The 72,089-nt window shown below is 32.4% G+C and overlaps 4 protein-coding genes, 1 long non-coding RNA gene and 1 other non-coding gene across 6 annotated transcripts; 3 read left to right on the top strand and 3 right to left on the bottom strand.

The window, feature by feature from the left end:
- The first annotated feature begins 33,797 nt into the window (after positions 1-33,797).
- Positions 33,798-35,734, top strand: LOC131628627 (cold-regulated 413 plasma membrane protein 1-like). The gene is made up of 4 exons (XM_058899458.1): positions 33,798-34,091; positions 34,948-35,055; positions 35,153-35,223; positions 35,309-35,734. The coding sequence occupies exons 1-4, from the start codon at positions 33,928-33,930 to the stop codon at positions 35,560-35,562; spliced, it is 597 nt and encodes a 198-aa protein (XP_058755441.1). The 5' UTR covers positions 33,798-33,927; the 3' UTR covers positions 35,563-35,734.
- A 455-nt stretch (positions 35,735-36,189) lies between these two features.
- On the bottom strand, positions 36,190-41,180 carry LOC131628625 (probable CoA ligase CCL6). Its single transcript, XM_058899456.1, has 19 exons — positions 40,876-41,180; positions 40,476-40,539; positions 40,006-40,095; positions 39,856-39,912; positions 39,662-39,710; positions 39,493-39,569; positions 39,325-39,361; positions 39,138-39,232; positions 38,861-39,025; positions 38,604-38,714; positions 38,422-38,509; positions 38,253-38,319; positions 38,080-38,155; positions 37,888-38,005; positions 37,536-37,781; positions 37,277-37,416; positions 37,015-37,197; positions 36,807-36,926; positions 36,190-36,403 (listed from the first exon to the last, which is right to left on the bottom strand). Exons 1-19 carry the CDS (start codon positions 41,022-41,024, stop codon positions 36,356-36,358), a joined length of 1,980 nt encoding a protein of 659 aa, XP_058755439.1. The 5' UTR covers positions 41,025-41,180; the 3' UTR covers positions 36,190-36,355.
- Positions 40,607-40,680, top strand: TRNAI-AAU (transfer RNA isoleucine (anticodon AAU)). The gene has a single exon. It is a non-coding gene; the product is annotated as a tRNA-Ile (tRNA).
- A 3,285-nt stretch (positions 41,181-44,465) lies between the features above and the next one.
- On the top strand, positions 44,466-46,677 carry LOC131628626 (AUGMIN subunit 2-like). Its single transcript, XM_058899457.1, has 5 exons — positions 44,466-44,935; positions 45,032-45,136; positions 45,258-45,326; positions 45,670-45,783; positions 46,188-46,677. The coding sequence occupies exons 1-5, from the start codon at positions 44,663-44,665 to the stop codon at positions 46,389-46,391; spliced, it is 765 nt and encodes a 254-aa protein (XP_058755440.1). The 5' UTR covers positions 44,466-44,662; the 3' UTR covers positions 46,392-46,677.
- A 2,035-nt stretch (positions 46,678-48,712) lies between these two features.
- Positions 48,713-51,070, bottom strand: LOC131628616 (mitochondrial import receptor subunit TOM6 homolog). The gene is made up of 2 exons (XM_058899452.1): positions 50,774-51,070; positions 48,713-48,844 (listed from the first exon to the last, which is right to left on the bottom strand). Exon 1 carries the CDS (start codon positions 50,947-50,949, stop codon positions 50,788-50,790), a length of 162 nt encoding a protein of 53 aa, XP_058755435.1. The 5' UTR covers positions 50,950-51,070; the 3' UTR covers positions 48,713-48,844; positions 50,774-50,787.
- Positions 51,071-69,583: 18,513 nt separating this feature from the next.
- LOC131628617 (uncharacterized) lies at positions 69,584-71,241 on the bottom strand. Its single transcript, XR_009291852.1, has 3 exons — positions 70,847-71,241; positions 70,398-70,731; positions 69,584-70,004 (listed from the first exon to the last, which is right to left on the bottom strand). It is a non-coding gene; the product is annotated as an uncharacterized LOC131628617 (long non-coding RNA).
- Between the last annotated feature and the right edge of the window lie 848 nt (positions 71,242-72,089).

Here is a 72,089-nt window from a genome sequence, read left to right on the forward strand (position 1 = left end):
TCACGATATTCAAGAATAGCAGTGAATAAAGTGAAGATCACAACACCCGAGAATAGCATTGAATGAAGTGAGAAAATGAATATCCAGGAATGGCACTGAATAAAGGAATCACGATATCTAGAAATGGCACCAGATAAAGTGAGAAACATCTTTCAGGAATGGCGCTGAAAGTAGAAAGGGACATCTAGGAATAGAATTAGATGGAGAAGACAAACAAGTATCTGTTTTTTGTAGGTGCCAAGTGAGTTGGACTTTGATCTCAAGGTAAGATGTTGATAGCAACAGGACCTCAGAAAATGTAAATGAGCATGAATTTTGTTTCAATGCATGATGTTGAATTTTTCTATGCATGATGAATGCTCAATGCAATGCATTTGTTTGTGATAACTGATGTAGACTCTTTAGTGAGGCACGATAGGAACTCTGATTCCTCAACGTGGGAGCTCTGCCGACTCTGCTTATGAAGAAGATGCTTGGACACACTTCTTGTCACATTGGTAACTGTATCAGACTGGTGATCCTCTGAGAAGGACTGATAAAACTGCTTGGGGATTACTGAAGAAGATTGCCCCTTATTGACTAATTGTTGTAAGTTAACTGATCATGGCTTCAGCTGAACTGTACTCGGGATGAACTGATCATTGCTTCAGTTCTTGAAATGCATGCTGGGATGGCTTGCCCCATTATAAGTCTTGAAATGATATTCTGATCAACAAAACTTGACTGAACATCTCAACAACAGGATCTTGAAGTAACATGCCCCTGATAGGATCACTGATCAAGTTTCTCGACTGTTTAAACTTCCTGAAAGATGAGTGCTTACTTGCAAATAAAATGTTCATTCAAGAATGGTAATTTTAATGCAATGCTCAAAGAATATTTTTGAAATCAAAGTCATTATTGGAACGAATGTTATTCATGTAAAGCAAATGGAATCACTGGTCAAAACATAAAGGTTAAGATATTCAAAGTGAAAGATAAAGCAAGGATGTGGTGTCAAAACAAATGATTGGTAAATCTCATGGGAGTCAGCTTACGCAACCTTGTTGTAGTATGCTTTCAAAGAAACCTTGCTTCAATTAGGTCTTTTAAAGGTTGTAACATGGCCTGGTTCACGGTTTCAGAAACAAAGGATATAAGGCTCCAAAATTTTTGTAACCCACCCCATCTTCGTGATGATCTCCAGTCCTAAAACTCAGTTAATTCAACTCATGTATTCAGGTTCCAAGAGGCTTCTGGAATTGCACCTTTGATAATGATGATAGTTCATAAGCAAAGAGAACTTTTGAGATTGCAGTCACTTCTTCCTTTTTATGGACACAACATTTTGTTGTTTGAGGATTTATTGACTTCTCTTTTTCATCTTTTTCTTTTGATATCCCTAACTTTTGCCTGAACTGTTTATTTTAGAACTTACAGTCAGCGGAATCCCCCTTTTTTTGCCTAAGTCTTTTTTTGGATTTTTGACTTAGCAGGCTTTTCTTTGATTCTATATAATATATATATTTATTTTTTTGAAAGATAGTGACTGCCTTGCTTAATGATTGATGAACCATCATTGGCTTTTGATTGTCATATCCAACATTTCTTTGATGTATGAGGAGGAACGCTTGCGATTGAAACCTTTGTTGAAAGGTGTACTGAATGATTCTCTTAAAATAGAATGCACAGCCAAATTAACTGAGAACTACCCTGGCCCAGGTTAAATAATGCGGGTTTCTTCGTACAAAAAGAAACTCCTACTTCGAAGGCTCAAAGGGGTTGACGAGGGATTAACTTCCTTATTTCTCCAGTGTTTGGGAATTGAAACAATGCCTGTACATCATCAGCAAAATTTTATTTGAAAGCATACATTTCAACAACTTGGGTATTTCGTTGTCATCATCCTCCCTCCAATCCTTGCATAAAACACAAATTTGATAGAGAAAGCAAATGGAAGAAAAAGTTTTGTAAAAGAAAGCATAAGCATAAACATAGTGGATGTGAATGAATTCAAAATATGCAATACTCATTTCATTAAAATCACCATTCAAAAACAAACAAAGTCTAAAAGTAAACAGCGCAATAAAGGAAATACGAACAGTACAGAAACAAGGCCTAGTGACTAATCAGCAACAAAGATGAGCTATCTCGTCTGAAACACTTGGCTTTAGGAAAATCGGGCTTTGACTTGTCTTCAGCCACTCTGATCTGGCAAAGGATTAGTGACAACATTAGGACCCATATCCATAAAAGATAGCATCTTTGATCTAACCAACTCTTGAACTCTAGCCTTCAAAGCATAACAGTTTTCCAAATCATGACCAGCACCACCCTGATGGAATTCACAATGAAGATCAGGTCGGAATCCTTTTGAGGGAGGGTTTCGAGGAGGCGGCATAGCTCTTGTTGTGATCAACCCTTTATGGACCAAAGCAGGATACAGTTCAGTATAAGTCATAGGAATAGGATCAAAGTGATTCCTATCGCGGTTCTGATTCTTATTAGCAACCTGAGGTTGAGGAACTTGAACTTGCACAGGAGCGACAGCGGCTACATAAGGTCGATCACCATTTTGAGGTCTACGACGAGATCCTCTTCTGTCATCTGACACTGCATTAGTCTCATTCTCTTTCTTCTTGTGGAAGTTTCCATAAGGTTTCTTCGATCCACCAGAAGATTCAGCAACATGAGTAACTTTCCCATTCTTTATTCCTTCTTCAAGTCTCTGACCAATGGTAACCAAGTCTGTGAAGTTTGAAGATACTCTGATTGCGACTTTGCGTGTCTATTAGTCGGGATAACTGCAAGTGCACAGTCGTGTTGTGTAGTTTTAAAAGATATCGAATCCACAGGGACTATAAATCGACCTACCGTTATCTAAAGTTACTATGTAAAGCTAAGGCTAATGATATTTGGGTTTTTTATAAATGGGGAAACTAAAATCTTAAATCTAGGTAAAATATAATAACAAACGGATATCAGTATGTATTTCATCTAACTTAGGTGATCCGAAGTTCCATTGGCTAGATTCTAATTAAATCAAAGATCTATACTAACTATGTTATTTAAAAGTCCTCCTCTCAAACTCTCGCTCTATTGATTCAGACTACGATCCTAACTCATAATGTACGCTCTCGCCATCCCACCAGATTTAGAAACGCTTTTTGAAAACATCATAATTAATAAAATGCTCACTTCATGAAGACGTTACCTACTTAAATCTCCTAGTCTCAAACTCTCGCTCTGTTGACTCGGATCATGCTAGTATTCCCTAACGTACGCTCTCGCCATCCCGCGTCGGGTTTAAAAACACTTTTTGAAAGTAAATAAATTCTAATCAGTTTTAATACGCTTTCGCCATCCTTAAAACTAATGTCCTATGTCTACGATCCAGTTAAAGATCTCAAACTCTCGCTCTGTTGACCTTAACCTTTATTAGTTCTAAAACCTCAAGCTCTCGCTCTGTTGATTTTAGAACTTTAGCAAATTAAATTAGACACAAAACCAGAAACAAGTGATTTTTAATAAAACATAATCAAGCCAATTTATTTCGGATCCCTACGGTTAAATTACTTTACATACCAACATCTAAATAAATTAGCCAGACATATTAATATGGTTAAACATGCATAAATAAATTCGGTTCATAATATTAGGCATATTAATTGGCATATAATATATCATGCAATAATAATAATAATAAAAGCGGTAAATAGAAACCTGAATAATATAAATCTGAATTAATTAAAGCTTGAAATCTTCGAGTACTTGAACTTCCACCACAGGTTGGTTGGATTGTTCTTCAAATATTATTCAGCAGGAATTAAAACAAGGAAATAAAAATTGAATCTAACGTAAGGTTAGATCCGTTAAAGGTTCACAATAATTTTCGGTGTAGAAATTATTGTGAGAAAAGATGAACAAGAATTAAAAACAATTACTGGAAGAGTAAAATGCTGGAATGAAAATAATACTAAAAGCTATGGCTGGGACTAAGCATGGTCCAACCCTTTTTACATGAATATTCAGCTCTTTTAATAGTGTTATTGTGGTAACTGCTCGTTCTAGCTGGTCCCCTTTTTTCTCCTAAAATGTAGCACATTAATTGACTCTGCAGAAGTACGTTGCGGCGTGTAATTCTCCAATTTCAAAACAGACTTGAGACGTGCGTCTCAAGTGGACCTAGTGGGAGGAGACGGGCGTCCCCAAAAGGAGACGTGGCCCCCTATTAAATAGGAGACGGGTCCACTTCTATATATATATATATATATATATATATATATATATATATATATATATATATATTTATATATATTTATCCATTTCTTCTCCTTTTTTACCCCTTTTTTTTCCGAGCCTCGTAAACATTAAATTCCTGAAACATATTAAAATACCAGCATAATACCAACATAAAACAACATAATTAAAATAAAATAGGGAAATAATTTATGTAAATCAAGCCAAATATGTGATACATTTTCGCGTTATCATACACTACCAATCATTTTCTCCCAAAAGAAGGGTGAGAGAGTGCCCATAAACATGCCAGTCAATTCCTTTTCAGCTAAAGGTGGCTCCACTTGAGAAGCTAGCTCTCTCCAGCGTTGAGCGTACTCCTTGAAAGATTCTTTCTCTTTTTGAGACATGCTTTGCAGTTGTCGGCGATCAGGTGCCATGTCCAAATTATACTTATATTGTTTCATGAAAGCATCAGTCAGATATTGGAAGCAATGAATGTAACTCTTCTCAAGTCCCATATATCATTTCAGCGAAGCTCCACTCAAACTATCCTGAAAGCAATGGATAAGCAATTTATCATTCTGGGTATAAGCCATCTTGCGGTAGTACATGGTCAAGTGGCTTCTTGGGCAAGTGTTCCCTTTATATTTCTCAAACTCAGGAGTCTTGAATTTTGCAGGCATGACAAAGTCGGAAACCAAACACATATTCTCAGCAGCAACCCCAAAGTAATCATTTCCTTCCATAGCTCTCAGACGCTTTTCCAAAATCTGATACTGCTCTTTGACATCTTCAATATCTCCAGCATCTCCTTGACTTCTGTCATACCCCAAAATTTTCCCATACATTTTTCCTCATTCCAATTCAAATCAATACACAAAGCTCCAAGACACACTATCCTATACAAAGCTCTAAAACTAGGGTTTGACTTATTTAAAGGAAAACCACTGAATCAATGGCACCAAGACATCTCATATGGCTCAATATATCCCACATTACTTCCATGACAAGTATCAAGGCCTATCTCAAAGTTCTTGTCACTCAAAAGCTCAGAAGGTCAACAGTCGACTAGATCGACCTAAAAGTCAACTGTGGTCAAAATACAGTCAAAACTCTTGATTTTTTGTCAACATCCTTCCATTGAAGTATCATTCACCATTTGATCAAGAATTGATCATGGTTCATAAAGGAAAGATCAAAAATCAACAATTCAAAAAGTTTCTAAATTAGGGTTTTGTATAGGAAAAGTCAACTGAACTTTGACCAGCCATAACTCTCACATGGAACATCAGAAATTTTCCATCCAAAGCTTATTTTGAAGGAAATTTGATTCTCTACAAAATTGTGTCTCACATGCCAAGTCCAAAAATGCATCATTTGAGAGATATGGACCAAAACATTATAGGTCATTTTCAAAAGTCAACAGAAAGACACCCTTTTCAAAAGGACATAAAATGAGAATGGAAAATAATTTTGAAATAAGACCAAAGACACTGGTTAGAGGACTCTCTAAGGTTTCTAAAAAGTCTTAAAACACTTCCATACCTCAAAAATTGAGAGAGATAGGCCTTGTCAAAATTGGACTATTTTGGAGGGAGAAATGTGAAAGAGTTTTGAATTTCTTGCTAATGGGCCTATATTTTCAAGATCCAAACATGTTCCTTATGATATTGAGGGCCCATAAACCATTTGCCACAAATTTATTTGGTTTTTATTAATTTTATAAGAATTTTTATTCATTTAAAATTCATTAAAATTAACGAAAATCAAAAGATTTATAAGAAAATTTGTTTGGCATCAAATCCAATCTACATTTACTCCAAAAGTCAATCAAATTTCGTGCACTTGCTATTTGGAACAATTAAATCAAATTTTGTCCATAATTAGAAAGATTTTTCAATCAAATTTTCTCTAATGGCAATCAAAGATTTAAGAGAGATTTAATCAGTTTCTATTGACCTAAAGCTTCCTCTATAAATACTGAACAAACTTAGGCCACAAGGGTTACAAAAATTCTGCAGACAAGAACACCAAACCCGAGCTCCAAGATTCATCAAAAACTCAAACTTCAAATTTGAGATACAAGTCAATTCAAAGAGATCCAATCGTTCAAGGACCCTCCCAGAGCTTCCCTGAATCGATTCCACTCCTCACACGCAAGGGATACATTCAGAAACGTGCCAAATTCATCACGGTTTGCTCTCTAAAAAACTTGCTTCGAATCCTATGTTTCAAGCATGTTACATACAAATTGATTGCATATTTATGATCTCTATGATGTTGTGATAATTTCTGGACTGTTTAGTTTGCGTTTGACCGGTAGAATCGAGGTATGCCATTGTTAGGGTTTCTTGGTTCCGTTTAGGGTTTTTGTATACAGGTACTTTTAGGGCAAATTAAAGCCATAATTGAATTCACGAGGTTTGGACGAATTCAATGGTGGCCTCGCGAAAAGTTTCCGTGGTTGTTTGCTCGTATTCGTAAAACTGCAGGTGTAAAAGGTCTTAACCTTTTACAGCGTTGCAAGAAGAAGCGCTGTAAAAGACGCTTCTGTGAAATCCCAAGGATGAAGATGACTGCGTGTCATCATGCTATTGGCTGGACGAGTGGCGCGCAAAAATTCAAAAGGTTCATTGATCTGGTACATTAAGACGTATGGCTGGACATGCACGCGCGTTTCATCAGCCATCAGATCTCATTAAATCTTCATCCAATGTTCCAGAAGCTGCAAGCGCATCATGCACCCTCAGCGAGTGCCGCACTGGATCAGCAGCTAAGTTTTCCAAAAAAATTTATATTTAATTATATAAATTCCTTTTAATTATATTTATATATATATATGTTTTTTTATTATTTGTTTTCTTTTATTTATATATATATATATATATATATATATATATATATATATATATATATATATATATATACTTCATTTTATTTTGTTTTTTTCTTCTAAAAATCTTTTCATAAAAAATAAATAATTATTATTTTGTTTATATTATTCTTTATAATAATTAATATTTTTATTTATTTATTTTAATTAAATAACTTATTTTATTTATTTTAATTAAATAACTTATTTCATAATTCAAAATATTCCATTTAATTTATAAAAAATTCACAAAAATCCATAAAAATTCATAAAAAAATATTTTTGCACTCAATTTTATTATCCCGATTTAATTAATTAGGTCGCGAGACCAATAATTAATTAAATCGTTTGTGTTTTCTTATTTAAATTCGTACCCTAATCCGGGTTTACGAAGATCATGCCCTACACTGAATGTTTTTATTTATGCCTTTTCAGGATTACTTTTCAAACGCTTTCCGACCACGCGCCTTCGGAATCCGAAGCTAAGTATCCTATTTAGTTATTATGTTAAAGTCTACTTTATTTCCTTTTAAATCAGGGTTTGTCTTGCCTACATTCACTTTTCTGCCTTTGCCCTTTTTTCAGGGTTAACCCCGAGGTTTCTTCCGACCGCCAAGCATGTCAGATCAAATTCAAAATGCAAAGCTAAGTACCTTTTTATTTATTTATTCTTAATTTCTTTATCTTTTATTTTTTATTAGGGTTAACCCTAATTGTCCCTGAACTAATAATGCACTCACTATATTTTGCCTTCTTGTTTTTCCGCCTTTTCAGGGTTTGTCAAATTGCCAAAGCTACGAACGTTGGTAACCCTAAACTCTATCTCAATTATTACTTATGTTAAACCTTTTATTTTTATATCCCGCTGGTTTCAATTCCCCTCTCCTCCGCTGGTTACAATTTCCCTTCCCTGTTATTACTGTTTATATTATACTGCGTGGTTAGTAATTCTAGGGAGTGACAACTTTGAATTGAATCTAGCATCACTAATTACAAGATGATATAACTGAACATAATCACGTGATTGGTGCACCCACGCACACTTTTGGGTAACCCTCTCTGTTGCCTGTTGCCTTGTTGCCTGTTGCCTTGTGATTTTTTGCATAATAGCCAGTCCCTCGAATACGAGGATATCTCATCCATGCTGCCTCGATAAATAAAGGTCATGCAACCCTAATGATGCTGCCTTCGATACACTGATATGACCTCGACCCTCGGAAGTTGCCTACTGTAATACGGTGAACTGACTTTTATATCGAAATGTTGCGGATAGCAAGAGTCGCCACCGACTTTTATTTTATCCAATTGGAAAGGCAAAAAGAACAGGAAAGACCTTTGAAAGATTTTGAGTTCGGGGGTAGGTTATACAAAGGGAAGGTGTAAGGCACCCTTTGCATCCATGGTTATCCATGGGCTCTTAATTGCTTAGCTCACTTGTTTGTTTGAATTGTTTGAAAAGTGTCGTGTGTGAATAGTAAAAAGATTTCGTTTAAGGACTTTAGCTTGTAAATAAGCGTAGCCTTGTTTGAAATTGTTTTGAAATAAGAGGTGTGAAAAGCATTTGACTTTTGAATTGATTGTGAGCAAGCAATTAAGAACTACCTACCCTAAGTTTGTCTTTCATGTTCTTTAAGTCTTTCGTTTGAAAGGGTCTATCCATACCATGAGAGGGCAAGAAGTCTTTCAATTGGATGTTAAGGGTCATCGAGAAAAGTATCGTTCTCCATAAGACTGTCCCTACCATAAAGAGGGCAGGTAGTCTAAGAGAAGGATAGAATAGTCATTTAAGGCATCATGCGAGGATACCTTAGCAATAGGGACGAATCATCATTTACCGAGGCATAGTCCCTACTATAATATTAGTAACATTCATATAACATTGTAAGCTTTAATATTATATGATAATAAATGTAAACATGGCAATAGTTTCAAAACAATATATATTTGTTTTTCCAAAAAAATCTTGAAAATGACCTCTACAAATAGTACTACTCCTCACTATCTTGAAAACAACATAGTACTACTCTTTACAATTTTTCTAAAATTTAAATATAATTATCCTCTATAAATATATAACATTTGTTTTTTATTTTTAACTTTTTTTTTTAATTTTGGTTTCTCATACATTTTACTTTTACTTTTAGTCATTATTATTTTGTTTTAATTCTTATAAAATTGCTTATATTTTAAGTTGATCCTTGTAAATATTAGTGATAAAGACTCGAATCAAATAATTTATATATTATAAAGATTAGTTTTAACGAAAAGTAGTTTTATAAAAATAAAAACAAAAGTACTGAGATCAAAATATAGATAAAAATATTTATAAATATGAAAAATAAATTAAAAGATTAAGTTCTTTTCTGTTGTCTTTGTTTTCTTCCATTTTACTTTCTTCTATAAAAATCTTTATAAACTAAACATAGTCATCTTATGAAGAAGTCAAATTCTTTCTAATTTTATCTTTATTTTTTTAGATTTTAGATTTTTTTTTTATAATTGTAGACATCTCCTTTGATTTGTGCATTAGTTGCAGCCAAATTCTTTCTAATTTCATTTTATATTTTTATATTTTATTATATATTTTATAATTATAAATGTCCACATCTCTTTTAATTTGTACATTAATTCTCACTGTCTAGATCAAGTATTTCATTATTTGATTAATTTTTTGTTTTTTAATTTATAGAAGTTATCAGAACTAACTAATTAAAACATAATTTGATTTGTAAAAAATTTGATAAGTCAAATTAGTTGATAGTTATGTACGAACATCATAGATAAAATCTTGAGTTTGAACATTATATATATAAAATGAAACATGTAATTATTTAGAAATTCTTTTTAACATTTATGTCTACTCATTATATAACTCATGATCGTGTATATATATATATATATATATATATATATATATATATATATATATATATATATATATATATATATATATATATATATATATATATATATATATATATATATATATATATATATATATATATATATATATATATATAACGTCCAATAAAATTAAGATATTTAATAGTTATTCTAAACAAAATTAAATATTGGATGAATAACTATTAAATATCTTATTTTTATTGGACGTCATATATATATATATATATATATGGTGATGATTTTTATTGGATGATGGTGCTCCATATACGTAAAAAAAACTTGTTTTGAATGATTAAATATATACTAAGATTGTTTAATGGTAAAATTGTTTTGATCTCTGTAGAAAGTACTGTATGATGATATTTTCAAGATGCTTTAATAGATACAGGCGGTAGGCTGTATCATTCAGTTTTGATAAGTCGCTCTAAAATTTAATTATGAATTATTTTATCAAGTTAATTCATATTCATTGATTTAATGTTTAATAGGCTTTGAGGTGTGTGCTTAATTAACTTAACTGATAGCAATACTACTACCATAAAAAACGCATTTATATCTTAATTTTATTAATTAAATTAATGAGTAATTTATTAAGCTTTTAATTAATAAGAGATTAATAAAATTAATATGTTTATGTATTAATTTTAAATATAGTAAACTATAAATATTTTATGAATTCATATCTCAAAATTGTTGTTGCTCACTTGCAACTTTTCTAACATTTTTTACTATTGATTAAAGTTTGATCCTAAGAAGACTTTAATGGTGGTAGTATTGATGTCACTTAAGTTAATTAAGCCCACACCTCAAAGCCTAATAGACATTAACTCAATGAATATGAATTGACTTGATACAATAAATCATAATTAAATTTTAGAACGACTTATGAAATCTGAATAATAATAAAACCTGTATCCATTAAAGCATCTTGAAAATATATCATATGTTACTTTATAAAGAGATCAAAACAACTATATCATTAAATAACCTTAGTGATATTTTAATAAGGTTAACTATATTTTTAAACATTGAAAACAAAAAAGTTATATATATATATATATATATATATATATATATATATATATATATATATATATATATATATATATATATATATATATATTTTGCAATAATTTCTTTAGAATAACTACTAAATATTTATTTTCATTGATCAGAATATATAAGAAAGACTCTAAGTTTTCTTAATTTTGTAATAAGTTAGATTTCCACATTTTTCATTTGATGAGAGGGTTTGGTCTAACTCCTTTTTTTTAAGTTTTTTTTTTTTCTGTTTTCAAATATTCTGCAGTTATGATTGAAATATAAAATAATATCTCTGTTTTTTTTTTTTTTGTAAAAGTAAGTTAATTAATTTTTAATAAGAAGACTACGGAGTGTAAAGAGATATAAAGTTTGAAAATAATTTGTATAAAGTGACACTGTCAATTTTACAAATCATTTTTATTAAAAAGAATTAAATTAAACTTTAATATAAAACTAATTTACACTTACTGCACATATATATAGTTTTTTGTAAGGAAAACGTTTCAAAATATATTATACAAATAACTCTCACTAAAATAAATAAACAAATAACTCTCACTAGAATAAGTAAATAAAACAAGAACTTTTAAACAGTTTTAGATCACTAATTAATGATATAATTTTGAGTTTTCATTTTGATTTCGGCCAATTGTTAGTAAAAGATTTATACTCTTTACAATGCACCTCATGTATGTATATTGGTTAATTATTTGTCATAGTGGAGTTTGAAGAGTGCCGAGTAACGGGTCAGACCGGGTGCGGGTTTTGCACTATCTAAATCCGTATTCGAAATCGGCACTCAAATCTGAATTCAAATTCAAAGGCTGTTTGGGTGGCAAAATAATACTCACGCCCATAACTGTTGGGTTTGAGTTTTTTTACCCAAACCCGAATTCGTAACAAAATACATAAAATACATTTTTTTTCTATATTTTCCTACAACTTTTCACACACACACACATATATATATATATATATATATATATATATATATATATATATATATATATATATATATATATATATATATATATATATATATATATATATATATAAGCGCGTGTGATTTTAGGTTTCGGGTGCGGGTTTCACACTACCCAACCCCGCACTTAAAATATCGGGTGGCACCTAAATCTAAATCCAATCAACTTAGATTTTCACCCATTAATTTGGGTTCGGGTGTAGGTGGAGTCTGCGGGTTTAGGTCTACTTGTCATTTACCTAAATGCAGAGTATTAATGAGTACAACAAAGAAGGTATAATAGAAATACAACAAAAATATAATACCACGAGCAAAATATTGTATTAAATTTTATTAGAAAATAAATGCATTAAAAAATAAATGTAGAAGAGAAAGAAATTAAGTATATTTCTATCTTCTCATATAATTGAAAGACCTACTACTAGAGTACGTAGTTACTCATCCTCTAGCATGAATGCATGAATTTTTTCTATTACATAGACTAATTATTCATTTAATTTATTTGATTATATTTTGACAAAAATAGAAGTGCACATTTAATTTTATTTATCAATAATCTAGAACTAAAGATAAAGGGATAGTTTATAAAAAAAAGGGTTAATAGTAGTTTACCCCTCTGTAATATGAGCGTGTTTTGGTTTACCCCCTACTGTTGCCAAAGGCAAGTTTTGGCAACGATTTTTTTGAAAAAACCGTTGCCAAAAGGTAGGGAAGGGGGAAAAACAAAATTCGCTAACATTACAGGGGGCTGAATTACTATTAACCCTAAAAAAAACAATGCTAACGAGGGCTCCCAGGACACTGGTTAAGAGATTAAAAAAGTAAGTTGAATATTGTTTAATAAAGTAAAAAGATACTTCCTCCGTTTTTTATTATAAGTCGTTTTGAAAAAAAATTATTTAAATATAAGTCGCTTTACAATTTTAATGAATAATTAATGTTTTTTTTCCTATTATATCCTTAAATATTTATTATTATCTCTCATTTCAATTATATAAATTTATCTTCCACATGTCATTAATAAAGGATAATTTTGTAAAAACCTTCATAATTTCTCATTTTCATACAACAATTATTATTTTTCTTAATCTGTGTGAAAAGTCTAAAACGACTTATAATAAAAAACGGAGGGAGTATATTTTTATCTAAAATATATGTATTTAATGCATTGAAAACATAAATAATTAACTTTTTTAAAGAATATTGTGTCTATTCAATGCAAAGAATCTAGAATATTTTTTTTATTTGGAATGCTTAACCCATAATATATTTTTTATGTTGTCTAATTTTTATTCTTATTTTATCCTTTAAAATTTTTAAAATATAATTTATTGAGGAAGGATATTCTTACTCCAACTTACTCTACATTCTGACTATTAATTCTTCTCGATTTAATGGTTGAAAATAATAAATAATAGTTCTCTCTCCAAACTTATTTACATTTTTAACCATTAAATTAAAAAGAATTAATGGTCAATGAGTTGGAGTAAGAATATCTCTCTTGTAATTTATTTAATATAAAAATAATATGTTAATTAAAATTATAGTTTTTTTAAAAAAGAATTGTAATATTCCAAAATAAATAAGAGTGTATCTATACCTATAAATAAGATTTTAGACTGAACTTATTTTGTTTCTTAATTACTCTCAACTTTCATTAAAGGAATAACTAATCGTAGCGATGAAATTGGTGAGACTAAAGCCATGGGAAAGACTTGACTCATTTATTTTAAAACAGATTAGCCACCGCGCTTTATTGTTTCCAAAAGGAATGGGAGAAAGAGCGAATAAAACCCACAGAAATTTTTAAAATCAAAACTAATAAACTTATAAGAGATTTGGGTACGGAGGGTTTGTTATATAAGGGGGAGGTTTTAAGCACCTCTCATATATATGGTATCCCATAGGAACCTCTTTGAAAATATTATTATTTTTGTGTACATTTGTTTTGAAAAGCATATGTGATTTTTTGTTTAAATAGAGTGTGGGGATGGGAAAAGAAGTTTTTCAAAGTAAGCTCGATAAGACATCGTGTCTTAGGCCTACATATCCCATTTAAGAAAAGGGAAGTCAGAGCTTTTGTAGTTCCTCTTAAAAGGAAAAATAAAATAGCCAAAGTGGCCAAAATCTTTTTGGGTGTTGAGCTTTAACAATACTCAACGGGTTTTTAAAATGTTAAGCTTTAACAATACTTAACAAGTTTAATAAAAAGGGACCAAGCTTTAACAATACAAGGTCAATGGACTAAGAGTAGTTTCACCGGGAATAATTCTCCTCTTAGTACCAAGGTTTTAAAACAAATGGTTGGTTGAATTTTAACAATACAAAACCAAGGGTTGAGTTTAAAAAGGTTAAGCTTTAACAATACAAAACCATTTTTAAGTTTGAAAAGGTTAAGCTTTAACAATACAAAACCATTTAAAATAAGTGAAAATCTTTAACAATACTTTAACACAAAATAAAAGAGATTTGGAAAAGAGTTTGAGCACCTTGACAATTTCAGTCAATACCATTCACATTCCTTTGGATTTTTCAACAAACATCTTAAGCAATCAACCAATGGATATTTCAAGTGTGTGTGTGATAACATGTGTCACAAAAGACAAACAAGTAAGTATGATAATCATCAATGATAATGAGCAAGGATATTTATACCTTTGGATTAATTTCATGTATGAATGAATGATGGATGATGGATATGAATCTCATGCATATGGATTAGATAAACAAAATATATACAAGGATAATATAATGGATACAGGTACGAAAAAACATAAGGATGGAAATCAACAAGTTTATGTACATGTACAAAAGGTACAAAAGATAATGATCAAGATAAACAAGGCACATTTAACATGGATAAACAAAGATCAAGATGTTTTTGAATTAGGGTTTGAAATTAGGGTTTTGAAATCACACCTAAACCTAATTGATTTTTTAATGATTAAATACCAAATTCTAAAGGAGAATTGATTTAAGGGTACATGGTACAGTCAAGGAGACATGGCCCTAACCCTAGAAAAATATTCATAAAAATAATCACAATTTATTTAGAGAAAACATCAAAAGAAAATTGATTTTTTTGTATTTTTTAAACACTTAAAAGAACATGTTTTTGATTAATTTTTAAATGGTAAAGTAATAATTTTTTGGGTTTTTTAAACATAATTTTAAAATACACCACTTAAATAACTAGTGTGTAAAATTTCATTGAGAAATAAATCTTTTTGCTAAGTTAAATATCATTTGAAAGTTGTTAAAAAAAAGGAATAAAAACAAGTGATAAAAAATATAGTGTGTAAAATTTCATTGAGAAATAAATCTTTTTGCTAAGTTAAATATCATTTGAAAGTTGTTAAAAAAAAGGAATAAAAACAAGTGATAAAAAATATAGGGTGGTCCTGCCAGGGTTTGAACCCACACCCCTAAAGCTTTCTACAAAAAACAATACCACTGGGTCAGCGCGCCTTATTTGTCAAACATATGCTTCGAATAAAATATATAAAAGACAAAGTTCTAAACGTATTTGAACTTCATCTTCAACCTTGGTTCACCTGGATTTTCAGAAATCGTTCTCATGATTTAGGCAACCATTGTTGATGATGTAAAGACCAAATATGTTTAGAAATCTCATACGAACTCAGTCATGTACCATTCATAAATTTATTTAACCTGTAGCTCATGAATTTCTGGAAAAACTATAAGAACCCTAAAACTCATTTTTAAAATTAAATTCTTAAAACACAAAATCAAGCCCTAAAACCTTAGGGCTATTGATCCTCACATTATTCTGAGTGGACTAGTATTAAGAAACACAAAAATTGAGACTCAAATCATGGAGTTCTGATTTAAGTTACATACCTCTGCAAATGGGATCGAAAATGGACTTAGAGTGAATGTGGGAGTGACTCAATGATCCAGTTAGCTTCACTGACCCTCAAGAAAGCTATTGTAATGCTTACTTTGGCCTGGAAACACCTGGATTAATATGGAGACCTCGACCTACAATGATGAACAAGTGGGATATGGAGGTTTGAATTTGTATGTTTCAGTTGAGTTCTAATGCATACAGAAGTGTCTATATGCTATATTGAAGGTGTTTGAATGGTTAGTTTGTGCAAAGGTTGCAAGGGAGGAGAGATTCAAAGTTAAGAACTTCAAAGCTCAACAATGGAGTTTTTGAACCAATTCTGAATTGAGGTAGTATCTCAGAGGTTTGAGGGTGATTTCTTGTGTGTTTTGAAGTGTAGAAATGATCTTTATTTATAAGGAGCATTAGGGTTTGAATCTTATCACATGGATACTTAAGTCTTGATGACTTGTTTTTGAAGCAAAGTTATGAACATGTTTCCAAGGCATAGTACAAGTATGCTTAGAGTTAGCAATCACTTTAAACATGTTGCTTCTGATCTTGTATGTGGAGTGTGGTGCACGAGAAACAAGTGAGTGGCTCAATATATTGGCAAAGCAAAAAGTGTTACTTTTCTAAAATGGAAGTGGTGCCTTTGTGCCATTAATGGAATTCTAACTTGGACAATGCTTAAATCAATTGGACCATAGCTCAAACGTTTGTGAAATCAACTGATTATGGTCTCTTGAACAAGTTATAGGACCTTTAATGCCAATATTCTTGCTGGTTTGGATAAGTTTGCAAGTTGGTTCTTCAAAGTTCTTCATGAAAATGGCTTGAATTCAAGTGTTATGGTGCCCTCTTTGCAAAATCATATCTCATAGCTCAAGTGATGAAACTTCATGCTAATGGTTTTTTTGGAAATCCCTTGCTACATACTTAAATCCACTTGTTAAAAGTTTTCTCAAACTCTTTTTGGATCATGGAGAAAAATGGCCACAAAGTTGAAAGAAATTTAAGTGAAAACACTTAAAAAATTTCCAAGTTTTTTGAACATAAACTTCTCAATTTCATATCTCTCAAAATAATCATTTTTTGATGAAACTTGATAAGATGAAAAGTTGTTTATTTGATCAAGATCTACAACTTTCATGTTGGAAGATTTTTGAGTTTGTAGGTGAAATTTGAAGTTCCCAAAATGAGGTCTAAATCACTTTAAAACGCTAATTTTAACTTTTGTTGACTGTTTGATTCTTGATGAATTTCCTTGATTTTCTTTGGTAAAATGACTTCATCAATCATATGTTGATGATTTTAATCCTCAAAAGTTCATGGTTGACCAATTTTCTCAAAAGTCAAAGGTTGGCCCACACAGTTGACTTTTTTCAAATGAACTATAGTTTTGTGGATTCCACATGAACCAAGGCCTCCTCTTCAAATGAATGATGTGAATGGAATATAATGTTGATTTGGATGTCCTTGAATCATGGTTTGAACTATGGAGCCATGTCCTGATTAAAAGTCAACTCTCCAGTTGAATTAGGTCAAAACCCTAATTTGGGCCTCAAGTGATCTTGAAAGTTGTTGATCTTGAATTGGGCCATATTTGGACTTTGATATTGATGGGAGAACATATTAAACATAGGATAATGTTTTAATTTCCTTGTGGGCCTCAAAACCCTAATTTGTTCAGGCTCCTCTTGATCAGCCTCCTGTCTTAGAACACAAGCAACAAACAACAATTTTTTTGTATTTTTTTGGTTAGAAAATGATATATGCATGATGATAATGATGATGAGGATGATCCTAATATTTAGAATATGGTGGGATCTCAGTGGTCAAATATTGGGGTACAACACTAACCAATTATTATTTTATAAAAAATTTAACGGCTCTATAACTACTCTAATTAATTTACCAAAATAACTTCCTCTCATAAATTATAGTTGTCACGTTCTTGAAAACTACTTCATTTCAATTGAATTGAATAAAGAGGGCAAGAATGGAATATGCATCTAATAAGTGATAACTATAATTTAAAGTTTTTATTGAATATCTTAATTTTTAACGTGATGGAGATCATGTTAACGTGAATATCTTAAGTTTTTATCATATAAGAACTTTGATGATTTTGGAAAGGACAACAAAGTCTCTGCTTATTCCACAATCGGCTACGTATGCTTCTTTCAAAACATAACATTTACTTCTTTTTTTCAAATTTTTTTATTTTATTATATATCTTATTTGATAGATTTTTAAAAATCTGAAATTTCTATTCAAAACTCTGCTTTTCCATCTTCATTGCAATATTCACTCATTTGGTTTTTACTCTCAACAAACTCCTTTTCTCAATCACACGACATTCTTCATTTTCTTTTCACCTTCTTTCTATACAACATAAACAAGACTCTTCATCAATTTGTTGTTTTCTTCCTTCTACCTTCAATCATTTTTTTTATCATGCAATTGAGAAAATAAAGGATTCATTACTCATCACCTCCATTCAATCTAGTTTGTTCAAAACTCTCTCTCATTCTGGTTTCGGTATTTTAGTTATGGTTTTTGTTAATAACTTGTATTGTTATTAGATTCGTTCATCTCCGATGGAGATCTCCATGCCGGTGGTTGTTTTGATCAGGTATGAACCACTTTTCGTCAATTTTTATGTTTGTTGCTTTTTATGATTTTAAGGTTTATTGTTGATGGTGCATTGTTGAGTGTTTTATGTTCTTGGTATGTCTATCATTAATGGTGTTTTGTTATTTAAATCTGATATAATATTTTGTTGTGTGTTTTATGTTCTTCTTGATGTACTAATTTCTATAGTTATGTAGCTCACATCTCTAATTTTTACTTATTTCATCTCTTTTGTTTTTGTTGGTTTTGTGTTTTACATAGATTTGGGAATCATGATCTTAGGAAAAAAATATTGCGTAGATATGAAGAAATGATATCTGAAAATTTCCTTTTTTTTCGGGTTTTCAAACTATAATTTTCTGTTGTTGTTCCAACCTTTTGAAACTCAGGTAATTTTCTCTAATTATTTGTTTAGTTTATTTTGAGAGTTTAATAATATTTTTTTGTTTTTATCAATTTTGTTTTGATATCAGCTTTGACTTCTTACTTTATCTATTTTTAGATTTCATTTTTATATCAAATTTGATTTGTTTTGGTTTAAATATATGTTTCAGGTTTTCTTCTGCATATTTGATCCATTTGTTTTAAATACCTCTTTATTTGCTTTTATCATTTATTTTGAATACCCATTTGTTTTATTTTTATAATTTCTTTTGAATTAACCATTTTAGTTGATATTACTTTAGAAAGAAAAGATTAAGTTTAATCTTATTTAAGAATTTTTTTTTCTACTCACTTTAAAAAGATTGATAATTTTTTTATCTCATTTATTATTGTCAGCTCATATTCTCTTATTTTCTTTCTAACTTTATTTTTACTTTAATATATCTTATACTTTTTCTTATCAGATTTTTTATGTTTTATGCAGAAAAGATTAATTTTTTACATCCAAGAAGAAGTAAATATACAAATTAAAGCTTTACTTCTTTTTCTCAAAGGTAAGAAGATTTTTCAGTTTTTTTATTAAAAAAAATGCTCTTTTTATTCATGTTTTTTAAATCTAAAAGATTTAATGTGAGATTGTAATGTGATTTGGAAGCTTTGATTTAGTTTAATAATTTTGTAAATTTATTGATATGTTTTAATTGATTTGGAAGCTTTTAGCAGCAAATCATAACAAGGCAGAGTATAACAGGAAGATGCATAACTTTTGATAATGTCTTAATACACCATTTCTATTACACTTATACATTGTATGGTTCATAGAAAATCAAACAATGCAAGGTTAATGAACCAGCATACAATTTCTTATACTATCATGATATAGTTAACAATAATAATTGCACATTGCTTAATTTCATTTTATTTCTTGCTTCATGAAACTGCAGGTTTAATACATCAATTTGACAAAACTCTTATCAGTTGCTTTAAAAAGTGCAGAGTTTTTATGTCCAGTCTAGATCTACTCTAACCTGCTCTATGGAAGGATACACAAGGGAAAGGGAAAGTATCATGTTCTTAAACTATTATTATAATTTGTACTGTATCAATTATTGAATAAGCCTACAGCTATATTATAAACAAATTTCAAGACATCAATAAAACTTACTATAGAGAGTTAATAACTTATTTAGTTTACCACATCTAATCATACTACAATTTTAGTAAAAAATTTAAATATGATAAAAATTATTTTATTTTTATATTTTTATGATCAAATGGTTAATAGTATCTGATCGTACCTGATCAGAAGGATCGTGAAGGTCTGTGTCATACTCCAAAATTTGCCCATACTATTTCTCTTATACAAATTCAAATCAATACATAAAGCTCCAAGACACATTCTCCTATACAAGGCTCAGAAGCTAGGGTTTGGTTTGTTCAAAGGAAAATCAATGAATCAATGGCTCCAAGGCATCCCATATGGCTCAAAGTATCTTACATTACCTCTATGACAAGTATCAAGTCTCATCTTAAAAGATTGATCACTCAAATGTTCAGAAAGTCAACAGTCGACTAGGTTGACCTAAAAGTCAACTGTGGTCAAAATACAGTCAAAAATCCTGATTTTTTTGTCAAAATCCTTCCATTAAAGTATCATTCACCATTTGATCAAGAATTGATCATGGTTCATCAAGGAAAGATCAGAAATCAACAAATTCAAGAGTTTCTAAATTAGGGTTTCATAGGAAAAGTCAACTAAACTTTGACCTGCCATAACTCCTACATGGAACATCAGAAATTTTCCATCCAAAGCTTATTTTGAAAAAAATTGAATTCTCTACAACTTTGTCTCTCACATGCCAAGTCCAAAAATGCTTCATTTGGAAGATATAAGCCAAAACATTACAGGTCCTTCTAAAAGATCGCAAAAAAGTCATCTTTTTGCAAAGAAGTGTACATGAACATGGAAAACTGAATTGAGATGAAACCAAAAGCATCATTTAGAAGACATCTTAAGCTTTCCAAAGAGTCCTATAACACCTTTTTAGGATCAAAATTAAGAGAGATACGCATGGTTAAAGTTGAGCAAATTCGGAGAAAGTGCATGAAGATAACTTTGAGCAAACTTGATTTTTCTTCAAGTGGGCCTCAATATTTGAACTTCCCACATGGATATAAGTTTATAAGAGGCCCATGAATCAATTTTTATCTATCCCATAATTTTATTTCATTTATCTTTGAGTTTATTTATTTAAATTTGAAATAAATCAAATTAAATTATGATTAAATATTAAAAGATTATATATTTGATTCATTAAGTCATGATAAATCTCAAAGATCAATCCAAAGGCCAATAAAAACGTGGAAAAGATTAGAAAATAGATTGAACCAAAAAATAGCAAGCTTTTATTCAAAATCTCAATCAAATTTTCTCACCCTCAAAATATTTGATTTGTTTGATTCTTTCCAAATATATTTGACCTAAACAACATCCCTATATATACATAACACATTCACACAAGGAGAGGACGAAAGAATAAGGGTTGGCTGCCTCCAAGAACACACTTAAAAATCTTAAGAATTTTTGCAAACTAGGGCAATTCGTAACAAGTTGCAGCCACTTACAACCTCTTCCATCCATTCTAATTCGCTCTGGAGGTGCCAAGGGGTAATATTGAATCAAGATCCAAGTTCTGCGACGTCCAAGATATGTATATCGTGACCATCATTCTCACTCATATTCTGATTTTTGTTTCTTGCATATCTTTGTATATTAATTCATGCTAACCATATATTTGAGTTCATGACGCTTTTTAGAGTCGATTGGAACCATTACTTGCAGGGTTTAACGCCGGAACGAAGCAACACCATGGTTAGGGCTAACTAAAGCTTTCAATCGTATCTCATGCTACAGCCGTATTCAGACCCAAACGATGCCATTATTGGATTCAGGGGGTTGGATTTAGTGGATTTGGGCGCCCTTGATCCGTGGATAATGTGTAGTTCTTGAGTTTCAAAATCGCAGGTGTGGTGGATAGGAACCTGCGGAAAAATCCGCAGGTATGGACGCAGCAAAAATTGTAAGGGAATCCGCAGGTACCAAGCTCAGGAATGATGAACAGTGATATTCAAACTTTGACTTGCAAGCGTGGACGATTCCCAGGATGTCATTGGCCCGTCAAACACACTACTCTCTCTCTCTCTTTTATCCAATACGCGTGGCAGGTTGCCACTTGTTGGTCAAAATTCCCAACGTTCTCTCACTCTCTCCCATTGGCTATTGCACGTAACACATGGGGCCCAGGTAAGTCTTTTTCCTTCTCCTCATTAATTTTCGCGTTTTATATATTATTTATTGATTTTGGTTTATTTACAAAAAACGCTTCCAGCACGTTTGGCAATAGAGAGAGACAGAGGATTGTCATGGTATGAGTTCGATTCCTGGCGTCTACAATGTTTTTTTTCAAATAACGAGTTCAGAGATCCAGCGTGGCCATCTGTCACGCCTCCCATGATGCACCCTCAATCTCCAACCTTCAGATCTCCCCAGTGCCATATCTAACGTCCCAGAATCTGCAAGCCTACCATGGACATTCAGCATTCAACCACACTGGACTACTTGCCCAGGTTTTTTTTAAAAATTCTCTTACTTTTATAGTTATTTTCTTATTTTCTATGTTTCTTAATCAAATCTTTGAAAACCAAAACTTAACCTTTTTTGTTTATATATAACAAATTAGTTAATGAATAATTAGGGTTTTTTTAGATATTAGGTTTTAACTAACCAATTTAATATTTTTATTTTTATATAATTAGAGTTAATTTAATCATATTTAGACTAATTAATTTAGTTTTAGGTTATATAATTAAATAATTAGGTTTTTTAATTTAATTTAGGTTTAATCTACTAATTAATTTAATTAGATAATTTAGGCTAACTTAATTAAGATTTAGACTTTTTAGTGCATAATTGGTGTAATTTTAAACCTTGATTAAAACTGTAGGCTAGGTTTTAGGCTTTTACCCTTAGGTCTTCTTAACTATAAGGCTTTTTAACCATGATTTTTCTAAACTACATTTTTATTTCGCGAATTCTCTTCTCACCTCATACTCCATGCTTGTCGTATGTTTGTTTAATTTCTGACTTTATTTAATTATGCTTTTTATCTAATTATTTAATTTCCGTCATTATTTAAGTTATGCTTTTATTTAATTATACTATTTATTTAATTATTTAAGTTTCGTTATTTAAATTCTAGAGGGTGTATAGGTTGCAATTTTTGTGATGTAATAGTAATTAGGATTTTATTTTCTCGCACTTTACTTTCTCGCACCTCCCCCGGTTTTTATCATGTATTCCCCATTCCCGAAGCTTTGTAATAGCGTAGGATTTTCACTTTCTGCATTTTATTTTTCTGTATGATATATAACTGCGTGGTTAGTAAATAGGGAGTGACAAGACTAATTAACTGAACAAAAGCTCACTAATCCAATATCAAATATATCTGAATTAACCACATGATTGCTACACACACTCACCACTAAGGTAACATCCTCTTATGTTGCCTTCTCGATCAAATAGTTAAGTCCCTTCGAATATAGGGATACCTTAGCTTGTTGCCTTCGATTCAAAATCACCACGTCCCTCCGATAAAAGATCATAGTCCCTTCGAGTTGCCTACGATAAATATGATCTCGTCCCTCGATTAAATGGTGATAGTCCTTTCGATTGCTAAGGTATCCTTACTGTTGCCTAATGACTATTATATCCTTCCCCGAGACTACCTGCCCTCTCTATGGTAGGGACAGACTTGTGGCGAACGATACCTCTCGATGACCCTTCGATGACCCGAACATCCAATTGAAAGACTTCCTGCCCTCTCATGGTATGGATAGACCCTTTCGCCCGAAAAGCTAAAAGAACGTTTTTATAACTTAAGGGTAATTGCTTTTTCATTGCTTGCTCTTTTTTCAAATTCAAATTCAAACTCTTTTTTCCACTAATTTTCAAAAACTTTTCAAAAGACTACGCTTATTTACAAGCTAAATTTCTTCTTCAAAGGTTTTCCTATTCACACCATACTTTTCAAACATTTTCCAAACAAAGTGAGCTAAGCAATTAAGAGCCCATGGATAACCATGGATACAAAGGGTGCCTTACACCTTCCCTTTGTATAACTTACCCCCCGAACTCAAAATCTTTCAAAGGTCTTTTCCTGTTCTTTTAGCCTTTCTATAATTGGATAAAATAAAAGTCGGTGGCGACTCTTACTTACCGCACATTTTGATAAAAAGTCAGTTCACCGTATTACAGTCTGCAATGTGCTGGACTTCTGTGAACTGGGGAGTGTACCTGCAAGGTACTCCGATGCCAAAGTAAGTTTGAGAGCAATGAGAGCAAGTAGAGAAAAGGTGTGATAGAATGAATATTGAATACCTGACCCTCTAGTGAAAGAGGGTATTTATAGCCCCCGGTGTTGGGCCAAGATTTCCTAATTGGGCCAAATCCATTGGAGGCCCACGTGTTAGGAAACTGCCAGAATCCTACGTGGTAGGGTTGAGTCAGCAAATGACTCACATCCTGGGTGGATAAAGCATAGGGTTCGTGCATCCCTCGCTATTGGGTTGGACCGCGTGCTCTTTAGCAGGCATGTGGATTTGACGCTCATAATGACTAGCGCATGCGCTTATTGGGCATGTTCGGCCCTAGCTTATGGATTGGGGATGCTCGACTCTGGCACAAGTGTTGGGCCTGCTTGGCCCAGACCAGAATAGAAGCCCCCCAAGTCTTTATTTCTACTGGAAGCAATTACTTTGCACTATTCTGCTAAAGAGGAGCACTGTATGGATCGAGGTCGTCTAATGCCGCCATGCTTGTAATCGTTATCCGTGGAGGATTATACGAGCGTTCCTAATTGGTCAGGCGTCATGTGAGGACGAGGACGTGTCCTGACGGCATCGTAACCTCTGCTTCCAAGAATATTTGATCAGTTCGTTTACTTGGGATTCCCCGAGGAGCCTTGTGCCGAGGAGGCGAAACGTTTCATTCGCCTTTATGTGTTTGGGCAATGTGAAACGATTGAGTTTCCAGATGTGAAACGTCAGGCCATTTATGACGTGTGGCAGGTAATTTCTGCGCCATCATGACCTAAGGGAGTCTAGCAACCTAGGTAATAATGGTAATGATGGCTCCACTTCCCACTTCCCTGTAACGCCTTGCTATAAAAAGGGGAAAACAGGACCATTTGAACATTTCGCTAAGTGTTTTCTCCCTGTAGCTCTGCTTTCAAGAACAAGAATCTTTCTCGTCACTGCAATCCTCCCAACTTTCCATTTCCATCTAGTAAGTATTTTCTTCTCAGCCTTGTTACGGATTGCTAGCATTCAAGGTTTTTAGGGTTGATTAATAGGTTAAATAAGCGCGTAGCAGTGATTTGTTTGAGTTTTCTCGCTTGAGTGCCCAGGAATTGCATGAATCTCCCGAGCACCCCATGAATATGCCGACGATGCGAGGAATGTTTTGAGGGAATTTAGATGAGTGAGACGAACAGCCTTCGATTGACTTGAAGAGGCTATAAGCAAGACGGGGAGGATTTGTTTTTCTTTTCATACTTTCGTCGTGCAAGATATGAGTGTGGCGAGTGTAACACCCTTCTAAACCCCGCGGCAATTTAAATAAATATATCAGAGTAACATGGAACAAGGATGTCACAATTTCAAATTTTAAAACAAACATCATACGTCATTGTCATGCAAACACTAAGGAGTTTCATCATAATTCATAATAACTCATGTTAAATACAGCGGAAAGCAATTATACGGATTAGTCCAACACCTTCGAAACTATATCCATAAAACTCAAAATAAAGCAATAAAGTCATAAGACATGAACGATCAAAACTCGTGTCCCCAGTGTTACAATATCAGAGCATGACACCTGACGCTAAACTAGACACACTGACTCATGAGCTAATCCTCACCAAGTCGTAAGGCCGCTATCCTCAATCTGAAAATGACAACATTTAAGGGTGAGTCTCATTCTCAGTTAGTAAATATTATGCAATTCATAAGCAACAAGCATCACAATATATCGTTCACCCAATCATACATATTCAGATTAGCCACTATCATTCATCAACTCATACAACAATAAATCACACAACACAACTCTGAAATTCATTCAATCATGTTATGACAAAATGCATATGACTCAACTGACACAATGCATGTGGTACCAATAAACCGTGTAATTAATCCACCTAACCGACCTACGCCTCATCGAGATACGGCCCACCGACACAAATTCCGCACAATGGGAATTATGTCCACCATCGATCCAAACAACACCGGGATCCATCATCCAATGCATATGAATGAATGAACACACATAACATACTTAAAAACATCATCGATCACGATGAACAAATCATCTCAACACCACATCACAGAATAAGTATGTACATGTTTTCAACATCATTCAAATAGCCATGCATTTATCACAGTCATAATAATAATCACAGCCAATTCATCACCATATCAAATACATTGTCACACCTATCTCGTATGCACACAATGCTTAATTCTCACGAAGTAATTAAATCAATTTTTTAAAAAAATAAAGTCGGCCACTGCCCATATTCATCGTTCATCATATAAAACATTTAATTACCTTTACAACGCCCAAAACGACACTAAGAAAGGGTACACAGATCAAAAGATGCGCTATCTCAACGTTTAGAAAAATTTCTACACAGCAGGGTTCGCTCAGCGGACCACTGGCGACTCGCGACAGAAGCGAACTACCTTCAGACCTCCGCTCAGCGGACCACTAGCGACCTTCGACAGAAGCTAACTAGGTAGGGTCCTCCGCTTAGCGGACCTGCGATTTTACAGATTCTCAGGTCTGCGACAGACCCTGTGATCTCCCATATTCTAAGTCCAAAATCGAATCTAAACATCATATACAGGCATACAATCATCATACATTCAATCATACACCACTCAACATCATTTAAACTCATTATTAACCAATAGTTCATGCAATTTTCATCAATTCAATCTAAATTATAACACTCTAACCTAACAATCCCAATATCTAATTGAACCAAACCATACATCAATATACCTATCACTCAAGATCACATAAGAGATACTAAAAGGAAAAGTCCCCCCTTATCTTGATGGAGGTTCTTGAATTGATCCTTGAACTTTGGGGTTTTTCCTCCTTCCTTTGCTCTTCTCACTACTACGATAAAATCTTTTCTCCCAACTCTTCTCTTGCTCCTTTCTTTTCTATTTTCCTCAATAATAAAAATAATAATATAATTAGGACTAAGTATAGAGCTTTTTACTCCATACACCCACTAATTACACCTCACACCCCCAAAAGTCTAATATTCTCTTCTTATTCATTTATTCCATTATTTTCAAAAATATTCATAAACTAAATTTTAATTAAATAATTAACTAAAATTCAATTTATCTAATAATTTAAAAATATAGGTGTTACAGCGAGGATGTGAAAGGATCTCCCCGAGGAGGATCTACCCCTTATCGCGTGAGTAACAGAATGTTAATTCCTGTGTAAAGACCTGTCTGTATCAAAGAAGGGGGTCGTGGGCCGACCATCTATCCTCGCCCTTTCACTTGATTTGTGGTGGAAGGGTGGATTTGACTATAGTTGAATTCACTATTTCCTATGCTTTTCAGGTAAAATGGACGACGAAAACCCTGAGATCGATCTAGTGCATGTGAAGGATGATCCCGAGGAATATGAAGTTCATGTTGAGCAGGGCGTTCCTACCGTACAAGTTGTTCCGCCGAGGAGACTCGAGGATTGGGTGGCTTCTGATGCCTTAAATATAGTTTCATGTTCCGTGACGCATCCTCGGGAAGCGTTCAACATCGTCGAGGATCTGGTGTCGGGCATGGAAAGTTCGTGGAAGGCTTGTCCACCTAAAGATCATCAACGGGTTTGCTCAAAATTTTAGGGGAATTGTTTCGCGATGTACAAATTTGATTTTAAGGAGGTAGGGATGCGGCTGCCTTTTACGGCTTTGCAGACGAACATTTTCAATTGGCTGCATGTGGCTCCTTCTCAACTCCGTCCCAATGCTCTAGCCTTTCTTCGGGCGTTCAAGCATGTTTGTCGATACCTTGAGGTTGAGCCGAGCATAGGTCTATTGTCTCAAGTTTTTCATCTGTAGAAGAAGAGTGAGTCTGATGGGAAATATGCTTGGGTATCCTTCAAGCAGCCGAGGAAGTTGTTCCACATTTACCAAGACTCTGTAAAACATTTTAAAGACAGATACTTCGTGATAAAGCCTCTCACCCTTGTCGCAAATATGACTTTGTTTGACACCATGGAGTATCAGGAAGGAGGGGAGATAAAGAGTGGATTAGCCTGTAAGTTCCCCTTGGAGTGGCAGTATGAGCATTTTGAGAGGGTGTTGCTACCGAAATTAACAGAGTCGCCACTAACATATTTATCCTGAAAAGGAAGGGAATGCCAGCAAACCACAAAACAAAGCAACGGTCTCACGATCAGAGAAAAAGTGTAAGGGAGTCGGTTACGCGAGGGGAAGGTGCTAGCACCCCTCGCTCCCATCGTACTCGATGGTATCCACGCTTGTGTCTAAAACTATGGTTGTGTAAGCAAATTGCGCTAATCTGGACTAAAATGCATGCAAAATGTAGGGAAAAGAAAGAGTTATACTCGCACAGGCCCTACCCCGCTGCCTACGTATCCTTTTTGAGGAATCAGAGGTATCGTAGCTCGGCTAACTAATTTATGTTTGTTTTATGTTTTTTAGGTGAACGAGTTAAATTCGCACTCCGCTGCTCGACCTTTGGAGGCTTATGCCGGGAATGGAGCGGAAATAACAAGCTCTTAAGAAAAGAAAATCAAAGAGTTTGGTTTGTATTTTAAAAGATGCATGAGGGAAAACATAAGCTAAGGGGGGAAAGCTTGCTACCTATGTTATCATACAAAGGGTACAAATCTAAACTAAACTAGCAGCCTACGAGGAGAAGGGAAAGCAAACAAGAGTATCACACAAACGAGCTCCGCTCGTAAAGCAAACAAAACGACCGGCACTGGCCGAGTGGTAGAAAAGCGGTCCCGCCATAGCCAAGGGGAGCGGATCACCCGAGTCAACCAAGCATTAGACCTCGGGAAAATGATCGGACCATAGACAAAAGGGCGAGTCCCTCTCAGTAAACAAGTCGTCACGGATCCAAAAGGAAAACGGTGCGTGCATACACCGAGCATCAACGTCGAGCGACGCGAGCTATAGAAAGTGCGGGGTTTGGCTACTAAACCCTTTTCGCTTGCCTTGTACAGGTCTTTTGACTCGAAGATCTTTGGCACATGTTCAGAGCTCGGAACTTGCAAAAAATGAGCATAGGAACGACACGGACTGAAAGTTGCGGGGGTTGATTACTAACCCTTTCCGCTTGCCTTCTCGAGGACTTATAATGGCCTTTGTTAGGACTTTATGCAAGCACAAACATAAACACACCAACAAAAACAGAGCCTCTTTCGAGGGCTTGCCCAGATGAATGTCTAAGTCCTACTTCTCATGTTAAAGGATGATGCAAAAAGGCGATAAAGTGCGAGAAAGATAAAATGAAACGAGATCAATATCAAATGGTAGAATTTTACACTCACGCTGGTCATACGCGTACCATACGCGTATCAGCAGAGGCTGATTTTCATACAAACACACATCATACGCGTATCACAGTGCAATACGCGTATCACCTCTTCATCATACGCGTACCATACGCGTACGGGCAGAAGGGCGTATTTTGGACGGGACAGGGCGTGTACCATACGCGAACGGCCCCTGGGAAGCCCCTCATACGCGTACCATACGCAAATGGCCAGAGACTTCCAAAAACCTGCAACTCGTACCAGTTCGTCTTCCTTGTGTTTTAACCATTACAGCCTGCGATTTTGGATCTAAAACCAAAATTCTGCACTCTTTAACATATAGGATCCATCTATCTTCAATAGTTTATCACCTTATATCAATTTTACTCATTACAATCCTAATTTCTACTCAATTAGTTAGGGATTTACATTCATAGATTCAGTTCCATGGATGAACACAGCAACACATCAAACAATCACCATATTCATACCATAACATCAATTGACACACAATTATGCACAGGATTTAGTATAGATAATCATCAATCATATAATGTATTCAAAATCATTCTAAACCCCAACCTAACATACAATCCAATTGACCTAAATAATATCCCTAATCAATATTATCATCTAAAATACGATAAGAGATGTTAACCGGAGAGTCTCCCCTTACCTTAGCTAAAAGTTCTTGATTGGTCTCTCCCTCTACTGTTCCTCTTTCACGTTCTTCGAGTTCCCAAATCCTTAGTTCTTCTTTTCACGTTCTATTCTCTTTTTCCAATTTTCTTCTTATTTTATGAAAAATAACATTTTAATTAGTAAAAGACTTTACTAACTTAACACCTCCTTCTTACAAACATCACACATGGCCTAATGCCATAAACCATTCTTTTCCAATTTATTTTCATAAAACCAAAATAATTCTAATTATTAATTCAGTTTCCAATTAAATTAAAAATTAAAATATACGGGTGTTACATTGTCGAACCAGTATGGTGGATGTCCTTACAGGAGACAAAACTGTCACACTTTGTGTCATGGCTGCCATCGGTATGACATTCACATTTTATGCAGTACTTTGTGTGTGTGCTGGATTAGAAATGTTAGTGTCTGCGCTAGAACGTAACATCTCAAACAATTGTTTCCCACTCCTTAAATCCATGCATACATAACTGTGCATGTAAGAAAATGCTTGATTAAAACAACTTTAAAAATTTTATTAGCACTGTTCCATTGGGCGTGCCAATTTTTTTATCTTGAAAATTGGTAAGCAATGCTAGTCTCTTTTTAAAAGCTACTTTACGAGATCGACTAGGGAATCTCAGAATAATGCTTCAGTTTCCCAAAGTGTTTTAACAAGAGTTTAGAAATGTTGACTGTTGTAAACGAGTTCGACACGATGTCGAAGCAGTTCGTTTCAGAAAGTAACGTTTAAAGAAACTTTGAAAAGAAAAAACAAAACTTGTAAAGAGTAATAAAGCTTGAAAAAAGGTAAATGACATAACATTTAAAATTGAAAAAGTTGGTGATTCAAACATACATTTCTCTTGCTTTACTCATTTCGATCGTAGCTTGGTTACTTTGAGTGTTAGTGTATAGGCTTGTGTAAGTTTGAATCCCCTCCAACTATTTACAAAGTTTTATTATAATACAAAAGCGTAACTACTTTTTGGCGGCCTTCGTTTCTTTGCATGCCACATGCACTTTCAGAATTTCCAAATTCTTCGTTCTCCATTTTGGCTACCCACGTCTGATTTTACTTCGCATGAACTGAATTTGACTGGGGATTCTTCTTGCACCGAATTTCTCAACTCTTCAGGCCCAGTCAATTTCTCCAGTCTTCAGGCCCAGTCGACTTCTCCAGTCTTGTTTATGATCGACTCTACTTCCATACTCCCTTGGTCGAATTTTGCCTCTTGTCGAAATCCCAACCAACACTTCCCTATTGAAATTCTGGTATGACAGACTCAGGATGTAATTCACGATGTCAAGACATCTGATCTGTTATTAATGTAGCAGAGGCAGAACACATAGATCCCCAAATTTTAATTACCTCTAAGAAGGAGTCAATGAGACCTGAGATCACGTATGTTTAGTCAACATAACCAGATTGTAAAGTTTATATGGTTTTGTAAAGGAACAGCTAACACTTCTGAACCTGATGTTATGCACGATGTCATAACATCCACGATTGAACAAACAAAATAATGCAGAAGATAAATAACACAGTTAATTGTTAACCCAGTTCGGTCTAACTACCTACTCTGGGGGCTACCAAGCCAGGGATGAAGTTCACTATTAGCAATATCAATTCAGAGCTAAACTCTCAGTTTACAACTCCTCACTTAATCACTACCCAATGACCCTTCTTCCTAGGTTCTCCCTAAATATGGAATATCTCCAATCAGCCAATAAAAGCACTAACACCTATCATTAACGGCGATTTTGGAGAGGGTTTGTCTGACTAGTCCGGGATGTATATCTCAGTCGTTCATAAACCTTATAGGTCAGTTTTGTGGTTGGCGGAATATGTGGCAAGACCGAGATGTATGTCTCAGATGTTCATCAGCTTCCCAAGTCGATTTTATGATTGACGAAATGTGCGGCTGCTCCGAAATATATGTCTCGAATGTACAAAACATTTAATCAAGAGAAACTATGATAAAATGTCTTCAACAATAAATACGTGTATGTCTCTTTCACTTAGATATCTTTTTCACTAAATATTCATTTGTACTCTCAATTCTCTTAAATTCAAATTACAAATATTTTCCCATCATCTTAAAATTCCATTAAACCCGAGTTCAAATCCTCGACATTTATCTATATTTATTTACCAAAGCATCATAAAAAATACCTTTTTCTTAATAGTGTTAATATTAAAAAATTAAATCTACTAACATACGTGGACAAATAATTTTTTGTTGGTTTCCTCATTCCTGTATAAAAAATAGTGTTATAGATTATGCGTTTTCTAGCTTGTAGGAATTCTCTTTCAAAAAAATACTATAAAGTTGAATCAGCCGACATAGGCTCACACGCCAGCACATCGATATCTATAACGGCCAATCGATAAACCTCCACGTGGCCTTAACTCATCTCTACTCCAATAATGATTCGAACAAAACAAAACATAAACTATATACTTTATATGGCCGACATACATAACTAATTTTAACTCCATAAAATTAAATTAAAATTAATACAACATTTTAGTGTTTGGCGTCTCTTCTATAGATAAGAAAATTCATCAAAATTAAATTTATTTGTAAACATAATTTTAGTTAAGAGTTTAATTACTATGCACTGTCAGTGTAAAACTTTTTACACTATCAATGTATCACAACCACTTAATTATATTAATTTTAAAAAAATTAAAATAAAAGTCAAACACTTCCAACAGATTAACGGTTGTGATTCATTGACGGTGTAAAACTTCTTTACACCGTCAGTGTATTCCAATTAAATTCTTTTAGTTAAATTTGTGTTTAATTAGTTTAGTTTTATGTAATTGTGTAAAAAAAATTAATTTTACGTAATTGAAAATTGCCTTTATACAGTTATACTATTATGTTCTTAAAATAATTATAATAAAAAAGGCTTTTATACTATTATGTTTTTAAAATAATTTTAATATCTCACAAATATTAATTATTATCATATAATTTAAAAAATGAAAGATCATATAATATTCTTTATTTATAAAAAGTATATTAAAAAATAATAATAAACACTTAAATATATAATAGAATGAATAAATTATTATTTATTATAAGTGTAAAATTTTTTATAATATATTATTCACTCGCTAAAATTAATTTTTTAGATTAAACTATAATTTTGATCTTCAATCTTATCTCATTCACAAAATTAATTTTTCAATTTTAAATTTAAAATATTCTCACTTTTTTTCATAAAAAACTAATAATATAATTGTTTTTAACTTATATTTCTATTTATAAAATTTTACAATAAAATCATATATATATATATATGATGATTTTTTATTTTTACAGAAAATATTTATCATTTAAAATAATTATATGTTAGTTTTAAATGAAAAATTATAAAACACGAATTAAAATTATTTATGTTTAAAATAGAATAATAAATTCAAAAGAATATATTTATTCATCTTTATTTATGTACAAAATAGTTAATTTAAGAATAAAATAGAAAATCGTTTTCAATGGGTCAATTACGACTTACACACTCCATTGAAAATTGGCATAAATAACAACGGAACCAATCAATTTTAAACAGATCATAGTGCGCACACGACAGCACTAATCTCTGTGTCTTCTCTTGTTACATAATTTCATCACTGTTGATTTTCTCCTTCCTTCTAGCTTGTGATCACAAATTGAGGGGAAAAAATGTGGAACAAGATGAATTTTCAAGATGAAGCAGCACAGTTGATCAACTCAGATTTCAGAGACTTGGGTGAAGCTGCTCATAAACTCGCTGATCATATTCTTAAACTCGGTGGTTTGGGATTTGGAGCATCTTTCTTCGGATTCTTTGCTGCTGTTGCTGCTATGTATGTTCTGTTCTTCCCTTTTACTTTATCTCTTTTACCTTAATTTATGGCTGTTTTTTAATTTTGTTATTTGGATTGTGTGGTTTGGTTGTTAAACATTGTAGATGGAAATGGATTGAATTAAACATTGTAGGTTGTTGTTTTTTTATTGTGTGACTTTATTTCTCTCTATACTGTTTTTTTTTGGTATGTGATTTTAGAATATTTGTTGCTGCTTCTAGACCATCCTTAATTTCAGTGTGATTTCTGGTATATTTTTTTCTTCTTATAATTAGTACTCTCCAAAACAGTCTCTGATATCATGTGCATAGCTTGTTCGAAAATAGGCTTTGTATTGGGCAATCCTCATCCTAGCAAGTCCGTTTTGTAGCGATGAGATTCAACCACTTTTTTTTTTACATGATATTAAAGTCTGATTTAAGATTCGTTTAACTTTTTTTTTTATATTTTTCCGCTGTCAGATCACCCACCTCTAATTTTTTTATTTAACTCTTTTTAAATCGGTCTCCAACACTTGAGATACTTTAAATGGAACGAGTGGATGATAGATATTTAGATCCATTTCTAGACAAGAAAATATTTATGGTAGGGTAGGAGCCCCACATATTCTCATGAAGAAGTCGGTAGTTATCATGTTGTCTTTTTAGTGGTTAGTGTTGAATTGTTGTCACTATTTTTATCCACAAAAATTATAAGAGTTTCTAACTCTAAAGATAGAGCTACTATTCAACTCCCAAGTCCCAACCGTTATTCAAAACAGAAATTATCACCATGTTTTATTGAGTAAGAACGAATGGAAACTGTAATAGTCTTTGTTTTAATGACTTCACTGATTATGTTAATATGTTCTCTGCAGTTACTTGTTGGTTTTGGATCGCACAAACTGGAAGACTAACATTCTCACATCACTACTCATTCCATACATTTTCTTCAGTTTACCGCAACTAGTTTTCGGTATCGTCAGGTGATTCATTTCCCTCCATATCTGTCACACTTTCATTTCATGTCATCAAATTTGTACCTTCATTTCCGTCTATAATATTATTTTCATCACTACGCAGGGGAGAGATTGGAAAATGGATTGCTTTAGTTACTGTTGTGTTGAGGCTTTTTATCCCAAAACATTACTCTGGTACGTTACAATTTTGCTTATGATATAGTCTGTGAAATATTGAATATACATACTAATAACCAACTCTTCATGATTGTTACTGCAGAATGGATGGATTTACCTGGTGCTTTGGTGCTTCTGATTGTTGTAGCTCCAAATGTAATTGCAACCACCTTTAGAGAAAACATTGTGGGAGTGATTGTGTGTCTTGTCATTGCATGTTATTTACTACAGGAACATATTCGTGCATCTGGCGGTTTCAGAAACTCCTTCACTAGAGCAAATGGCGTGTCGAATTCTGTTGGCATAATACTTCTGTTGGTTTACCCCATCTGGGCGCTTATCGTTATCATTTTTTAGGTACTGCATTTGAATTTGACTGTTAAGTGTTGTGAGTGAATTAAGCCAGTTGTGTTGTGTAATCATTCATTTGTTGGATGTTGATGTCAAATACTGTCATTGTTTGATGTAATGTATCACCTTTGTTGTTTCGTTTGCATGTTTAACATATGAAATCAAGTCTCTTTCGACATTTTTTGGCTTCGTTGTAGAAATAATAATGATGAAGGGGATTGACATAGTAGTAATATCAGGGCTGTCTTAAGTTTTTGAGTTTTGAAAAGCCGTCTTAAATTTTAAAGACTATGTAAGCTTATCATGGTTTAATTGTAAAAAAACAAATAAGGGATATTTTGTCATGTTTTAACTATCATAAATATTTTATGAGATCCTTTTATACAAGATTTAACCGTGACAAATTTTGAGCTCTATGAAATAAACCGCCTTACACTTTCAAAAATGGCCATGAATATATCTCGTAGTTTTTGTATTCACAGGTTATCTATGATTTGAGTGGATCATCGGTAACTTATATAATTTTTTCTCTATCTCTCTCTAAATCAATCATTCTCTCTCAATAAATAGTCACCATAAAGTTACAAACTTACTTCACTTAAACAAATAGGAGTAAAAACATTTGTTGCAAGGTACGCAAAATAGGTAGCTTTTTGAATTTTCCACATAATTTTATGATATAATCTTCTTAAGAATGGCTGAATGAGCATATTATGCAGTTCATATTTCAATATCCTACATGTTTGGTTTATAACTTTTTCACTTCACATAATTTCAAATAGAATTCCTGCCATCTGTCTCACACCATTGCTCCCTTTGCTTCCTTGTATAGTTGATCAATACAATCCTGAAATTGTTTGCAAGAAGTAACATTCTATACTTAGCTAGTAACAAAAAAGAAATGCATACTTTGGTAAATATTGTGAATCATTTTACTAATTCAATTAGCTAAAATAATTAATAAATATCGTTCAAGCTGATCAAAATAGTATCACGTTGCTTGGGAATCGAGGCTAATGGTAGAATTTATATGTAACACTCACACACCTCGATCCAACAAGACGCCTTTTCTAAAGGATGAAACCATGAGGGTTCTCACCCAAAAGTGGACAATACCCAAAAACGGACAAAACTACGTAAGTAGCCGCAGTGGCCTAGAGGTCGACCGGAACAAATATTATCTTTTTACTATATAGTGAAATCGTAGAAAGTTAGTAGCTGCAATGTTGATCAGAGAACATGAGACAAACCTTATAGTGCTTTAGTAATTGTGGTCTCTTCAATTTAAATGTTGGAGTTACTAGATCTCTCTCCACATCGAACGGAATTGGTTCCAGAAAAACTGCTTTTATCAGCTCAAAACCTCGAAACTGAGAGAATACAAATCATGTCAACTGTAATCACTAATCAATAAGATCAAAAAATGTAAAACTTATGGTTGACATTATATATACATACTTGATGTTTCTGACCAATGCTGTTGAGTTCATCCAAAATGAATTTTCTTGCTTTTAGATTTCCACATAGTGATTTAAAATCTTCAGACAAATTATGCTTCACTGCCCAATTCTCAAGGGCTTGTCTTTCCGGAACAACGACGGCCACCAAGAAAGATTCGAAACTATTTCCATAAACCCAAACCTGCGTGCGAAATAAAAATGGAAGTTCATGAGTTCTAATTCACTCAACTTTTTCTAGGATTATTAGAGAAGAATCATACCGAAGTTATAAGAGGGCACTGCGAATACTTGTTTTCGATACTCTCGACAGCAACGTATTCTCCTTGAGACAATTTGAAGATGTTCTTTTTTCTGTCAATAATTTTCATTGCTCCATTTGGCAGCCATTCTCCAATGTCACCTGTATTGATTTTTCAAATCATTCCGAAGGACACGGCATTTAGAGCCATACTACCAACTTTAACACAAGAATGCAAAAATATAGAAGTTTGTGACGCACTCGTCGTCATGAGGACATACCTGTATGAAACCAACCATCAACCATAACCTCTTCGGTAAGATCTTGACGTTTGTGGTAACCGGAGAACAAGGTATTCCCTCTCAAGCATATTTCTCCACGGGGTTGACTGGAAAGTGCATCATATCCCATCTCAGGCACGGACTCAAGCCTGGCTTCAATCGTTGGCATGGGAACTCCGACCGTTCCCACCATAGAAAACACATTGGATATTGAAGTGAAACACCCCGCACAGCTTTCAGTGAGACCTGTAAAATCAAAATGATAATAATGAATTGTTATGTAACCACTTCGATGAACTACTTTTTACAAACAATCCACCGATTTTCTAATGATTCAAATACTTTAGTGTACCATATCCTTGTGCCAAGGTAGATCCAAAAGTGACCCTCAAAAACTCTTCAACATGCTTAGACAAAGGAGCAGCTCCTGATAACAAGATTCGAACTCTTCCACCCAATGCTTGTTTTATCTATCAATAAAACCAATGCTTCAAGTAAGAAACAAAACTTTCCGAAATAAAAATCTTAGTATAAAATGGAATACCTTGTCAAACACAAGCCTATCGAACCACGGTGATGCTTTGTCTTGTGGAAGACCACTATTTAGATATCCCAATTTGCTGTTAATGGAGTTTAGCTTAGTATACAATAGGATAGAAATCGGAAATTAGAAAAGTAGAATTCCGGAACGGTAGAAAGTTCAGTGGTTAAACGTACTAGTTATATGCATACTGAAACAATGTCTTTTTCAGTGATCCTTCCGATGAAATTTTGCTATTGATACCTTCAACCGCAAGGTATGCTTATAATTAATTTTCAAATGATAATGTAGTCAACACAATCACATTTAGCATACACAGCGGCACAATAAACGTTCTTGCCTTACCAGCGTAAACACGGTCATAAACTCGAGGAACGCCACAAAATATAGTTGGTTTCAGTGTCTGAATATCTTCCATTAAGAATCTGATATCCTACAAGAATCAGCATGAAAAATTCCATGAAGAAAATATTTTGAGAAAAAGCCCGATATTACTAATAACAACGGAAAGCAAATTCAAAGCTTACGCCCTGCCAAAATCCAACTGATGAACCCTTGTGGATGCAATAGGTCACCATTATCTGGTCATATACATGAGCAAGAGGAAGAAAAGAGAAGTACACATCGTCTTCAGCTGCCTATAAATAGTGCATAGAACGTGTATCAACATTGAGAATGACATGTTAGATGCATAGAGAAAAGCAAATGAAATAATTAACTACGGGCTTATAAAAAGTGTTATTACACGTAATAAGCGAATCATAAAAAAAATGAATTATCTTACGCCTTTGTCTGTTAATGAAAGTAGTTGGTCAATAGACAGCACTTGAGTCATGAAAGCCTCGTTCTTAATAATGACACCTTTTGGTTCACCTGTCGTTCCACTTGTGTACATGATTGTGCAGATGTTAGTCTTATTTTTTAACGGTAGATCCAAATCCCGATTTCCCTGCAGAAATAAAGATATACAATAAGATTATATCGAAAGACAAAAAAATTCCAATTTGATAGGTTAATTATAAATATTAACATCAGTAAGCAACTGAAATCATAGTTCTTACTGATTGAAGAAACTCTTCCCATGTGAAGCAGGATACACCAAGTTCCTCAGCTTCTTTCTTTTGTGTGATTGAAACGTCACCAAAACTCACAATAGCTAAGCCGTTAAATTACCAAAGTTAATCACTTAGATGGAAAGACTTAAAACTAATAATAACAGAAATAACAGAAAGGTTCGATGAAACATACTTTTAAGACTTGTACACCGATCAAGACATGACAAAACCTGTGGCAACAAAAAACGGTAAGCTAATTATTCTCAAGAAACTCAATGGATTAGCTAATTATCTGCCAGAAAACAATAATCAAGAGCCAGAGAGTAAAAGATTGTGATCCAAGAAATAGAATGGAACCTACAGAAGGAATCTTGCTTTGCTGTACAAATGCTATTGAAACTTCAGCATGGTTAATGATAAACTCCACCGCATTAGGACCTGTTTATGCATAAATACAAAACATTTATCAAACTTCAAGTTCCTAAACTCAATAAATAATAAAACTTAGGGAAAGGCACAAAAACACAAACCCAGAGTATCGTATAATGGGACATAAGTTACTGCATAGCTGTTACAAGCCTGGAGAAACCAAATTTGAATCAAGTCATTAATGCACTAATGCAATAATTAATAAGGCTGATCATATAAATATCATATTATAACATGTTTAACATACTAAATAGTTGCTTAATTAGCTCCTAACTATATTTAACATGCTAAATACCTCCATTGCAATTATCCACTCAGGACAATTGGATCCATATATGCCACAACGGTCACCCTTGTGATACAGAAAAAGAAAGCTAGTTAGATTAATTACATAAGTTTCTGAATATTTAGTATAGTACAATTTTAATAGCAGAAGAACAGTTACAGGATTGACACGACGGCTCTTCATGGCGGAACCAATTCGGATGGAAGCATCATAAGCCTCTTCAAATGTGATCCATTCATAGGGATCAACCTGCAAATTCAATTGAATTCTTACATAATTTTACCTAATTCAACACAAAATTTATTTTATACCCAACAAATGTAACATAAAATAAAATATAGAGACCAGCATGTTCCTAATGTATCTGTCCGAGTATAAACCATTTTGATGGAAAAAATGTGTACATTAGTATTATCTTAACTTTGACTAATTTTGGTTTCATTTTTTTTAATTAAAACACCATTTATTCATGTTATATTAATTTTCTCCAACATTATTTTCTCATTTAGTTTAGTCTAGTCTAGACAAGAAAAGCTATAGTATTCTTAAGGCTAATTCAAGTAAGATATTGTCTAAAAACAAATTATAAGTAAGAAATGATGCAAAAGAAACACATCAATGAAAGTTACCTTTAAATCGGATTTTTTACGCCGACCCAGCATTGGTTTTCTGGGGCACCTTGCAGCAGACTCCCTAAACAAAGAAGCATCAAATCACATATCTTATAATAGATTATTTAAAAATAAAAATTTCAACAAGTGGCCCATTAGCTCAGTTGGTTAGAGCGTTGTGCTAATAACGCGAAGGTCGCAGGTTCGAGACCTGCATGGGCCAAATTTTTTTTAACCTATTTTTATAATTTATTTCCTCTACCTAAGAAAAATGTGCAAATTTCATTATGAAATCTCTAAGTTTTCTGCAAATTTTGTGAACTTTGCATGTAAATTTCCTAAATAATCATTATCTAAAAAAATGTGCAAGTTTCAAATTGAAAACCCTAAGTTTTGTAAAGTAGTAGTTAATAGTGACCTGAAAAAGTCCCATGGAGATTGAAAATGAGAAGGTAACTCCAACAAACCATCTTTAGCATAGATGCATCTGTACACAGGACCTGCTGATGGCTTTTCATGAGTTGCAGATCTTGCTTCTTCCACCTTCAAAGTGTATACATCCACCATTGTTGTGATCAACAGATTGAGGAGGTTTGGTATTTTTCTTACCCCTATGTAAGTCTATATGTGGGAAGTAGCTAGATGAATTTAAGCAAGGGGATGGTGTCACCAGAGTTGGTTGAACTGAATCATGAAGCATTAAATTTGAACATTATGTTTTTGAAATGAATAGAATTGTTTTATTTTTAATGTGTTTTTATTTATTAGTAGCTTTTTTTGTGCTGTTTGTGGCTTTGCCTGTTTTGAGTAAGCATTTATTATGGCTAGGAAAGTTTGGTGAAGCCTACATTGTGTACAATTGCATCATACATAACTTTTTATATTCCGTCACATTGATATAATCATAAAAGCAAAATTTAAAATGACGTTGTGTTTTGGAGTTGAATTGAATCTAAAATCTCATGTTAAGAGGAAAGATATGTGAGATTTTATCAAAGCATTGTTGAATACTATATTTATTTATGAAAATATTTTAATTTCTCTGTCGGTAAAAAATAACAAAAATTTCATGCATCCATATTCATACATTTAAGTTGTCAATTTATATTGTCTGTCTTTATCTTTAGAGTTTTCTGTTTACAATCAAGTTGATTTCTCCACACCAATACGAGACTAGAGCCAACGTTATACGCAGAATGGCAGATTAAGAACAACACAAATGTGCGGAAGGTCGAAACTACCCTTAATGAGCTCAAGCTTTTAAATAAATCAAAATATGTGTTTCGTCTCGCGCCTGCCAACACAGGCCGTGTCAGGCAACACGGGCACCTGAGTTGGCCCTCTGCCTTGGCTCCCGACCTTTCTTGCTCCCAGGCCTGCTGACACGGGCACCCGTGTCAGCCCACTGACTTCTACTCTTTTGCACTTTTCAACCTTTCATCCTGACACAGGCCGTGTCAGGCAACACAGGCACCCGTGTCAGACTTCTGTTAGTTGGATATTTTCACCTCTACCTTCAGCGGACTTTCCTTCGCCTCAGCATTACTTCCTTGGACCTGATCGCATATGCCTGAAACACTAACACTACCAAACCAAGCATCAAAACACCCTAATTGTCATGAATTTCCAAATCAATGCCATGCAAAGCAACTTAACATGAAAACTAAAACATAATACGAAAAACGATAAAAGATGAAACATTGTGTTACCGAAATGATAGACTTTTGCCGACTGATCAATGAAAACAGAGTATAAATGGTGACTGATTTGAAGTCAGACATGACCAAGCTTACAGAGATGTTGCAAGTCTTGATTGCCAGAGGGGAGCCACCTCAAAGGACTGTTATCTCAAAGGTTATTGATGTTGTTATTGATCCTCAACTTAACCCAAGGTCTGCCACTACATGGCCAGATTTTAATTTACCTCCAAATTATTCTCTACCTATTGCCATTACTGCTATGGTTGTCCAATCTTCTCAACCAGTGTTTCAAGCTCATGTATTCACTGTACTTCAATATGTTGTTCATACTACTACTCAAATTGTCCGAGCTCCTCATAAGAATCCTCTCTTTGAGTACCATGCTGCTGACGCCCAAAGTGAAAGTCAAGAAGGATCTTGAAATAAGGATTATAACATAACAACCATACCTATTAACATATATTTCCATTTTACAGCAAAAATATCTTCATAAGAAGTGAATTTGATAGGCTTTGGAGGAATAACATGCTTGCTGACATCTCTAATGCTTGTCCCAATAGTAAATTTCAAAATATACTTATGAATAGATGTCTTGAATAACATATCATTAGGTTGAACTTGAAAATTAAAAATGGTATATGTAATGTTAACTCTTAACATCGAATCAAACGATTTCGTGAACATAGTTGGAACAACGTCGTGAATATCACTCCCCTGAAACACGAAGGAATAAATGTGATTCATAAAGATAACGTCAAAAAACAGTAAACCAAATAGAATAACACAAGTACGAGTTAATAGGAATATCAAAAATGATTAAAAAATGGAGTAAAATGGAAGATCAAAATGACAAAAATTAGTATATGAAAAAAATCATTTCCAAATTGAAATATCAAAATACGAATACAATGATATAAACGGGTTATCTCGCTATCAATCCATAACATCTCGAAGTGTTCTTTTGTATTAGAAACGACAAACCATTTGTGGTGTATTTTGCGGCTATCTTCCATATTTCTTTTTTAGCATTAATGTATTTAATAAGCTCAAATGGTCTTGCCATATGAAGGATCTGCAGATACAAAATGAAGAAGTCAACGTAGAAATCATGTTTTTAAATTGCGGTGGTTGATGTTGCGATAGCGGCCAATGTGGTTGCTTCGATGCGCATTGCGGCCGTTGCAGCGTGAATTTTGATGTGGAGATATTTGAAATACACCATTAAAAAACTCTTAAAAGTTAATATTTTACATTAAAAATCACAAGTAAATTGAGTTTTTGGATTCTCAAATGTTGAATTGAATTATAATGAAAATATGCGAAAAAACTTGGGTGAAGGTGTTTGATGTGAATTCTAGTGTTATCGAACGTATAATTATAAATCACACCGCAATTGCGGTTTGATGCAGATGCACAAGCTACTGCATCAACAATATTGTGACCTCAATTGCGGTTGCGAACTGCAATTTAAAATCATGGTAGTAATAATAAAATTTTAGACAATTTCTTTATAGATCTCATGGCTTCTTAGGAACCCGTGGCGAAATTCCATAAATGCCCCTATACTTCGGAAGTGTATCTCCGAATGCACATTTTTCTGAAGAAAAAAAGTAATTTCGGATGTGCACATCCGAAAAAAACCATTTTTTAAGAAAAAATGTGCACTCGGAGATGCACTTCCGAAATCATCCCTTAGGATATTTCAGAAATGCACTTACGAAATATCATCAACGCATAAACAACTCCCTTTTTGCTTTGAATACCTGGTGATTTCACAAACATAAGCAGCAAACACCGATTCACAATATCACCATCACTGCATATCATAACCTTTTCAACCTATTCGCATATACTAGAACCTCCATACTCACCCAACCAACTGAAACTCATCAATTTGTGGATCCACCTCTTCGTTGGTAACTTTTTTGCATTTTTAGATGTTTGCTACCACAAAATTCAAAATTCTTGCTTCTATGTTTGACTTAGACTGTCATTGAGATTTGGGATTCAATTTCAGATCATTGAATTTGAAGTTGTTGTTTGTTGATTTTTGAGAATTTGGGTGTTTGGTTCAGTGTTTTAAAGAAGAAGCCATGGAGGGTTTTTGTTTTCGGAGATGCATATCCAAAAATATTAAAAAATGAGTGTTTTCGGATATGTATCTCCGAAATAATTAAAAATGTGAAAATATATGATTTTGAAGATGTATCTCCAAAATTTATAAATATTTTAGAGTTTTTAGCAGGTGTCTTCATTCTATAGGGTCTATAATGAAATTGTCAAATTTTAAGGTGATGGTGTAAAACGTTTGCATTTCGCAAGGGAATGAAAATTGAAGGAAAAAAACATCTTGAAAAAAACATTCAGCCTTATTTTTTTCGGAGCGTTTGTCCCAAATCTCAAATATAAAAACACTGATTAAAAATTCAAACGAGAAAAAGAATAAACCAGACATTCTAAGCTTGACACTCGTTCGTATTCTTCTCCTTGCACTGAAATTTCAAAATGTCAATGGCAAACGAATCCAGTTGGGTAGGAAGAAAAGCCGTGAAGCGAATCGGTGGAATGTCCGACGCTCTATCAATTGCCGCCGATCTCGGCTTCCCCGTCTCATCACCATCACTTTCATCTTCATCTTCATCTTCCCCCCATGAACCGCCTCAGAGTTCCTCCCCAACAACCGCCGAAAAGGGTGAAGACTTAATTAGGGTTTTGAGAGAATTAACTTCCGTTCAAAAGAAAATTGCTGATCTGCAAGTTGAACTTCAAGGACGAAAGGTGAAAACTGCTTCTTTTTTTTTTTGGATCTGGATTTACACATTGTTGTTTTTTGTTTTGATTTGATTATTTTATGTGTCTGTTTTGTGTTTTTAGGATGATAAAAATGTTGCACATTTGACACATGTGAGTGAAATGAAGAAGAAGATTGAAACCTTGTCGAGGATTACTACTATTCTTAAAGATGTTATTCATAACAAGGTAACATTCAACTAAAATATTGTCTCATTTTATGTTTAATTAGTTCTTAATTTTTATTTTAGTGAGTCATTCAATATTCCTATATACTTTAAGACATTATTTTATTTTTATAATTTGGCAGGATCGGATAATTGCTCGTCTGCAACAACCGTATTCCCTGGATTGCATTCCTGTTGAAGCAGAATTTCAGGTTGGTGAATGTAATTTGTTGTTGAAATAAGCTACTTCGACTAGGAAAAGGCACATAAGTTTGTTGATTTCATGTAAACTTGACTAGGTGATACTTTTGTTGTACTAGTAGCATAACACATTTTTGCTATATTGTATTTAGTTCTTGATCTTACTTGTTGTAGTCCTATGTTATTAAACTCTGCCGTTCCGGCCGTTATTTCGGCACGGAACTGCAAAACTAAGAAAACGGTATCGAACAATACCGTTCCGTCAATTTTTATAAATTATTGATAAACTGTAATTTTCTGTCAATGTAAGACATATTGTAATGCTTGTATCATGTATTTTTCTAATGTTTGCAGAAAGATTTCTCTGAACTACTGATGAAAGCAGCTAGTGATTATGGTGCCTTGACAGCCTCGGTGGCAGATTTTCAATGGAGTCAGAATTTTAAGGAACCTCCTTCAGTTTGGGGGGTATGCTTCTACAATCATTTCTATTGTTACTAGATATTGATTTTGGACTTTCTGTTTCCATTATAACACAAACTGATTTGCATTCTTGGACCCTTGTTTTTACCTACTATATCTTGTGTTGCCTACCTTTAATGTTATTAGCCACTACACTTGCTTGGAAGCACCAAGAATACGACTCGGTGACAATGAATTTAATTTTTATTCATTTGTATTTTAAGAAGCCAAACTTTGTGGATCCCTTGCACTTATGGATTGTTAAGCATTGTGCCGCGTTTCTGTGTGTTTTTAAAGGCGACAAAGTGCTTACAGGCACTACTTTGAGGACATCTGTTTGTAGAATAATGGACATAGCTCTGTGTTTTCGACTTGCATTTGAAACGAAATTCCATTTTCTTTTTTAACAGGAGATGCTACGACCTATTCCTGTAGCGTTGGCATCTTGCACTCGATACTTCGAAGCCATGTCAGCCAAAAGAGAGTCATTTTCAGCACTTCAAAAAATGAGAGTGGGACAGTTTGATTCCACTGTGCTTAGAACACCGGCCAGAGATCCTTCCCAAAGACTGCCAGGAGTATCTGATTCTCTGACTTCACTTCCATCAGAATAATGGTACACGATAAAGGATCCTGTCTCTTGGTTATCAAAGATCCATCTGTCTCTTGTGTGAGATATCATACTTCAATCGCTTGTGCGTATCAAATATTCATGGAATACCTCTTTTCTAGAATGTTTATTACACGGCAAAGGATATTTTGTTAAAAGGGTTCTTTATGTTTGTTTGAGAAGTGAATTGATCGGTGTAAACTACAACTTGGAATATAGCATCAACCTTACTCTATTTTTTGTGTAAACAAATTTCATAACTCAATCTTCTGGAAAAATATTAGGATGAACTGAAATGGCTGAATTTTAAAGATTTTTAGATAGTACTTTGACAGAAAATACAGCATAATACACTATCATTACAAGTTTATTTTTGTTAGACAGTTGCAAGTTTATTTTTGTTTTTTACAAATTCGAATTCCTTATACATAATATTATATAGGACTTTTATTATCATGTAGGACTTTTTTTAAGTTATTTTTAATTGAATAAACATATGATTGCTTTTCAATAAGAATATTATTTTTATATAAAAAAAACCCCATTGTAAAACTTAATTTTCATTAGAAAACTTTAATAATTTTTTTTTAAATTGGATATCATCTATACATAAGACTAAATAAAAAAAGAAAAAGAAAAATTACGCTGTCAATCAATGAGGTACATGCTGATAATAAATTCTCAATTTTATTTTTAAAATATTGAAATGACAGAAATTATAAGAGTTTTTATTGATTGTATGGATAAAATTGTTTTACACTGGCAGTGCATTATCTTTAAACTCAAATAAAAATCTCTGAACTTAACACTGCTATATAGTTAGAGATGGATTCGAATTCACAAAATTAGTGTAATAATAATATTATTAACTTCTTTTATGTCATATTATTTTTTATTATTTTCTATTTTAATTGTTATATTTATTAATCAATTTTTATTATTTAAATATAATACATTTATTTTGTAAAAGAAAATGGCAAGAACGGCCTTGCTTCTTCTTTTTCTAATTAAATAAACTTAAATTGTTAATCAGACTAATGAAGAATATTTAGATAGGATTATTTGGAAGAGATGATAAGAAATTAGTTGTGTTTGTTTCGGTGCTAGAAAAATTATTTCTGGGAATTTGAGGCTGGAAATAATTATTCCTTTGTTTGGTAGATGGAAAAGAAAAAAAAAATACCTTGGAATAAATAATACCCAGAAATAAAAGTTACTCATGAAATTGTAAATATTTATTCTCATGTCAAAGGGTGGGAATCCTATTATTCCCATGGGAATAATAAATAACTAACTATAACTACCCACTTCCATGCTATTTCAACCCATTATTTTTTATTTTTAAAATTTAAAATGATAAATAAAATAAAATTCAAAATTATTCGAAGGAACCTTAATTATTTACCAAACAAATTGATGGGAATAAAATTTCTAAAATTTACATTCCTAGGAATAACATTCCTGAGATTATAATTTTAATTTCTCAAACAAATACACCCTATGAGAAACACACCCTATGAGTTGTATACGCAAACACACCCTATGAGTTGTATACGCAAAGATATCCGTTTTATTGACAAACAAAAGATATCCAATTTATTAAAAACAAGAAACAAAATACCAAGAAAAAGAAATGTAAATGCAAATGACAAGTTTATTTTCAAAAATACAAAATTGTAACTGCACGTCCACGCCTTACCAAAAATCAGAAAGAAAGCATAAATTGAGTTAACTATTATTGCCCTCGCAGGGTACTCATATATTGTAATTAAATTCTCTATTAAAATCTTGAAAATTTATACAACTTTTGTTTAGAAAACGTGTACAACACTGCCATATGCTTCTAAAGTATTTGGAGTTAACAAAAAGGACCATTACTCTTTTGTTTTGAGAACAATATTGAAAAATTTGTCAAAATCTTCTATCAATGAATTGAGTATTCCAATATTAGGAGATTTAGTTCAATGGAGAAAAATAAACTTGATACAAAATAGAGGACTTGCATTCCCTTCCAATTTCCTCAAAACCCTCCATTCACTTATTTTTTTCTAAGTTCTCCAAGGTCATGCGCTTTGGTTTGGTAAGTTCGAAAATAAGAAAATTTTAACACCAAAGTAAAAAACAATCCCTTCATCAATTCGCCAAGTCCTTTTACCTATGTTATCATTGTATAAAAACTCATTTTAATCAAAAGCTCAAACTTCCATTTAATTTTCTTTCACTATACTCACCCAGAAAAAAGAAAGTAATACCAAAATACATAAAAATGTGTTAAACTATTTGCGGTTGAAACATTTTGAAAATTTTCTCATAAGCATGGCAATGTAAAAAAAAAATATAAATGGCATTGTCTATTATACTAACAACGTATCATGTCCACACAATCTTCAGGGTTACATAAAATCATTATTTGATGAAATTCCTCCAGAACTCAAGCAAGTATCTTCCTCAGGGACTCTGCACCAACCAAAAAAAAAGTAAGAGTTTAGATAACAGTTAAAAACAGTAGGCCACAAAAGTTGCAAAACCAATTATAAAAAAAAAAACTGGACGCATTGTGCTTGCCACAGACAGGGCCGAGGAATAATGGAAGTAATAGAAAAATATGAACAAAATAGAAATCTCTGTATTACAATATTGAGTTGAGACTGCAAATACGCCAGAGATAAATTACTAGTGCTGATGTTATAGGGTTTTTAAAAAAAGGGGAAGAGAAGGGAATACAAACCTATAATTATGATTATAGTTTTATGCATTGGTGACACAAAAAACGGAGAACTAACCCTTATTTACACTAAAACTAGAAGATTAGTTACTAGTGTTAAAGATATAGTCAAAAGGGATGAGAAGGGAATACAAACCTGGAATTTTGATTATAGTTTTTTTATTGGTGACACGAAAGACAAAGAACTAAACTGGAATTATTTTGGTATAATAACACCCCGCCTCAAGCTAAAACTTTAAGCTAGTTAGTTACAAATAACCTTTGAAAGAGAATAAAAAATCAAATAATTTCATATCAAAAACACGCTGGGCAGATCATATTTGGAAAATATATTGAGGCCCCAAATCACATCTAAGACACCGAGATCAAATTGTAACTGAGACAAAAGTTGAGGCCAGATTGCATTTGGGACAAAAACTAAAATGGCATCAGACCTAAATAGGACAAAACTTGAGGCCGTAGACTGCAACTTGGATGAAATTGAGGCCAGACTACAGCTGTGACAACAAATGTCAAATCACCCATGAGACAACCAAAACCAAACTAGAGCTCTGAAATTCATGCAAAAAATGACGAAATCGATGCAAAACAAGAATTGAGGGGCATTAATGAGCAAATTGTGACTGATAGCAATGTCAAACAAGGTTGGCAAGGCACCGCATGGCCCTAGCGCAGTCGACCATTAACTTATGAAACATCACATGAGTGTGTGGACTATACCAATGACAATAGGAATGACTGACAGTGACACCCAATAAACTGCTTTGAACAGCTAATAATGGTATATGAGTGGGATGAACTGACCTGAGGTCTATTAAGACAGGACGGAATAGCAGCAGAGAACAAAACTTACGACCAAGAGAGAACACGAGAAAGAACTTAGATAGTATTAGTTACCCTTATCCTAGAAAGGAGTGGTTTGAGGGAGGAACATAAGGGTTGGAAAGATACGATAAAGGTTGTAGTTCAACTTCAACTCCCTCAACTAAGATTTCTAACAACTAAAATTTGTTATAGACTGTGCCTTGGGCAGGAAGTGTTGGTTGCAAAGAAGACAACAAAACAAACTCAACGGATCGAGTAGTGCTAATTGAATTCAAATAGGGACTTGAGTATCATGAGCTGCCTAAATCTTAGTGGTTTGATAATTAGCTTTTAAGGGAGATCCTGATGGCTTGAATCCTAATAATCGAAATCTAGCAGACTCAACAACATTCAATGCAAAAAAAAAAAACTACAACCAAGAAACTTCCACTGATGATGAGCATTTCAGATGCTCAATATCATTATCCCTCAACTCGGTAAAACATAATACATTGATAAATTAACTCTTAAACCCTGATAAGTACTAGGCAAATACGAACATCAAATTCAAAACCCAGACACAGATAAATCGAATACACTACCCTGATAATGATACATTCAAATTCAGCAGTATATATTTGGTTAAAAACCTAAACTTTATCACTTTATGTATAATCCAAGTTTTCAAACTGCACAGAATGTTCATGGATACAAAACCAGACAAACTCAAACCCTAATTTACCCAAATCTTTCACATAACAATCCACCGCAAAGGATCTTGAAAACAGAAAATTTCCAAACAGAATCCATACATTTGCATACAAGAACGTAAAATTGAGATTGGATAGCAAAATTACCATAGTATGTGAATCTAAAGCTCGAGCTTGAGTTCGTCGCTTTCGCGATTGAGAAAGTGAAGAATGTAAGGGGTGAGACGAACAACGACGACCCATGTTCCGAACATGGCGACGTGAGTTTTGAGCTCCTTCAATGCCGCAGTCTTGTCCGGCTTTCGCATGAATCCGGGAAACATGGCTTCTTCTCCGATTGTAGAACGTTTTCTTGGGTTTTCTTTTTAGGGTTTTGGGATTACAGAACCTTCAACTTGTGAATTGTGCTATTCTCTCTCAAGATTTAAGAGGTGTAAGAATGGCCCGTAGAGATAACTTTGTAAGAAAAAGCCCTTTTAATATGGAGATGTTGTTAGGCTTTCGGCCCATTAGATGTTTGTCCAAACAAAAAAATAGGTTTGGAGATGTGCCCCTGCGTAAATTCGCAAATGCATCTCTAATGTAACTTTTAATCTTAAGAAAATTAATTCAGAGATGCATTACTATTTTTTTTTCCTGTATGACAATTGGACAGAATATGTTTTTTAAGATTGTAGTATTTTTATTTGAAACTAATTTCAATTCAATTAAAATGGTCGTTATTTGTTTCGAAGATTAAAAAACGAATATTATAGAAGCACATAAAGCTTTAATAAAATGAAATATTATAGAAACATGAAAATTAAAAAAACTAAATATATTTGTACAATCATTATTTTCAAAGTTGATTAATAATAAAGAAAATACAAATGAAATGCATACTATATTGTGTATGTCTAACTCTAACACATTGGCTCCTCCTCTACCTACGGTAATCAGTCTGAACAAGTGCTATCATTGGTTCCCAAGTATCTTTGGCCACGACACATATGATATTCAGTCTGAACAAGTGCTTATCAGCTCCATTGATTATGGCATTAACAGCTCCAAAGTTACAAAGAGTCAGTTCATACTCTTCCCTTCTACAACCTTAGCACACAAATTCTCTTAACCTAACAAACTTCAAGGTTTTGTTGTTCATTGATTTTGAGAATGCTATCATTCTAGCTTCCCAAGAGACATATAGTACCAGAAAATTACCTCCTTGGAGCTCACCCAATAAATAGACTAGAGTGTCTGCTCTGATGCCAATTGAAACCACTTTTAAAACATGTTAATACTGATGTTCCAACATCAAAACACAATGTCAAGACATATGGTACGACATTTTCTGACTGACAAGACACATATACCAGATTGTAAAATATGGAAAAATAAATTGTAGAATGATAAATCACACAGTCAATTGTTAACCCAGTTCAATGCAACGTCACCTACTATGAGGCTACCAAGTCATGAAGGAAATTCACTGTGATAATATTAGTTCAAAGTCAAAACAATCTCAGTTTGCAGCTTATCGCATAATCACTAACTTGTGCAACTTTTACCTAGAACCCTCTAGATATGAGATCTCCCTCTCACTTCCTACCAATCACCTTAGCGACATAACCAATGACAAAAACCAAAGAACCAAATAGAAGATTACACTTCAAATACAAAATACTTAGTTTTGCTTAAAAGCTTTTAATTAAGACCAATATTCAACTCTTTACTTAAAAGCTCATGAGTGAGAACAATCAGTCAACCTCAATGTATCAAATGATATAAGGGTGATTTACAAAAACACAAGAGACTCTCAAACTGATAGTCTAAACTTCCCATAGTTTTTCAAATTTGTGAAAGTTTGGTTACATTAGGTTTAGGTTTCTCTTTAATACTTCTCAATAATCCACAGGCTTCAATTATTATTTGGTAAATTTTAGATATAAATTATTTGGTAATAGTTTAAAGCGCTGCCAATTATATAATTTTTAAATTTAACTATAGTTTAAACGATTGTTATTTTTATCTATTGTATTATATTTTTTATAATATTTTTTATTTATATTATTTCTACTAAAATATTTTTAAATATAGTATTTTTTTTTAATATTATTTTTTCTTTAAATTATAATATTTTTATTTATAGTATTTTTTTTCCTATCACTTTTTAACGTAATAAAATTGATTTCAGACAGAAACATTTAATATTAAATAAGCATCATAATATCATAATATCATAATAACATAACATTTATTATCAAATAAATATTTAATACACAAAGGAGACAATTCAACAATATTCTTCTCAATACTATTATTTTATTTTATCAATATATAAATATTGAACAAGTCATGATAGCTAACTATGCATTAGTAGCTAACTACTTTACTCACACCGGCTCAACTTTTTGTGTTTATTGGCCAAATAGAAAGAAAGAATTAAGCTATAACACCACGTATTCATATTAACCAAATACCTCATCAACAACTTTAACCAAACCAAAGAAAAATATGAAGTTACAAAAAAATCTGCTTAACTTACTGCAACATAAAGATAGACATGGTACTTAAATTAGAAATTTGGCTCTGCACAAACTACTTTGAAATGTGTTTATGTAATACTATTTTAGATGTCTCCCTAAAAAACAAAATTTGAACATATAATTCAATTTTTACCACCACTATTTTTTTATTTCTGCTTATGATGCTTGAGTTTCATAAATGCAAACTTCAACTCCATTAGTTCAATAACACAAGCACACTCAACAACATTCACCCTAACACATTCTAGTAACTTAATCGCAGCATTTAAGGTTCCACTAGTGGCTATAAGATCATCTATGACTAAGGATCTTTCTCCAGGTTGTACAGCCCCGACGTGCATTTACATTTTGTCAGTTCCATACTCCGAATAATACTCTTTTGAGATAACCTCTCCAGGCAATTTTTTGGGTTTCCTCATTGGAACAAATTTTGCTCCAATCGCCAATGCAACGGGTGGCCCAAAAATAAAGCCCATTACTTCAACACCAACGACTACATAAATATTTTGATCTCTGTATCTTTCAACAAACGAAATCTGTAGAACTACGTACATCATTCGGTAAGAATGCATATTTATCACATAAATTGTTTCCCATCTACATCACACCAAATTTTATGATACCCTACATGGTGATCTCATAGCCATATTCCAAAGAGTCAAGAAAGCAATGAAAAACCCTTATGATCATGGTTTTAAATTGCATACCACATCACGTGATACGGTCGCAATATTGCGGTTGCAGTAATGTCCACATCTGCATCAGGTCGCAATTGCGGTGTGATTGCAAAGCACAATAAAAACCGCATCATAACACCGCAACGACCTCATCATAACACTGCAACATCTGCATCAGTCCGCATCAGACCGAAAAGAGATTATGCAATGCTCACAAAAATTATTTTATTTATCTTCCTTTGTTATTTATATCATAAATTTAAAGTATGTTTTGAAATGATTAGTGATATTCAAAATGATGGTGAATTGTTAATGATATATATATATATATATATATATATATATATATATATATATATATATATATATATATATATATATATATATATATATATATATATATATATATACATATATATATATAGAGAGAGAGAGAGAAAAGAAATATAAGATATGTGAAATCTAAAATAAATAATATTATAATATTTTTTTTATTCATAAATATAAATTCACACCGTAACGACCATAATCCGTTTCGCAACAACTGCAATAGCCGCAACCGCATCTGCAGTTGCAACGACAATTTAAAACCATGTTTATGATCTTATCTTCTTATACTAATATGTTATACTATCCATCTCAGTATATCCTAAAACAATACCCTGCATTGTTGTGTCTGCTACAATGCCTCAAAAACACTCATTGAAATTCTACATGCAATAAAACTCACTACAACTATATACCATTTTAATTTTGTTATGGTTATTCTCAATGTAACTGCTAACCAATATACATTTAGTAACATATTTAATTGACTCATGTGGCATACTAACTCATGTCGTAAATGTCGATACTCACGTGGTTTAGCAAGATATAAATCTCCATAGCATTAAGCCTCGAGCTTTGAATTTGAGAAGCTTCCTATAACCTTTTGTTTTGTCTTTCCATAATACATTTTTGTTATTACCTTTGTTGTGGTGCTTTCTTCGTGGCTCTCCAACTCGAGCACAAGCATAATTATTCTAGTTGGTGCCTCCAAAAGCATTCTTGATTTCTACTTACATAGATAAAAGAAAACTCCAATTTGAAATGTACAAGATATAAGTTCTAAAATTCTACAGATGAACATTTTATCTAGGATAGTACTTAATCCAATATTTTTGTTTGATAGAATTAATAGATCCGAACACTATATAAAACCAGTCTATCTACACTACATTCAAAGATAATTATTGTAAGAAAAACTAACCAAACCTATATAATATGTTGACAAAGAAAAAATATTCATCATTCACAAAGAAAACAACAATAACATAATTAATATGTGACAAATGAAGAAGCTAACTAAACAATGTATTGATTTTGACATCATCCCAGCTTAATTGACTTTCACATGTGTAAGTGTAACCATCTTAATGAGACTGAATTGCCTAGAACCATGACAATTTTTATTAAATGAGGATTTTTGAGGGCTTACATAAATTTTTCAAATATCTTTCATGTTGTTATAGTATTCTAAAAACTAAAAATATAATAATGATAAATATTATTTTATCATTTTTTCAAAAAATGTCAAATATTTTCCTTTTTTTTTAAAAAATTCGTTTTTGGAAGCCTTCCCTTCCCCTCCAAACTCGTAAATAAAGCTAAAAGAATACCATCAGATTCGTTACATTTACACCAAAACTAAACTAAAAATTAGAAGAAATTGATGTAAATGATACCTTAAATTATAGAGTGAATAAATTTGGTTCGTAAAGTGATCGGAGTGAGATAAAATTTGAAATCCTATGAAAATAGAGAAAGAATCAATTTGTGAAAGAAACCTCTAGTGTGTAGTAATGGGATTTCATAGATTGAGATTTGGGGTATTTTAGAGAACTCGGGAACGAAAATGACATGTGTGATTCATTGCGACATTTCTTATTAGGGATTTGAAGGGTTTGGAAGAAAAGTGAAGGAGGTCCTAGGATAAAAACAAATGGGAATGAGAGACGAAAAATATTTTTTGAACAATTAGAGAGAAAAACATTACTATGTTTGGTTTTTGAAGAAAGAGGCGGGAAAGAATGTTAGGAAAGACAAAGTGCATGGAAGGATAAATTTTCTATTGTTTGGAACACAACTAAAAAGTGAAGGAAAGAAAAGTTTGTATGGCCCCATTCTAAAATCCTTTCCGCGCTATAATGGACAAAAAGCGGGAGAATGTCCCAAAATTTTGATAAAAAGACAAAAAAGTCTCTGCTTTTGAGATTATAGTAAATACATATAAAATAAAACTGACAGTTTCTATGAGCAAAAATGCCCTGGTGAAAAAAAGTTAGCTATTTCTTTCTGCCTTCTTCTCCAACTCAATCCATTTCCATTTTTTCCATTTTCTTTTGCTAGAACTTCAAAACAAATTTCTCCGGTGACCACATACAGATCTGGCTAGTTAGAACCATTATACCCCCACCTTCGTCAACACTACTGCAAGCACGCGACCCTCGCCGTCGGTACCCTTGGTTCGTCCCTCTCCCTTGTACATTCACTTAGTTCCATGTTTGTACTTTGGCACATATTGCTTTATTTTAACTACTGAGTGCTTTTGTTATTTTGAAATAACACATCGCCTTCTCATTTAGCTCCTGGTTTCTTTCTTGCGTTAACATGCGATAGTCTAAATCATTTTTCTCTTTCTTTTTCATTTCCAATATTTCTCTTTCTTTTTCATTTCTAAAATGACTGAGGAGCAAGTCTAACAAGTATAGAAAGTAAAAGTTGTGCACTAGAAATGTTATCGTAAACAAGATTAATATTGTATTAATGTCAAATTCTGCATTTTCCCACCTCACTTTAAAATCACTATGATTAAAGATTCATATATAAAAAGTTATTTTATAACTACAAATTTAAATCTATATAATAAGTAGTCTATTATGTAAAAAGTTATTTTATAACTAGAAATTTAAATCTATATAATAAGTAGTCTATTATGCAAGTAGTTTAATACAATTTATATTAATTATTTCTAACTATTAATTATTCCTACAAATGCAAGTAGATTGCTTTGCTTTTCATGTCTCTGTTATGTAAATATTGGACTTGTTAATTTATTTAAGTTATATTGATTGAAGGTTAACATTTATCCATTGACATGGATTTTGCTATTAATGAGGAAGATAAGTTTAGTGATGATTATGATTGCACAAAGGAAGTGCAGTTCAAAATAAAACGTTTGACTAATGTTGACTCGCAAAATTTAAGTCAGTTTCGACTAGAATTAAAATGACAACGCCGTCTTTATTATGTAGTCCTATTATGTTATATTGTTCATTTATTGCACATGCTTCATATAATGTCACATTGTACTCGTAGTCTTATTTTTAACAGAAGTCACGAGAGAGTGTAGGCGTCTTGATTTGATGAGATAATTAGTACAATTTGAAAAATGATGATACATTATATGAATGGGGCCTGAGGCATTTATGGTGTTTTGTCACAAATTGAGAGGAACTAGTTTTATGAAGGATTCAATACGGTCCATGTTTGAGGAGCAAGTTGCTAAATTTCTACACATCATTGGTCATAATGTGAAAAATCGTACTGTGTCATTCTTTTTTCATCGCTCTGGTGAAACGTCAGTCGTAATTTTCATAATGTTTTACGTGCCATTATCACGTTAGAAGAAGAATTTCTTGTCCAACCTTCTCGTAAAGAGGTACCTCCACAAATATTACAAAATAGCATATTCTATCATTTTTAAGGTACTTATATTTTTGTTTCATCTTGGTTTAATGCTATTAAAATCCACATCATACTTTGTCACTGACAAATTGAGTTATTTAATAAAAAGGATTGCATTGGAGCTATAGACGAGACACACATTCGAGTGAAAGTACCAAGAGCAGATGTGTAACACCCCATATTTTCTAATTTTAATTTAATCAGAAATTAAATTATTATTTAGAATTATTTAGTATTTTCGTGGAACTAATTGGAGGAATTATGGAAGATTGGTCTTTGGGCCAAGTGTGGTATTTAGTAATGAGGGGGTGTTAAGTTGTTGAGCCCATTATTAAATAAGTTATATTTTCATAAAACAAGAAAATAAGAGTAAATTGAAAAATAGAAGAGGAAAACCTAAGAGGGAGAGAAGAAGAACTCATGGACAAGACCATTTTCGTATTCATGGTGCAGCCCTCACAAAATGAGTCGTAACTTTCTGCTTGTAGCTCCAAATCAAGTAATTCTTGAAGATTCGGATTCTACACGAAATTTCCTTCGATTTGATATATTAATTCGTGTTAGGGAAGTTCTTGATGAGGGAGATAAGCGAGTTTGAAAATTGGAGATTCTTGCTGAATTTGGAGAAAAAGGGCTTACGGGTTTGATGGAAAAGAAGAGGAAAAGTCCAGAGTTTTGGCTAAGGTAAGGGGGGACTCTTCCGGTTAATTTCTATTATGCGATTATAGGTAATAGGATGGATTAACGTATGATTCGATTCGATTGGGTATATTGGAATTTGAAATTGTTAGGTTTAGGGAAACTTGATGAATTTGTATGAATTGATGAGTAGTAATATGTTTATTTGATGTTTGATGATATCTGATGATGTTCGTGATGACTGTATGTCTGTAAATGATGTTTGGAATCGATTTTGGGTGAAAGGAGTGTGAAATCGCAGGTCTGTCGCAGACCTGAGAATCTATAAAATCACAGGTCCGCTAAGCGGAGGGGGGTCCGCTAAGCGGAGGACCCAATCTAGTTAGCTTCTGTCCAAGGTCGCTAGTGGTCCGCTGAGCGGAGGTCTGAAGGTGGTTCGCTTCTGCCTCACGTCGCTAGTGATTCGCTGAGCGGACATTGCTATGCAGAAAATTTTCCAAACTCGAAAATGATGTATCTCTTGAACCGTTGGCCTGTTTTGAGTGCCGTTTTGAGAATGATGAACCTCATAAAATAACCTATGTGTTTTAAATGATGAAATGAGGTGTAACTTTTAATTATTTTAAACCATGATTTGCTTAATTGGATGGTGAAGTTTATAAGATACTCTATGCGAGGATATGAGTATGATGTGAATATTCTGTTAGTTTGATGGATGATGTATTGTTGACACATATGATGAAATGTGACAATATAAGATGTATTGAAAACATGATTATGTGACGTGATGATTGTTGAGAATCGTATAATGATGATTGTTTTGTTTGGATGATGTGAATACATGTATGTTATTAATGATGATGATGATTGTTTATTGTATTTGAATGATGCTAATGTATATAAACATACTTTGATGATGATGATGATGATGATGATGATGGTTTGAGTATTTGATGATGTTACTCATAGACTTGACGATGGTATAAGTATGTTTCATATATGTTTGCATTCATTCATAATCATTGTTGAGGACTAAATCCTGATGATGAGGGGATTCAGTGAAGGGCATAATTTCCATTGTGTGGAAGTTGTGCTGGCAGGGCCGTATCTTGATGATGTTGGATCGGTGGGTGGGTTATTCCCATTGATGATGTTTGGTACCACATGCATAGTGTCAGTTCATTCATATGCATGCTTTCATAACATGATTGGATGTGTTTCAGTGTTATGAATTGATGATGTGTTGGTTGCGTGCTTTGTTGAATCGTCTGAATATATGCCAAATTGGGTGAATGATATATTATGATGTTTTATTGCTTATGAGTGCATAATATTGATTAATTGAGAATGAGACTCACCCTTACTTGTTGACATTTTTCAGATTTAAGAAGTAGCGGCATTAGCGCTCAGTTAGGATGACTCGTAGAGTTTATCCGTGATTATAGTTCAAGTCGGTCATGCTCTAATATTGTAACACTGGGGGAACGCTAGTATAGAGTCTTGATTATAACTCTATTTATTTGTTTGGATTTATTTTGTGGGATATTGCATAGATGGTGTTATGTTTATCCGTTGAAGAATGTTCCGCTGTGTAGAAACATGATTATGATCATTTGATGATTTGTTCCTAAGTGTAGCATGACAATTGACTTATGATAAATTGATTTATTTTAATTGTGGCACCCTTGTTTTTATGTTTCACTCTGAATTTTATTTAATTGCCGCGGGATTTATAAGGGTGTTACAAGATGCTCCTTGATTTCGTGGAAGAAAAGACTACATTACACAAAATGTTTTGGTTGCATGTAATTTTGACATGAAATTCACATATGTTTTACCGGGATGGGAAGGAACAACATCTGAATCTAGGAATTTGAAAGATGCTTTAAGTAGGGAAGATTCGTTGAGAATTTCTGAAGGTTAGTAGTATATTTTTTAAATTTGAATACTTGAAATTAGAGTTAGCTTCATTAACATGTAGAGTCATAATTTATATTATAACTTTTGTAGGAAAATATTATATCGGGGATGCTGGATTTATGCTTAAAAAAAGGGTGATTACACCTTATAGAGGTGAATGTTATCACTTGAAAGAATATTCTGCTTGTGGTCCATTAAATATGAAAGATTCAATCACCATCATTCTTCACTTCGAAATGTTATTGAGAGATGTTATGGGGTATTAAAGAAAAGATTTCCAATATTATCTAGCGGCACTGAACCTTTGTACTCATTTGAAGTGATGAGTGGTATTGTACTTGCTTGTTGTATATTGCATAATTTCCTACTGGGTATTGGTGTTTATGAGGCTTTAATTGCTGAAGTAGATCGCGAGTTGCTTCATTGCGATGCCAAAAGACCTCGCCTACAACAACGTGATGACGAGTATAGGTAAGGAATATTATAAGAGACAATATTGTTGTTGGAATATGGAATGAATATCAAATATGATATCATCTTTATTGCAATGTACTTTAGTATATCATGATTTTCTATAACGTGACTGCATATGCAGCTTGTATGTGTAGTTTATGTTATATTTGTTTCTATGTTTTGTACAATTATATGAACATCATTATGTTTTAGTAAACATATGTTTTATCAAGTGTTATGTGCTAGTAACTTTTAGATTCACTATATGCTAACTTTTTTATATAGTTACTACAAGGTCAAAGGGAAAAGGGACTTCATCATATTCTAATAACCCTGGTAGAGATATTGTGCTATAGAATTATGAAATGGGCCAAATGTTGTTGAATGCTTTGAGTGAAGAAGCAAATAAGGGAAATAGACATGATGATGCTTGGACAACGTAAGCATATAATAACATGGTTGAAGCCTTAAGATCCGCAAGTGGACCAAATATCACAAAGAATCATATAAAGAATAAAATGAAGACATTGAAAAGCCATTTTGCTAAAGCTTATGACCTATTTCATAGCTTAAGTGGATTTGCATGGAACCCAATCACTCGAAAATTTGAGGATGAGGATGAAGTCTGGGATGATTTGATTAAAGTATTACCATTTGTTTATGTTAATTTAAATACCTATTTGAACTAATGTGTGTAATTATTTGTGTAGGGAAAACCACATGCAGCAGGATAGAGGAAAATGCAACTTAAGTATTATGATATCATGAAAGAATTATTTTCTAGTGATAGGGCAGCAGGAAAATCAACGAAAACAGCAAAAGAAAGGCGTAAGCAATGGGAAAAGAATAATATTGACCTTAATAATGACTATGAAGATGTTGAAATCTTTGGTTCAAATGCTAGTATGTTTGATGAGCACCCGTTTTCACCCTCCAACATTGAGAATGTTAGTCAATAAAATGGTCATACAAATTCATCAGCTGGCACACATACTTCAAGAGGTATAAAATGAAAGAGAGTTATGGTAGAGTTAGTTGAAGATCAATATGAGCGTATGAATGAAGGTATCATGACAATAATTGAAGCTTTGAGAGAAGGAAAAGCAATTTTTAAGGAGATACACCAAGTTGTTGAGCCTCAAGTTGAAATTACTGAAAGACAAGCTGTAGTAATTGAAAAACAAGTTGAAATTGCTTAAAAACAACTCACTGTGATGCAACAAACCCGACCTCGTCACTATTCGTAATCTAATGTTTGGGAACTTTTAGATGAATTGAGAGTTCTTGATACTTATCGCATGAAGTTTTATGACTATTATGTGATAATGAGCAAAAAAAACATAAGCTTTTCGGTGTACCTCTTCATATGAGAAATGAAGCTCTTTTTCAAATGATTTTTGCTGTTGGTTTGCTTGATTAAGGGAGTACCTACTCTTTATTTTTTGGTATTATATATTTATAACATCATGTGATGCCTCTAGTTAATTTTGATATAGCTCAAGATGTATATGGCTTGTAACTCTTATGTTAAACTTTTGAGTATGTTTGTAATTCTACTAACTCTTTTGGTACTGCACTGATGATGATAAAGGTTGCTTAAGTGATAAATATATATTTATAAAGGCTTTGTTATGATATATTTGTTTATATGTTTATTGTCATGTGTTTTCTTGCTTTTTTTAAACTAATTTAGAAGACTATGCTTACTATGGTGTATATGCTCATTGTCATGTAATATATGCCTTTAAGAAATTATGCTTACTATAGTGTGCATTTATATGCTTACTGTCATCTAATATATGCCTACTGTCGTGTTTTGCATTAATGACTAATTGAAGAAAAATTTATATTTAATGATCTTAAATTGATTCATACAAATATGCAATTTTATGGTCATGAGTTATATATTGCAAAAAAACAGCATTCTCAACATATATTTAATTTATATTCGAAAGTGTAATATGGTTAGGCAATGTATAAGTCAATGACTCAAATTTAATATTATAATAGAATGAAGTTGTTTAGATATTAATTCACCAAAATTTTAGTTTTTTTAGAGATTCATCAATATAATAGAAATTAAGCACTATAAAGAAAACCAATATTTCATATTTAATAAAAGTAGGTAATAAGTTAAAATAATATTTAATTTATAAGACAAATTATTAATAAATTTACTCTTTTTACATATTTTATTTTTTAAAATTTGAAGTTATAATTTACATTTTTTTAAATTATATTATTTTTATGATTTAGGATATTTTTATCATTTCACAAACATATCATTTTCTTTCTCTATGCTTTCCATTCAATCATGCAAGGGGAGAGAAAGTTCAAACCTTTCTTTCTTTTCATATATAGATAGAGAGAGATAGGGGGATTGGTTCAGTTTCAGTTTTTTAAATTTGAGAAAGGATATAAAAGCATAGAAGAAATTGGGGAATTAAAAAATTAAAACGATATAATATGGAGGTTTTAAATAAACGCCTTTAATAAAAGAAAAAATTCTAGTGAATGTCACATAAACAACAAGTTTTAATTAATTTTCGGGGGTTTGAAAACACCTCATTTAGGGTATGTTTGGTATATATGAAATATGAGAGAGAAATTGGGCGAGAGAAGATGAGGAGAAGTATTAAATTCTCCAGGCTCGTTTTAAAAGAGAGAAGTTGAAGAGAGAAACAAATATGTAAAAATAATGGGCTCAAAATGATAAAGAATTAACAAGTTATGATCCTTTGAAGTGGACACACAATTCCTTGAACTTTCAAAGGGAGACCTATAATGTCTTCTCACTTTTGATGACTTTATTCACAAATTTTCCTCTTAACTTATGATGATCAAGATCACTAAATCAAAAACTTTTGTGGCTCTCTTCTCTCATGAGCCACCATGCATCCATCACAAACTGACCATAGTAATTAGCATAAACCCCGACATTACAATTTGTCATGCCATTGATGAATTCATGTGATATAATCGTTGTTGCATAACTAGCTCGCAAGGAGTTTAACACAAGTTCAGAAACAAATATTTTCTTCTTTTTTTGGGTTTTTTTTAAAGAAGGTTTAAAACCCCAGCAATATCAAATGTTTTCAAATTTTTGCGAAGCTGTCTTCCACATGGCGTGCCATGTCAGCTTCCGTTAATGAAAGTTGACGGCGGAGACCAAAATTATGGATAGAAAACTTTATAAGGACCCTTGTTTAAAAAAATATTTTAGAGGACTAAAAGTGAAAATAGAAATATTTATAAGGACCACAAACATATCTAACCCTTAATATTATTAATAAATTAAATATGACATATTATACTAAGTTAGCTATCAAATATGACATATTAATAAATTAAATATGACATAAATCAATTTGTCTTTTTTTATTTTACATTCTTATTATATTTTAAAAATAAATGCGCGCAACACACTAGTACTCGTGAGAACGCACATGTAACTCACCAATAGCGTAAAAACGCATGGGTAATAGGAGTACACTAGTACCGTGTAAGCGCACGAGTAACCATACCAAATTCCGCACAAACACACATGTTTAATATGTGAAATGTTAAAACATGTATGTACGCAGTCCAAACTTGTACCCGTGCGGACACACGAATAGCCCACTATTTTTTTTTTATAAAAATGAAAAGTTTATTAGTTTTGTTAAATAAATAATAAAATAAACAAAATCGTGCTTACCACACCACTATCCGTGCAAACGCACGGGTAACACACGAGTAACCATATCAAAATCTGTACGAACACACGGACATAGTATATGAAAAGTTAAAATATATATTATTGATGTAAAACAATTTTGGTAAAACAAATTTATTTTTCTTTTAAAAATAATAAAATATTTTAATAAAACAATTTTGTTTTTCTTATTTACTTTTTTATTATTATAAATTAATTATATTGTTGATTTAAATATTTTTATATACAGATGAAAATATTAAAACCAATTTATTATCTCTTTTAAAATTAATAAACTATTTTGGTTAGACAATTTTGTCTTTTTTCCATTTCATTTTTCTTATTATTTTTTTACATTTTAAAACCAAAAGCGTATGACACCAGTACCCATGCGCACGGGTAACACACCAATACCTTATTAACGCACGGGTAACCATACCAAAATCCATGCGTTCACATGAATTATTATATTTTTTGTATAGGTAAAAAAAATAAAAGTAAAATTAATGTATTAGTCCAAACACGATAACAACTATTTGTTTTTTTAATTATTTATGTATCTAATATTTTAATTTTGAAATTATTTTTAATTTAAGATATAAAATTATTTAAGATAATATATGAAAAATTGAAGTACATATTATTGTTGTAAAACAATTTCGGTAAAATCATTATGTTTTTATTTTAAAAACATGTTATTCTTTTAAAAACTAGAAAAATACCCGTCCAATAGGACGGGTTTATTGAGAGTATAATTGTTATGTTAAATTTTGGTAAAATATAAAAAATAATATAATATACAATTGAGAATATTTAAATTAAATATAAAATTAATAGATTTTTTTTACAAAATCTAATATTTTTAATGTAAACTAGTAATAAACCCGTGCGTCCGCACGGGTTCTCGTACGGGACGCGCATTTATTTCAGCTATATATTTTTTAATAAAAAAATGTCTGGTACCCGTGAAAAAATAATAATTAAATGTATAATTAATAAAAATATTTTGATCAGTAATTACATATTCCTGTTAGTAATCAATATTTTGATCAATAACTTCATGATCTCGTGTACAAATAATTGTGGATTAATTAGTATCATAATTATTTATTTTATTTATAAATATGAATTTAAATTTTATTTTGTTATAAAATAATTTATCTTTTAATCGCATTTACAAATATAACTTAATTGTCATTTAAAAAAAGATTTTATAGGCTAATATAATCAATGATATAAATAATTTTATGCGACTCCAACAATGTTATAACTCTCTATCAGTATTCAACTCCAACAATGTTAATAAATTGCAGACTCTAGACGATGATATGATGAAACCCTCAAAGAATCCTGACTTCCTTTAAGACTAGTGGTGCAAGAGATTGCTAACAAAGAATTCAGCTTGGTTCAGTGTTGAATTATTAATCAGATAAACTTCGTATTAATTAAATAACAATTTAATGTAAAATGAATTATATATATCTTTTTTCAATTGGATGGGATTAATAGATAATTGATCAAATAACAATAAAATAACAATGTTCAATGAAATATATAAGTTGTCAACCATAAATATATAAGTTAATCAAATATAAATATTTAAATAAAATACATATTTTTAAAGAAAGACAACAATAATATATATTTCAATTATTTATATATTATCTTAAAGATTATTGTATTTTAAATTAAAAATAATTTCAAAATAAAAATGTTAGATACATAAATAATTAAAAACAACACATTTTTATCGTGTTTGAATTTATACATTATTTTAAATATTTTTTATATAAATTTTTTAATTGTACAAAAAATATAATAATTTGTGGTTCCACACAAATTTTAGCTTGCTTACCCGTGTGTTCACACGGGTACTGATCTGATACACACGCTTTTGTTTTTAAAATGTAATAAAATTATAAATAAAAACACAAAATAGAGTAGTTCACTATTTTTAAAAGAAATACATATTTTTAAAATAAAAACTACATTATATCAGTATTTTATTTTTTAAAAGAAAGATATGAAATATATATTTCAATTATTCATATATTATTTAAAAGAAAGACAAGAAATATATATTTTCATTAATAATATATTATTTTAAAAATTATTGTATTTTAAAAAAAATAAAAATAAAAATATTAGACACATAAATAATTAAAAAACAACAAATTTTTATCTTATTTTGATTCATACGAATTTTTCTAAGTAATAACTCGTGCGTTCACACAGATTTTGATCTGATTACCCGTGCATTCACACGGATACTGATCTGTTACCGTGCGCTCACGGATTTTGGTATCGTTACCCATGAGTTCACACGATACTGATATGTTACCCGTATGTTCACGCGAATTTTGGCATATTTACCCGTGCGCTCACACCGTACTGGTGTATTACCCGTGTATTTGCACAAATTTTAGTATGGTTATCTGTGCGTTCACATCCGTGCGTCCGCACGGGTACTGGTATGGACCGCACAGGTATTGGTGTGCACCGCTTGATTTGTCACCAGTTTGTTTTTGAAATTCAAATAAAATAAAATAAATATTTACCAAGAGATTGAAAATAATAAATGGTCAAGATGTGGAGTAATTTATAATAACTTACTCTTGGAGTAAATATATTTCTCCTTATATATATATATATATATATATATATATATATATATATATATATATATATATATATATATATATATATATATATATATATATATATATATATATATATATATATATATATATATATCGATTAATAATGTATAATGTTAAAAAATATTGAATATTAAATAAAAAATAACCTAATAACTTAAAAAGTTGTCAATAAATGTATTTGATATTTTTTTCAATCATTCACCATAACTTAATTACTTTGCTTTGCAGCCTTTAATTAACCTGGAATAGTCATTGAGATTGCTATAAATTCTAAAAATACAACTTCATTCTTTTAGCTAGTAAATAGTAACTTGGTCAATATAAAATAAATAAAATAAAAAGTGTTTTTTTTTCTTTCTATTTAGTCATTTGATTGTGATAATACTTGTCTAACTTTTTATGTAAAAATCATTTAAATACATTTATATCCCTCTCGTTTTTTCCATACATTTGTATCCCTTTTATTTAAATTAAATACACTTTGAACTTCAAATTAAAATATATATATATATATATATATATATATATATATATATATATATATATATATATATATATATATCGATTAATAATGTATAATGTTAAAAAATATTGAATATTAAATAAAAAATAACCTAATAACTTAAAAAGTTGTCAATAAATGTATTTGATATTTTTTTCAATCATTCACCATAACTTAATTACTTTGCTTTGCAGCCTTTAATTAACCTGGAATAGTCATTGAGATTGCTATAAATTCTAAAAATACAACTTCATTCTTTTAGCTAGTAAATAGTAACTTGGTCAATATAAAATAAATAAAATAAAAAGTGTTTTTTTTTCTTTCTATTTAGTCATTTGATTGTGATAATACTTGTCTAACTTTTTATGTAAAAATCATTTAAATACATTTATATCCCTCTCGTTTTTTCCATACATTTGTATCCCTTTTATTTAAATTAAATACACTTTGAACTTCAAATTAAAAATAAATAATTAGAGTCATTGATTTGAAAATTGACAGTTGAAATTAAATAATTTCATGATTTATCATACATGTTCGCGATAGTAAAGTAAAATAAAAATAGATCTGTGCGTATATCATTGATTTCTGCTATGGTGCTTACTAACAGCGTCAAGAATATTACATTTCCAAAATGTAATGTACAAAAATAATTCTCCTTTTTTTTCCATCTTTTCTATTCTCCAGTTTTAAGTAACCAATCATATATGATGGAGCTCAACATTTAGATCAATTAGTTGGATTGAATCATTGATTAGTTGAGGGAGAGCTGTGAACATTGCATAAAAGTAGTCTGTTTTACTTGCATTTGGACTATCTGAAAGGCGGAAAATGAGAAAAGATTTTGGCACAATGACAGTGAGGGTGGAGAAATTAGTAGTAAGGGCAAAAATATTATTATGGAGAAATTAGTAACTTATGTCTCGTGAAATCGATGAGCAGTGTTTTTGTTGCTTCAGCGAGTAGAAACCGAACATGAGTACCATGATGTTGAAAGTGATGATTTGAGTGTGAGATTGAGAGAACCGGTCGAGAGTTGAGAACCACTTGGCACCAGCATCGCCGACGTTTGTCCAAACAGGTTCAGAAACAGCTTCGCAATGTCATCTGCAGAAACAATACAATAAAAAAATGAAACAGAATATTAACCACTACCGTCGTTGTCGCGGAGGTTTTTGCGATCGTGGACCTTTTTCAAAACCTCATAATCGCAAAAAGTAAAACCTATACATATGTTAAAATTGAAACTCACACAAATTGAAATTCATTAACTGCGGAAAACCATATCAGAAGAAACTACTCTAATCAAAGCAAGAGAGTGTAAAAACTCTTTGACAAATTCAAGTTGTTTCCTTAATACTTCAACCTGCATAGATATTTTAATGTATTAGAAACCAAAAATGTAGCTAACATTCTCAGCAAGAAAGCACTGACTTCACTCTCAAACCAATACCAACAATTTTAAAACCAATAAGAATTATTACCACCTTCAAATCTGAAACCAAAATTTTTAAAACCAATATCAAATTCACATATGAAAACAAGACCATACCATCCTTCACCAATTTTGAGACATCCAAATGGCTAAAGAATTTTCTAAAACTTTCTCAAAGTATTGTTGCCCCATTGACAACAAGATCATTGTCACCTAAAATTATATAACACAAAAAAATATAAGACATACATAGGTTGAGATAGAAATTCAAACTGAACTTATTCTATAACAGAAAAACTTGTCTTGACTTGGCTCTGTTGCACCCCAAAATTTGCCCATCTAATTATTCTTAATTGACTTACACATCTCATTCATTTACATCTTAGGTCATCAATAATATCATGCATTTTATCAATAAGTGGGAAATGAGAGTAAGGATCATGGATGTAAGGATTCATTTGGAGCTCTTTGCAAATATTCACGTATTTGAAGTCATCGTCTGAACAAGATGTGTTGTGATATTCTCTGAATATATCGTCCCTATTCTGCCTTTCATCAATTCAAGGGGATTCCTAAAGTTGATTAAGATACAGAAAGTGACTCATGGTTTGTGAAATAGAATGATGAGTTTATTTATCTTCTGATGCATCAAGTCAAGGTCTTATGCATATTAAAGTTGCTTAGAGGACGAATTATTATGAATTTAAGATTCAATTAGGAGTGTTCTAATTATTATGGAACGATGTCAAAATTACAAGTTCTGTTACCAAATGTCTCCATTACAACAATACAATTCCATTACAAAGAGAGTACAAAGAAGACTACACAAAGATATGCTTCAAACCAAGACGACATGATTTCATAAAGCCTATTACTTCTAAACCCTTTGCCATAAACTTTCAAATGACCTTCTCCTCCAAAATTCACACTGCCATCTTACTGCCAATGCCATGTTCCAGCCTTTTCCAAATCCTACAAAAGAAAAAAAAGAAGCATTTCAATTTGAATTCCAAACCATACAAAATTCAAGGCATTTGGCATTATGTTGAAAACAGTTTAATCAGCAGCATACACAAAAAAATAAGTTCGCATCACTTATCATTAAGAGCAAGGCTCAGAAACTTGCAGCATCCAAACACTTGAAAACCTGCATTAACTACACATTCAGATCAGCTCTGCATCCAAAAGCCATAACAGAACTTTCCTAAACCAATTTCAGTTTAACCTCCTATTTGAGTCAGTTCATTTTAACTACCTCTAACCAATTTTTATAACAGAAAAGAGCAGTTTGTAACATACTATTTCTAACCACCTAGCAGTTTTAACAGTTATGATAGATCCAACAGAAATTAGTTACAAACCACATAACAACCCTAACAACCTCATAACAGATTCAGTTACAAACTAACTTCTACTAACATGTAACTAACCTTTTCTAATCTCTAACCAACTGACATATAACCTCCAACAGAATCAGTTACAGGACTCTAACAGAATTTAACTGAAACAGTTAATAGAAAATTCAGAGAATGGATCTAACCTTCAAAATCCGATTGGCTGCATATCTATATAACAGGGATTCTCTTCATTCTTCAGCTTCATTCTCTGCCTTCACTCTACTTCTTCACCCCATAACCATTCACTCTCCACACTTCATACCTCACTTTCATCTTCAATCTTCAGATTCAGAATCGATCTTCACATACAGAACCTTCAACCTTTCTTCATTCATTCATCATCACCCTGACTTCACCACCCTGCTTCCATTATCCTCCTCCATATACATTCCTCACCCTTCACTTGACCATCTTCGCACTCTTTCTGAAAATCACCATACTTCCATCATCTTCTTCATCCACCTTTCTTCACGAATTCTGCAACAACAAAAAAAAGATGAGAAGATATTAGTAACAGAAACGTAGCAAACTCTTTCTCACGATTCATCCAATCCGCAATCAATCTTCAACCAAAACTTCCATGGATCTCAACCTTCAATCTCAAATCATCGATTCTGCAGAAACTTCCTTTGTCTCTCGCATCTGATACCTTCATCCCTCAAAATCTACAGAGAAAAAAGAGAAGAATCAGAGAGAGGAAGTAAAAGGTCAACGTCAACACTTACTCTGATTTCTCATCACCGATATCTTCATCGCCTCATCACCGCATCAAGCCGCAACAACAACAACACTGTATCAGAGAGGAGCGATGAGGGAAGGGGAACCGAGGCGAGGTTGAATTCATTCCGTCGTGTCTACGACGGTGGCCAGGGATTTACGTCGGAGAAGATGAGTGGCAAGGAGCACCGGCGCCGTTTCGTGCGTTTCACGGAGGTGGATTTCTTCAAGCTCTAAGGTTCACACTTAACCCTAAATTCCCAATTATGCTTTTTTCTTTTTTTGTTTTATTAATTTGAACAATTAAATTCTGAAAATAACAAAAGAAAATGGATCAAACACAGAGATCTTTGGGCCACACGAATTAAGCCCGTTACTTTTTTGGTAATCTGAACATATGGATCAAAATCAATGCCCTGTGCGAATTGCTAGCTACACCCCTGAGCCCATTGCATTTTTGGCATAGAAATTCTGTAAGAAAAATAATCTCTTGGGCCTCTCCCTGCTGGGCCCGGCGCCCTTGCTATTCACCACCATGTAATTCAGAATTACACCTCCCTGTTTCCATTAGTTTTAATTTAGGTTTAATTAGATTTTTTACCATTTCTTTGAGTAATTAAATTGCTAAATTTTCTTACTAATTTTTAGACTTAGACATAATTTTAGACATAGAAAATAATCATTAAAAATATTAGTTTTAGTCTAATTGTTCTAGTCTTTTTACTTGATTTGTAATCCGATTCCTCTCATAAAAATTAATATAAAAAAATAGTAGTATTTTTAATTCATTTCGTACTATGTTTTTGACTTGCTACTTCATGCTTGTCTATAGCTTTGCACCATTGTGTTACTCATTATTGACTTCTAATTGTGACTTTACTTTCATGTTCTTTTATTCTTAACATTAGGTAGAAATTCCCTTCATACTTAGGCTAGTTTTCATTTTAGGCTAGTCTTCCTTCTTTTCTTTTCAACTTTTAAAATACTTAATAAATATCGATGAAGATCATACCGTTACTATATTTCATAGTAAGAAAGAAATGATTGAGGCGTAGGCCTTGATGTATGTTCTTTCCTACTTAGCGGAGAAGAAATGATTGAGGTGTGAAGCCTCGATG

The sequence above is a fragment of the Vicia villosa genome, unplaced genomic scaffold, assembly GCF_029867415.1.
Source record: "Vicia villosa cultivar HV-30 ecotype Madison, WI unplaced genomic scaffold, Vvil1.0 ctg.000469F_1_1, whole genome shotgun sequence".
Taxonomy (NCBI): domain Eukaryota; kingdom Viridiplantae; phylum Streptophyta; class Magnoliopsida; order Fabales; family Fabaceae; genus Vicia; species Vicia villosa.

What these genes read in the sequence shown, in the direction of transcription:
- LOC131628627 (XM_058899458.1), top strand. Translation starts at nt 33,928, where the DNA reads ATGTGGAACAAGATGAATTTTCAAGATGAAGCAGCACAGTTGATCAAC. An exon ending in CTAGTTTTCGGTATCGTCAG is followed by an intron (nt 35,056 to 35,152) that starts GTGATTCATTTC and finishes ATCACTACGCAG; the next exon opens with GGGAGAGATTGGAAAATGGA. An exon ending in TATCCCAAAACATTACTCTG is followed by an intron (nt 35,224 to 35,308) that starts GTACGTTACAAT and finishes TTGTTACTGCAG; the next exon opens with AATGGATGGATTTACCTGGT.
- LOC131628625 (XM_058899456.1), bottom strand. Translation starts at nt 41,024, where the DNA reads ATGGTGGATGTATACACTTTGAAGGTGGAAGAAGCAAGATCTGCAACT. An exon ending in TTTCATTAACAGACAAAGGC is followed by an intron (nt 38,715 to 38,860) that starts GTAAGATAATTC and finishes CACTATTTATAG; the next exon opens with GCAGCTGAAGACGATGTGTA. An exon ending in CAGTTGGATTTTGGCAGGGC is followed by an intron (nt 38,510 to 38,603) that starts GTAAGCTTTGAA and finishes TGATTCTTGTAG; the next exon opens with GATATCAGATTCTTAATGGA.
- LOC131628626 (XM_058899457.1), top strand. Translation starts at nt 44,663, where the DNA reads ATGTCAATGGCAAACGAATCCAGTTGGGTAGGAAGAAAAGCCGTGAAG. An exon ending in CTGTTGAAGCAGAATTTCAG is followed by an intron (nt 45,327 to 45,669) that starts GTTGGTGAATGT and finishes TAATGTTTGCAG; the next exon opens with AAAGATTTCTCTGAACTACT. An exon ending in AACCTCCTTCAGTTTGGGGG is followed by an intron (nt 45,784 to 46,187) that starts GTATGCTTCTAC and finishes CTTTTTTAACAG; the next exon opens with GAGATGCTACGACCTATTCC.
- LOC131628616 (XM_058899452.1), bottom strand. Translation starts at nt 50,949, where the DNA reads ATGTTTCCCGGATTCATGCGAAAGCCGGACAAGACTGCGGCATTGAAG.